Raw genomic sequence first — 70,904 nt, 5'->3', positions numbered from 1 at the left:
AGGGGTCTCAGCCAAAGACGTCAGAGGCCTGGGTCAGAAGAAGTCCCCCCACCCCCAAAAGCAGAGGCTGAGCAGGAACTCTCCAGGGAAAGGGTCTTGGTGGGTAGCAGAGAGACAGAGTAACAGTGTTTTTGAAGTTTCCAGGGCAAGAGAGAGGCTCTGGAACCTTGAAAATAGTATGCTTGTATGATTTATATAAAATGTTCAGAATTGGAAAATTCATGGAGAAAGAAGGTATATTAGCATTTGGGCTTGGGGGGTGATTAAGTGTGACTCCTCATAGGTTCCGGTTTCTTTCTGGAGCAATAAAAATGTTGCAGAATTAAGTAGCGAGGATGGTTGTACTCCTTTGTAGATACAGGCTCCCCCTGCTATTGAAAGTAGAGTGTTCCACTGAAAGCTTTTGTTAGGCCATATGGCATAAAGCGAAGAAGCGGTTACCTTAGGACATACTGAGTTAACAGTTGAAGAAAATAAATCAAGATGAAGCACAAACGGGAGCTCCCATCATGGCTCAGTATGCCGCAGGTGCGGCCCTAAAAAGACACACACACACACAAAATGAAGCACAGATGCTCACAGATGTGGTGTGAAGCTACAGCGACTGGATGCTGGGCTGCTGAGTGCAGTTCCCAGGGAAGGAGCTCGGCAGGACCACTCTCGCTGCCCAAGGTGTTCGCTGCCTCTATGATCAGTAGCCACAAAACAAACACCAACCCTATTTTTGTTTTTCAACTCTTTTTGTCCACATGGGATTTCTTTCATTAGTGAGAACAGGTTCTGAGGTAGGTCTTTCATAAAAGTAAAGTGACTTAAAGCAAACTTTCAGAAAGAGGGAGCTACTTGTATACTAAAGACTACTCAGTTTCACACTTTAAAATGGTATATGAATTACATCTCAATTTTTCTAAAGGAGGAGGGGGCACAGCCTGAAGCCCACTGAGCAAGTGAATGAAGCTCAGCTCACATGGGACTAAAGGGAGTATTGGGCCAGACCAGATCCTGCAGGAGCACCTTCAGATGGACCGTATCGGAAACCAGTGGAAGGTTTGAAGCTGGAGAGCGGCACACACGGTCAGGTTGGTACTTAGGAGGGTGACTTGGGCTGCAGTGTGGAAGATGCACTGGGTGGGAGCCAGAAAGACCCACTAGGGGGCTGCTGCCACGGTCCAGAGGAAGGACTGTGGGGACCTGGATTAGGGGCAACAGGGAAGCAGGATTCGAGGGAAAGACTGGAGGATTGCAGGATGTAAAGGGGAAGGTGAGGGAGATCCTGCCGTGGCTTCAAAGTAACAAACCCGACTAGGATCCATGAGGATGCGGGTTCGATCCCTGGCTTCACTCAGTGGGTTAAGGATCCAGCGTTGCCATGAGCTGTGGTGTAGGTTGCAGATGCAGCTCGGATCTGGCGTTGCTGTGGCTGTGGTGTAGGCCGGTGGCTAGAGCTCTGATTTGACCCCTAGCCTGGGAACCTCCATGTGACTCAGGTGCGGCCCTAGAAAGACAAAAAAAAAAAAAAGAGAGAGAGAGAGAGAAGCTTTTGCTTTGTGAAAGACATCTCTGAGACAATGAGAAGAGAAGCTATAGATTGGGAGAAAATACTTGCAAACTACATATCTGTCAAAGGACTCGTTCCTAGAATATACCAAGAACTCTCAAAACTCAGCAATGAAAAATAAACAATTCGATTAGAAAATGTGCAAAAGGCGTGAATAGACATTTCACTGACGAGGACACACAGACGCCGACTAGCACATGAAATATGTCCGACATTATTAGCTATTAGGGAAGCGCACAGTAGCACTGCCCCAGGGTATCACTGCCCCCCAGAATGGCTGATAAAAAGTAACGATAGGACTTCCCGCTGTGGCTCATCGGAAACGAATCTGACTAGCATCCATGAGGTTTCGGGTTCGATCCCTGGCCTCACTCGGGTGGGTTAAGGATTTGGCGTTGCCGTGAGCTGTGGTGTAGGTCGAAGACACGGCTCGGATCCCGAGTTGCTATGGCTGTGGTGTAGGCCGGCAACTACAATTCCAATTCGACCCCCAGCCTGGGAACTTCCATATGCCTCCGGTGCAACCCTAAAAAAAGACCAGAAAATGAAAACAAAACAAAACAAACCTGGTGAAATCTGAGCAAGACCAATGGATTGTATGAATGTCAGTTTTCTGGTTGTGATCTGGTACCATAAGATGCTATCACTGGTTGAAGAGTATAAGGGATCTATCTGTACTATTTTGTATACTGTATGTGAATGTACAATTATCACAAAATAAAATATTTTTCTATTAAATTATATAAATTACCATCAAACTATATTTTAAAAGATAAACACTAAAGCCTCATCATTTCCTAATTATTTCGCTTCATGTCACTACCACTCTGCTCTTAAGGATATGACATCTGTCATATCTAGGTGGTAGCTAACTGGTGTCATGTGGGTAGCTTGAAATGGGCCACAGTGGGAGGACTTACACCATAAACATCAGCAAACACTACGCATCGGGGCTCTCCCCACCCCTTCCAGAGCCTGTTATTAAACATCTGCTAGCACCACTGGGCTTGTGAGAGCCTGAGCCGGTGGGGTGGTCTTTGTGGAGGAAGGAAGGGAGAGCCAACTAGAGACATGGGGCAGTGAGACTGCTGGGCGCCCTCGTGGGCCCAGTTGAAGGTGGAGAGCGGGACTTCACGGGGCCCCAGCCTGCCAGCATCACAAAAAGCCATTGGCTGAGTTTGTTGAGGGTTGGGGCTTTGCCAGGTGCTTTCAAGGGAAGGACAGGGGCTAAAGGTAATTTAGGGTATAGACAATTAGTGCTTGGAGCTAGAGCATGGAATCGGAGCTGAGGAGGGAGGCACATGGAGGCGGTAGGGACTGGGCAGTGGGGCCAGTGTGGAGGCATCTTGGGCTGGAGATCCAAAGGACCAGAGGAGCAAGGTGTTATGGGTAACCAAACAGGTGACCTGAAAGGGTAGGGGCTGCAGTCAGGGGGCACAGTGACTGCAGGCATTATCTTAGGGGCACGGGACTGGGGACAACCAAAGTCCATAGCATGGGCTGGAAGGGAGGAGCGGGCTTGGAGGAGGAGGAGCCAAGGGCGTGAGAGGCTAGGAGTTGGATAGCTTGTTTCCGTGGAAGCTGGTGTCTCCTGGGGTTGTGGCAGGACTTGGAGCAGAGGAACCCCCAAGAGAAGGAGAAGGGGAAATGGAAAGGGATGGAGGGAGAAGAGGACCCAAGGGAGAAAAATAAAGTATTCTTCCTGGAGGCCAGAAAGGGAGACTAATGTGTGAAGCTGCAAGGTGTTTGGGGGCAGCCTTTAATGACATTAAATGTCTCTATTTCAAACAAAAAGGCTAAAAGGCAAAGAAAAAAAAAAAAAAAGGCTAAAAGGCTTGATTAAGCATCTATATTACCCCAGGGATGAGGCTATATTCCTGCCTTTGCAATTTTTAAATTATCATTAGAGTCTAAAATTATCAGATGCTCCAGAGTGCATCCCAAGTCACAGGACAAAAGGTAAGCAAGAAAATGAAGAGAAGCCTTGACAACAGCTGGCCACAGCTCCCAGGCATGAGTGGCTGCTCCCTGGGCTCGTCTGAGGGAGGGGGCTTCAAGAGGGTCTTCAACCAGAAAGCGGGAGCCAGGACCAGATCTCAACTAGACAAGCCTGATTCCTCCAAGGACAGATGGGGACCCAGGAAAACCCCTGCTCAAGCCCTACGAGTGAAAGGATAGTGGGACATTCTCTCAAGTTGCCAAAACCATATCTTTCTCACACAAATCTGTGGTGCCTGGTCCATTGTCTTGCATATAGTAGGTCAGCAGGTGCTCAGTGTTTGTAGAATTAACTAAAATTTACTGAGAGAGAGAGAGAGAAAGAGAGAGTGTTCCAGTCAATGGGTAGGAACCTGATGTGTCTCCCTTCCAGCCAGAAGGGAAAGGCAAGGAGACAGGAGCACAATGCATTCTCCACGAGTGGACCTCCAGCTCTCAGCGCAAGTGTATCTTTTTGGTAGAGAAAAGGTAGGAAGAGCCTTCCCTACGCTTCTTGAATTTCCCCAAGGGGCACGGGTGTTCCAGCAGTCAGTACAGCAAGCCCCCCCGCCTTTTATGGTTGATTTACAGTGTTCTGTCAATGTCTGCTATACAGCAAAGTGACCCAGTTATACATAGATTCTTTTTCTCTCGTTATCCTCTACCGTGCTCCATCACAAGTCATTAGATATAGTTCCCTGTGCTATACAGCAGGGTCTCATTGCTTATCCACTGCAAATGCCATAGTTTGCATCTTCTAACCCCAAACTCCCAGTCCATCCCACTCCCTCCCCCTACCCACCTTGGCAACCGAAAATCTGTCCTCCAGGTCCATGAGTTTTTTCCTTTTCCATAGATAGGTTCATGTGTGCTGTATATGAGATTCTACATCTAAGTGACATCATAGGGTATTTGTCTTTCTCTTTCTGACTGACTTCACTTAGTATGAGAGTCTCTAGTTCCATCCATGTTGCTGTAAATGGCATTATTTTGTCCTTTTTTATAGCTGAGTAGTATTGCATTGTATATACATACCACATCTTCTTAATCTATTCATCTCTTACCTCCCAGTTAACCCCAAAACTAGGAGGACAGGGCACTGAATGAACACTTTCCAAGGGCCTTAGGAGCTCTGTTCCAGGAACAGGGACAAAGACCAAATATATAATCTTACCATAAATCACACGAGCACTTTCCAAGGAGCTACCTTTGTTTCAGTCTCACCACAGCCCTTGGAGGGAGGATGCTGTTACGTCCAGGGTATCAATCAGGACCTTGGGGTTCATAGAGGCCTCTGATGACCCCACTGGCCCAATGGTGGCCCTGGGCCACCAACCCTCCTTCTGCACTCGGAGCCTGAGCCCCGCACCCCACACCTGCCCCTTGGGACTAAAGTCCCAGCAAGTGGCCCTCTTCTCACCGGCTCATAGCTCACGCCCCGTGATCCCTTTGGACAAACACGTGCCCCGTCCTGTCCCAAGACTTGTGCCAAATCATGTCCTTGTTCTGTAGGTAAAGGCAGGGGATGGAAAAATCCAGATTCCACGGTAAAGGGAACTTCAACCTGGAGACAAGGGAGGGGTGGAAGGAGGAGAGGAGTAGAGGAAACAATTCAAAAAGAGCTGAACTTTGAAAAACGGCAGAAAACTCTCTCGGGTGCTGCAGAGAAGTACATTTTTTAATGAAGCTGTGCCAAGGGACTGAAAAATTGCTTATGAGCAGAGGACATGGGCCCAGGGAGCAGTTGAACTGACAGGGCAGACAGGACTGCGGGGAGGGCGGTTTGTTCCGAGGCAGCCAAGGAAACTCAGAGCACATTCTTCATCACTGAATTCCAGGAGGTCACAAGTTCTACAGCCACTCAATAGCATGGCCCCTAAATATGATGGATACCAAAGATGACAGCCACTAAGTACTGTCGCCACCAAATACTACAGGTACGAATATGGTAGTAACAGAATCCCACATCGCAGACTAGACAATGCTAATAGTATTACTCCAAGAAACTGGGCCTGAGAAGATCAATAATGTTTAAGAGAAGAATAGCCTTGGGGCTCCCGAAGTCACCTATTGGCCCCATTATCTGGTAGCCAGGGTAGAGTGACAACAGCCCGATGGCTGAGGGAGGGAAAAGGGGGGAGAAGTTCCTTTATTCATCTGTACGTGAGGCCGGAGACCTCCCTTTCCTTCTCGGATGGAAGTGTAATTTTCCATTTGCAAAAAAAGAAATAAATAACTAATGGAAATTATTTAAGGAAGGAGTTCCCATTGGAGCTCAGGAGTAATGAACCTGACCAGTATCTATGAGTTTGCAGGTTCGATCCTTGGCCTCGCTCAGTGGGTTAAGGATCTGGCATTGCTGTGAGCTGTGGTGTAGGTCATAGACTCAACTCGGATCCTGCATTGCTCTGGCTGTGGTGTAGGCCAGCGGCTATAGCTCTGATTCGACCCCTAGCCCGGGAACCTCCATATGCTGCAGGGGTAGCCCCAAAAACAAACAAGAAAAAAGAAATTTCCCATTTGGCTGCCCCTTTGGGACACAAAACCATCTCTACTCTTGCTCATGTGAGACTGGGGACCGAGTGACACTAACATTGCCCAGCATCATTTTGTCAAGGTGGATGTTTGTTGCCCAGGCGTGTTTGGTTTTTAACTGTGCTTGGGGGTTTAGAAAGGAGGGGGCATGAGGTTGTACTTTATGTAGTTTTTTTTTTTTTTTTTTTTTTGTCTTTTTGCCTTTTCTAGGGCCGCTCCTGAGGCACATGGAGGTTCCCAGGCTAGGGGTCGAAGCGGAGCTGTAGCCACTGGCCTACGCCAGAGCCACAGCAACGTGGGATCTGAGCCGAGTCTGCAACCTACACCACAGCTCACGGCAACGCCGGATCCTTAACCCACTGAGCAAGGGCAGGGATCGAACCCGCAACCTCATGGTTCCTAGTTGGATTCGTTAACCACTGTGCCACGATGGGAACTCCTTATGTAGATTTTATCTGTAGTTTTCTCCTAGGCAGCCAGGGAGTCCTGTGGAGCTCACCTTGGTTATCCAGAAAGACTCCCAGAGGCAGAGGAAGCGGCCAGAACTCACCATAGGCAAAGACCTCTCTGGCTGCACGGGGTCCCTGAGGTCAGCATCCCCCCTGCACTCCAGCTTCCCTGCCTCTCTGCCCTCCCCCAGCCTGCCCAGCAGGACAGGGCAAAGCTGTGTCCCCAGGCTCTTTCACAGAGGGGACCTGGCAGCTCCTGGCACCCCCTCGGCTGTGCGAAGAGAAGGGCCCAGAGGTGTTGCAGAGGGAGCCTAGTCCTCGGGTGTCTGCCCTTTCTCCAGCCTCTCCTTTTTTTCTGTGTCCAGCGATCCATGGTGGGTCACAGTAGCAGGGTGGGTGGGAGCCTATAGGAGCCCCCAGCACCCTAGTCTGGCCCCACAGCTGCTTGAGTCTCCCATTTGAAGGATCTGTTCTCCACTGGGGAGGGAGTTGAGGTCACTAGCCAGCTAAGAGTCAGCCAGGTGACCCTTGGAGGCTGGAGGCTCCCAGGTGCCCCCTGCACTGGCTTTTCTGGGGGGCAAAGAAATTCCAGTGCTGTTCAAGCCCTCAGACTTTGCTCTCAAGTCTTTTCTTTATTACAATGATACAGGCTCCCTGTATAAAATATGAAAAATACAGAAAAATATAAAGAATCAAAAACAATTACTGAGGATCCATTACCTAGAAGCAACCACGAGTAAAACTTTGCCATATTGTCTTCCAGTCTTCTCTGCGGTTTCATTTCTTGTACATGGTTGAGTTCATACTGTACTGGGTTTTGTTTGGGGGGGGGGGCACACCTGTAGCATGCAGAAGTTCCCAGGCCAGGGATTGAACCTGTTCCACAGCAGTAACCAGAGCCACAGAAGTGACAACGCCCAATCCTTAACCCACTGAGCCAGCAGGGAACTCCTCATACTGTGTTCCTGGTTTTGTGCCATGCTTGCTTCTCTTAACAGTAAGTGATAAGCCATTCTGTGTGATATTAAACACTTTGGAATGTTTTAGAGACCAGATGTGATGATGAATTTTCACCTATGTGTCAGCTTGAACGGCCGTGGCTGCCCGGGTTAAACAGTATTTGTGGGTGGGTCTGGAAGGTGTTTCTGGATGTGATGAGCCCTGGAATCGGTGAACTGAGTAAAGGAGCAGCTTCCCCGTGTGGGCGGGTTTCATCCATCCACTGAGGGCTTGAATAGAACAAAAGATGGGAGAAAGGGAAATTGACCCTTTTCTGCCTTACTACTCCAGCTAGGCCATCTTATTACATCCTCTCCTACCCTCAGCCTGGGATTTACACCACTCCCCTAGTTCTCAACCTTTGGGCTGGATTCCCACCAGCTTTCATGGGCCTCTACCTTGCAGACTATAGGTTGTGGGATGTCTCTGCCTCCATGATTGCATGAGTCAATTCTCTATAGTAAATCTCAATGATAGATGGGTAGGTCCATCCACCCCTCCCCTGGAGAACCCGGACTAATACGAAAGCTGTCACTGAGCCATCTGATATACAGCAAAGGAGACAGACGTCCCACCTCTTAGTGGATAGAGTAGCAAAGAATTTGCAGCCGTCTTGAACCCACCACGGCAGGTCCAGTGCAGCCTCTGGTGCACCACTGGGTTTCCAGAGAGCCAGAACCAAGAGAAGATGCAGTTACAGACATAGATACAAATACAGTTACAGTTGCTATCTCATTTATACTCACTGTAAGGAATGGGCTGGTGCCATTATGGAGGCTGAGAAGTCCACGACCTGAAGCTAGCCAGCTGGAGAGCCCGTGAAGTTCCAGTCCAAAGGCAGGAGAAGACTGATGCTCCAGCTCAAAGACAGCCAGGCAGAGAAAAAAAGCCTTCATCACTCAGCCATTTAGTTTATGCCCACTTTCAACAGACCGCATGAGGCCCACCCACATGGGGGGGGGACATCTGCTTGCCTCAGTCTGCTTGGACCCAAGTGTTTATCTCATCCAGAAACACCCTCACAGACATACCCTGAGTCATTTTTAACCAGGTGTCTGGATGCCCCATGACTCAGTCAGATTGATGAATAAATTGAAGCCCCGTGCCTCCTTCTAGAGGGAGGCATTTGGTTCCTTGCTGGCTGTGTTGTCTCTCCAGGAACTGTGCCCCCCTCAAAGTCACACACCCCGAAAGTGCAGCCCCTTCCCAATGACTTGTGGGTGTGGGGGTTACCAGAGCCCAGCCACTTAGCTCAATTTGGGACAGCTCCAAAGGGCCATCACAGCTTTAGATCTCCCTGGGGGAGCAGCTGAGTCTTCTGCTGTAACTGAATTGCAGTCCGACCCTCTTCCCAGCCAGTCCTCCCCGCTCACTCCCTGATGGTTCTGTTCTCAGGGTCCTCCCCAATCATTGGAGTGTCTCCCACCCGCCTGACATAGTCAGAAGAGGGAGAGGCTCAGCTCTGACCGGGGCAAGGAGAGGTGTAGACAGACTCAGAAATGTAACTGGAGCCTTCTGCAGGGCAGCAGATTTGGGAGGCTGCAGTTTCAGGGAGAGGTGGAGGCCTGGGATGGAGTGGTTAGAACGAGAGGATCACGAGACAGGCAAAAACAAAATAAGCATTGACATAACCAATCCGATAATGTTAACAACTTGTCTCCAACATTCACTGTTATAAATAACAAACATTGCAATAGGTGTCTTGGTTCTTAAATTCTTCCACAGTGGTTCACAGCTCTGACCACTTTTTTTAGAACAGATTTTTGAGTAATGAAATTATGAATTAAAGAGTATCCATTTTTTGGAGGTTACCAGAACTTTCCAAGGGCCCTATTCTAGCATACTTCTTCAGCCAAACTTCTACATTTATAAGAGACCTGATTTAGGGAAAGTCATTGATTTAGCTGGAGAGTTAATTATTCATTTGAACTGGTTTGTGCAAAAGGCTCCAGAGAGCCTACAAGAATAAATTGAAAAGCTATTAGAACTAACAGGCGAATTTAATAAAGTGACTGCATGCAAAATTCAATAGCTTCCTCATCAACCAGCAATAACCAATTAGAAGATACAATGAGGGTGGGTGGATGTGGGGGGCAAAGAGCAGTCACAATAACAATAACAGTAATGAAATACCCAGAATTGACTTTACTAACTAGTGTGGGAAACAGGAAAACTGGGTCTTAAACATTTATAAACTTTTCTAACACACATGAAATAATTAATTAGATGGAAAGGCATGCCATGTTCCTATGTGGGAGAGTGAACGTATCACAGGGTTTAACTATAGATTAAACACAGCCCAAAGAAAAGTCCAAGATTTGTCGTTTTATCGTTAAACATGCCACAGTTATTCCGTGTTGTTTTTTGGCTGTGCCAGAAGCTTACAGAAGTTCCTGGGCCAGGGATCGAACCTGAGCCACAGCAGCGACCCAAGCCACTACAGTGACAAGATCCTTAAGCTGCTGCACCACAAGGGAACTCCAAACACAGTCTAAAGGTTACTTAGATGAAATACATAAGCAAGAGTACCTAAGAAAAAAAATCAGAAGATGAATGAAGAGGAATTTTGCCTCACCAGATATTAAATATACAGTGAAGCTAAAATAATGAAAGTGGTGTAGCCTTGATGCAAGATTTGGCAGACACGTCAGTGGGTCATACTTACAAGCAGAAGTTAGCATACGAGAATCTAGTGGCCACTGAAGGTGGCATCACAATCCTATCCGAAGGGGTGGCATTATTTGATAAATGATAGAGACAATCAGTTAACTATCCAGGAAAAAAAATTATACTTTCTTTTCACATGACATATCCGAATAAACAAATTCCAGGTGATGAAAGAATTAAATGATATGGGTTGAACTGTATCCCTTGCCAGCATATCTATGCATAAACACACACACACACACACGCACACGCACACGCGTGCACACACAACTTAACTCCCAGCACCTCAAGACATGACCTTGTTTGGAAGACGGGGGGGTCACTCACTGCATATGTAATAACTAAGATAAGGTCATTGACACATATCCTTATAAGAGGACAGCACCGAAGACACAAGCAGAGATGGGAGTCATACAAAGCTACAAGCCAAGGAACATCTGGGGCTACCAGAAGCTGGAAGAGGCAAGGAAGAGATTTCAGAGGGAGCACGGCCCTGCTGTCACCAGACTTCTAGCCTCCAGAAGTGTGAAACAACACATTTCTGTTGTTTTAAACCACCCAGTTTGCGGTACTTGCTTACAGCAGCCCAAGGAAACTAGAACAATGAACAAATTAGAACCACTTAAAAATTCTCAAGAAAATATAGGTGGACAACATATACACCTAAAGAAGCAATAAGGACTTCATAAGCATGAAAGTGATGGAAAAAATCCAAAGGGAAAATCAATAATTTATGTATATTTATTAATATATATAAACAATTAAATATTATAAATAAAATATAAATATTAAATATATTCACATAGTTGTTAAAATATATTAATATATGATATGAAATGTTATATATTACATTTAATATTTGTATATAATATATAAGCTTTTTTTTTTGCTTTTTAGGGCTGCACCTGCAGCATATAGAAGATCCCAGGCTAGGGGTGGAATCAGCTACAGCTGCCAGCCACAGCCACAGCAATGCTGGATCCAAGCTGCATCTGCCTTTTAAATTAATATTTTATACTACTTAATATTGATATTAATATTGATAAGGGTACTGTTCAAAGTCTAAATTTCTAATTTTGGTGGGGCCACATCTGCAGCACGTGGGAGTTCCCAGGTCAGAGATCGAACCCAAGACCCAGCAGTGACCTGAGCCACAGAAGTAGCAATGCCAGATCCTTAACCCACTTAGCCACCAGAATGCATTCTGGTGCCAGGTATGAAGAGATTTTAAAAATCCATACCCTCACACCCTTTGATGAAGTAATTTTTCCAAAAATCTATTGCAAGGAAACAATTAAAACTTAGGCAAATATTTACCTACAAAGATGTTCATCACTGCATAATTTATAATAGTAACAAATTAGACATAGCTACTGAGCGATGCCAGGGATTGAACCTGCATCCTCACGGATACTAGTCTCCCCTTTTGTCCCTCGCTCGCCTGGAGCAGCTCGGATCCTTCACTGCCTCCTTGGTCAAGAACAACACGGGTCCCTTGTTAGGACCCTAGATTGCCAAAATCCCCCTGAGGAGCTCAAAACCCTGAGGTTCTGTGACAGGTCCTTGGGAGCCGTGTGGACCCTCCCCCACCGCAATGCCAGCCCCAGAACATTCATGCTTCCTGGAAAGACTTGGGGGCTTGCTGGGGCTTCCTGGAAATCACTCTCAATTCATTCTCTTAAGTGCCTGCTAGCTACCAAGTAGGCCTGGGGGTGCGCAGATGGAAAGAAGGCACCCCTCCCCACCCATCTGCAGCTCACATGCTGGCTGGGAGGACCGGCCCAGTAATAGAGTTTCAGTGGAGCCACCGAGAGATTCAGAGCCTCGCTGGCTGCTCAGTTAATTAGCCCAAAAGTGTGGATGGAGCTGGGTGAAAATGCATGAAGCGCTTGGGGGAGGCGGTGAGCTTCCCATCCCAGAAGGTCTGCAAGCAGAGGGCAAGGGACCTCTAGCCTTCCTACAGAGAGATTCCTGTCCCTTCTGTCCCCTTGCATCTGGCCTCTGGCTGTGGGGATAGAGATGGAATAATCCTGAGCCCAGGCCTGACACAGAGTAAGGGCTTGGCAGTTGTTAGCTGCTGTTATGAACAATTACATTTGAGTTTAGTGAACCCATCCCCTCGCAGAGAGAAAGGGAGCAGAGGCAAGGCATCATTCCCCTTCACCAGCTGCACCCAGGCACAGCTGGCCATGGGCAGGGGAGCCCGCCTGGCAGCTGTCCCCACAGACGGGAGCAAGGGTTTGTGATTTCCTGAGCAGCTACTTCAATCCTAATGTCCCTTTAATAGTCCTCGTCAAATTGCCATGGCTCTCCCCAGAGGTTTTCATGACTATGGAAAATAAATAGCCATTATCTGACCTCCAGGGGAACGGAGATGTCTGCAGAATTCCGGGAAAGGCAGTTATAAAACCGAGTGGAGCCAATTCACCCTTTTGGGGTTAGCCACCCCTATGCAAAGCCAAAGTACAGGAGTTCCCGTTGTGGCTCAGCAGGTTAAGAACCCAACACAGTGCTATGAGGATACAGATTTGATCCCTGGCCTTGCTCAGTGGGTTAAGGACCTGGTGTTGCTACAAGCTGCAGCATAGGTCACAGATGCAGCTCAGATCTGATGGTGTTGCTATGGTTGCAGTGTAGGGCTGCAGTTGCAGCTGCAGCTCCAATTCGAACCCTAGCCCAGGAGGTGTGGCTATAAAAAGAAAAAAGAAAAAAAAAAGCCACCTAAGGTATGGAGCCCTGGCTACTGTAAAGAAAATCACAAAGTAAATGTAGTCTCTGCTCAAACTTTTTCTTTTTTTTTGTCTTTTGTCTTTTTAGGGCTGCAACTGCGGCATATGGAGGCTCCCAGGCTAGGGGTTCAATCAGAGCTACAGCTGCCGGCCTACACCACAGCAACTCAGAATCAAAGCCTCGTCTGCAACCTACACCACAGCTCACAGCAACACCGGATCCTCAGCCCACTGAGCGAGGCCAAGGATGGAACCCATGTCCTCATGGGATACTAGTCAGGTTTGCTAACCACTGAGCACCACGGGAACTCCTGCTCAAACTCTTTTGTGATGTACAAAAGGAAGAGAAGAGAAGCAAAGGGAAGAGAAGATGAGGAGAAATAGAGGAAAACAACTATGAAACTAGGTGAAATCTTATGCCCTGGGATAGGTGGAAAGAAGCTGTTCAAGCAAAGGACTTGATTTTGAAGTTAATTTCTCATAAAAACTTGGCATGACTGATTATGGGTTTGAAAATGTTTCCCTGCCATCTGAAGAACCTGTGTGAGCGGGAGACTGGCACTGGCCATCTGCCTCACAAGGACTGAACCCTGAGCTGCTGCAGCTGCTGACCTTCAAAACCCCCTAAAGGAGCTCAGGTGGAGATCAGGAGCGAGGCTCTGTGCTCTGGGGAAACTGGCCCCACAGGTCTTCAGACAGATGTTTTCAGGAGAAAATTTTATGAGCTCAATGCCTGCATCTCCTCAGATCAACAAAAGCACTAAAGTCCCTCGTGGTGACGCCTGCTCCTTTCGACGCAGTAACGTTCACCAGACTGTCTGCAAAATCTATGCTTGATTGCAGGTACCTCCCCCTTCACTACAATCACATGTATACTGATATTCCCCCTACCTCTTTGGAGCGGTTTTTCCAGAGCCATCTGAAATGCTGCCTCCTGGGCTATAGTCCTCATTTTGCCACAAATAAAACTTAACTCTCAGCTTTTTGATTGTGCATATTTTTTCAGCTGACATGTGAGAGAATGAAAACGTCCTTCAGTTTCTTATCATGTGATTTGAAAAAGAGGCACCGTTTTTTACCCTAAAAACATTTGATATAAGAGTTTCCATCATGGTGCAACGGAAGTGAATCCCACTAGGAACCATGAGGTTGCTGGTTCAATTCCTGGCCTCGCTCAGTGGGTTAAGGATCTGGTGTTGCTGTGAGCTGTGGTGTAGGTCGCAGACGCAGCTGGGATCTGGCGTTGCTGTGGCTGTGGCATAGGCTCCGATTCAACCCCTCGCCTGGGAGCCTTCATATGCCACAAGTGTGGCCCTAAAAAGCAAACAAAAACAAAAACAAAAACGGGGAGGGGGTGTATACCTGACAGAAAGTATTTTTAAATAAAAGTCCCTGAAAGAGGCCCTAGAGACAGAGCCCTGGACCAGGTCTCAGCCCCGCTCTGGTCCCAGCTCAGGCAGCCAAGGGCACCTAGGACAGGGCCATGCTGTTTCCAGCAGCTGTGAGAGGTGGGGGCAATTGCCCCTCAGTGACCTAAGCCAGGACTGTTGTGAGATCATCTGGAGCCCTGCCCAGTCAGTCTTCCGAGAAAGGTGTAATGTCCAAATCCAGTGGCCACCAAGAGGGCACCTGCATCACAAATCTGCCAAACAGGATTGAAGGCCAGTCCAGAGCGGACCACCTTAGCACGGCGAGCTTTATCGCTTCTCCAACAACGAGGCTGTCCCCACCCTGCCTGGGAGGGTCAGGGGGGGAAATGAGAAGAGGAGAGATGTTTTCCTTGATGCCGTCTCTCCCATCCTGAGAAAAGCTTCAGGCCTGGAGGGGATGAAGGGGCCCCCACCCCTGCCCTCACCCATCATCCTGAGTCTTGGCAGCCCTCTCCCATGGGTACCCGGCCCCAGGAAGTCCAGGAGTCCCAGCCTGAAGTTGACTGGCGGCCCCCCAGCCCTGCCTCTGCCCACACTCCGTGGCTATGGCCCCCACCTCTCAACAGCCAAGAGCTCTTCCGAGCCATGTCATCACAGAGTTGGTGACAGGCAGGGCAAGAGAGGCCCAATGCACCTTCAGGAAACTATCTTTTGTGCAAAGTGGGGAGCAGAGGCCCTGAGCAGGGCAGGCCAGGTGGGAGCAGAGATCAGATGAGGACAGAGCACTGGTCTCAGTGTCCAAAGACCTGGGCTTGCTTCTACGCCAGTCTTATCTTGTGTGTCTTCCTTGTCTGGGCCTGAATTTGCCATGTCTCTCTCTCATTTCCCCCCCTTTTTTGGCTGCCCCGCAGCGTATGGATTTCCTGTGCCAGAGATCAGATCCGAGCCACAGTTGTGACCGACACCTCAGTGGATCCTTTAACCCACCGTGCCGGGCTGGGGATCTCACCTGTGTTCTATTGCTGCAGAGATGCCTCTGATCCAATTGCACCACAGTGGAAACTCTCCCATGTCTCCTAAACGGAGATTGTGGCCTCTGACCTGCCTAACACATGAGGTGGGTTTGGGGTCTGCTTTTCGACTTTGGTGACACCACTGGCTTGGAAGGAGCCAAAGCCACTCTGCCTCTAAATTATTCCTCCTTTCATCCGTGGTGCTACCCACCTTTGAGGTAGTGCAGGCCTGCTTTGCTCCCCAGAACCATGCTGCAGAGCTGGCAGTGGTATCATGAGGGCTGGACAAATTCACATACTGAGAGCCACTGAGCTACTGGAGGAGGGAGGTTTTGTGTTTTGGTTTTTGTCTTTTCTAGGGCTGCTCCCATGGCATATGGAGGTTCCCAGGCTAGGGGTCGAATTGGAACTGCAGGTGCCGGCCTACGCTAGAGCCACAGCAACGTGGGATCCAAGCCTCGTCTGCAACCTACACCACAGCTCATGGCAACGGATCCCCAACCCACCAGACAAGGCCATGGATGGAACTTGCAACCCCATATGGCTCCCAGTCAGATTCGTTAACCACTGCGCCATGACGGAAACTCCTGGAGGAGGGAGGTTTGTTGGGTGCTTTTAAAAGAATATTATCTGGAGTTCCCATTTAGGCACAGAGGAATCCAACCAGGAACCATGAGGTTGTAGGTTTGATCCCTGGCCTCCCTCAGTGGGTTAAGGATCTGGCGTTGCCATGAGTTGTGGTGTAGGTTGCAGACGTGGCTTGGATCCCACGTTGCTGTGGCTCTGGTGTAGGCCAGCAGCTGCAGCTTCGATTTGACCCCTAGCCTGGGAACCTCCATATGCGGCAGGTGCAAAAAAAAGCAAAGCAAAACAGAACAAAACAAAAAAACAAACAAACAAAAAAGTAGACAATGGAGAGTGTCAGATCCAGGAGAGGAAAGGGGAACATGGAGAGAGGATGAGAGTGAGAAGGTAACACTTGAGAACCAGTTTCTTAGTAGGTTTTTTGCACATATAGCCTTTAATGTCCAGTCCTGGAGTCCCTCAGACACAGAGCGACAGGAATGGGATGGGCTCCAGCCGCGGCAGATTAGATTAAGCAACATCTGAGAGGATTTGCTCTTGGACTGAGGCCCAGACAGTGGCACAGGGAAGAGGAAAACGAGTGACAGGAACTGACATTTAATGGGCACCTACTATGAGGAATGAAGCAGTTGAACTAGAAAAAGAAAACAGGGGGTTCCCATTGTGGTGCAGCAGTAATGAACCCGACTAATATCCATGAGGATGCGGGTTAAGGATCCCACATTGCCATGAACTCTGCTGTAGGTCACAGATGTGGCACGGATCTGGTATTGTTGTGTCTGTGGCGTAGGCTAGCAGCTGTAGTTCTTTTTTTTTTTTTGTCTTTTTGCCTTTTCTTGGGCCGCTCCCACAGCATATGGAGGTTCCCAGGCTAGGGGTTGAATCAGAGCTGTAGCTAGCTGCTAGCCTATGCCAGAGCCACAGCAACGTGGGATCTGAGCCACGTCTGCGACCTACACCACAGCTCACGGCAACACCGGATCCTTAACCCACTGAGCAAGGGCAGGGATCGAACCCGAAACCTCATGGTTCCTAGTCGGATTCGTTAACCACTGCACCACGACGGGGAACTCTAGCAGCTGTAGTTCTGATTGACTCCTAGCCTGGGAACTTCCATATGTTGCGGGTGTGGCCCTAAAACAAAAGACAAAAAAAACCATAAGGAATTCCTGTTGTGGCACAGCGGAAACAAATCCCACAAGTATCAATGAGGATGTGGGTTCAAGCCCTGGCCTCACTCAGCAGGCGGGGGATCCAGCGTTGCTGTGGCTGTGGTGTAGGTTGGCAGCTGTAGCTCCAATTCGACCCCTAGCCTAGGAACCTCCATATGCTGTGAGTGCGGCCCTAAAAAGCAAAAAAAGAGGAAGGAAGGGAGGGAGGAAGGAAGGGAGAAAGAAAACACATCAACTGATAGGCTGGGGGGAGGTCCCTGCAGCAGATGTCTGTCTGCTATATCCCTCATCTTCATCATCCTCAACAGCCAATCACTAAGGACACCACAGGCCACACCCTCGGCTGGGACTGACATCCCAGGGCTCCATCTACTTGGGGAGCTATGACCTAAAGAAAGGACAAGTAAGCCACAGCCATGTATAATGTTAAGCGAGTGGACACCAGCCAGAAAGTGTCAGGGACCAAGGGAGGGACCACAGTGTCCTGGGTTGGGTGAGGTTCCCAGGGAGAAATTCCTGCTGGCACATGGGTGAAAGGGGACAGGTTGGTACAGACAAGACACAGCAAAAAGAACCCAGGTGGTGTGCCCAAGGGATTGTGACCAGCAGTTTGTTATTCTATCACTTGGTATCTGGGGGCCCTTTCACATACATCACCTCAGGAAATGACTCTCTTGTCCTTTGCAAGCCCAGCCAGGCCCTGGAACAGACGGCCTTCTGTTGCTGTGAGTTCAATAGAATTAAACGAACTCCTACTATGTGTAAATCACTGTTAAGTATTGCAGGGTATGTAGGAAAGTGTAAGATATAGTCCTCGCCCTCAAGGACAGAACGGATTTTCCTTCTGTCAAACGGCCAGTGAAGGAGATTCCAGGATGACTCTGCAGCAGTGAAGTGACATCTAATAAAAGGCAGCAGGTTCTGGCAGCGTGGACAAGCCTAAGGAAAACTGGATTTGCCATCCTTCAAGATGCTCCACTTGGGGGTGGTCCAAAAGGTGCCCTGCTGACTCTGTAGCTTCCTTTTCAGAACCGGTGCCCAGACTCAGTCTGCACCTTTACCTTCTTCCCACTGTATTACTTCACAAGCGCAGGACCTTGTCTGCAGCCAAACACCAGGTCAGAATCAAAAGCCAAAGTAATTGCAGAGGTATCTATAACTCATCCACGGCTGGATACTGAATAACACTCCAATCAATGAACAGTCTCAGACTCTGCAATTAATCCTGGAAAGGAAGAGCCATCGGGACAAGAACAAAAGAACCAAAATAAAACAATGCATGCTGGTAAGTTCTAAACTGGTCAACCTTGAGCAAAGGAGGCCTGGAAATTTTTGCTCTGGTGGAGAGAAACAAAGCAACCTCATCCTGGCCCTTTAAGCACCACTTAGGACTGGGAGTGGGAGAAAGCACAGTTGAGCATCATCTGAGACAAACTGAAGTACAAACTTATCTTGGGATCCTCAGTCATGATGTGGCTACTGCCATGATGGAGCAGTTGGAGTTTCAGGAACTTTCCAAGTTGTGAAGGCAGAGTTGCTTCTTACACGACAGAACTGGCAGATGCCTGTCAGTCAATTCTCAAAAAGTAAGTGGCGGGAATAAGAAGCAAAGAACTAGCAATGATTATGTGGGTCAGCCGGAGGGCCTATGACTGAAGATTCTGGGTGTCAGCCCTGTTGGCGGCATATCTGACCTTCTGTTTCCTCAGATGACTGAAGGTCAAATACATGGTGAGAAGGGGATCTCTGGAGCCTTGAAGTTCTGCACACTGAATTTTTAATTGGAAAACCTCTTTTCAAGGCAAAAACATAGCAAAGGACGTTTGGAAGTATTTCGAAGAATTAATTCACATGGCCTAACTTTGTAACAGAGAAAGAAGCTGCAGGTCTCACTTCAAGTCAGCTGATGAAGCACAATCCTTGCCGCAGGCTAAGGCTGGAGGAAGGGACGGTTCACCTTGGATCCAAGCAGTCCTCAAAACTACCAGGTGCAGGGCGCCCCCCGCCCCAATCTCTGGGCCAGGCTGCTGTGTAAGCGAGCAGGAAAATCTACTGAAACTTGACAGTGTTGACTGATGGCCTTCAGTCCTGGATGTTAACCAAATGTTTGTTATCATTGCTTTTTAACCAAGCAGTCTGTAACTCCATCTTCATGTTTAATTCAGAGAACTCTATTTCATAAAACATCAGGCTCTGGAGTTCCCCAATGGCTCAGTGGGTTAAGAATCAGGTGTCAATGCAGTGGCATGGGTGCAATCCCTGGCCCTGGGAACTTCCAAATTCCACATACAGCCAAAAAAAAAAAAAAAAAAATCAGGCTCCAAAGTGAGGAAGTGAGCACAATTCATGTTGCATTAATATTCCCAGCAAGCCTAAGAAGCTGCCCAGATAACCCGTGGTGAGGTGTCCCAAAGGACACCCTACAAGGAACCTGGTTGTTGAGAAAAGTGGATGATTTGGCTAATTTTTTAGAGAACTGTGCAATAACTTTTTGAGCAGTTAAATGATGTTTTAAACACAGTGGGTTGCTAAAGTTGTCAGAAGAAATATCTGGATCTAAGAAAATCTGGCAAAGCTGTCTGAATAAACACCAATTTTTATCTATCCCAAATGTTAAGATAATTTTCCAATGTTAATTTATAGATATTTGTGCTCGAGAGGAAAAAGTGTCTGGTGAGCAGACAGCTGGCAAAGGGAAAACACATTCAGCTGCCAGGCAGGCTGTGGATATTCTAAGTGCCCCCTTAATAAAGTGCTGACTCCCCCACAGAGACAGGCCACCCTAGCATTGATGGGCTGCTAAGCTGCTGCCAGAATGTTTCAAACTCCCTAAGTCACACCGTCTCAAGGCAACTGTAGAGACAGAGCCCCTGACCTTTAGTTCTCTCCAAAAAATTCCAATTATTTTCCTGGTCTCTCTTTTCTCCATCTTTTAACCAACTAAGGGCGTTCTGAGCGTTCACTGGTTTCCTAAGACTCTGCAATGAAATAGCTACATCCGTAGGTCAGCAATGGTTCTGAAGAAAGCATCACTTATTACAGCATCAGAGACTAGGGAATTAAGAACTTTGTGCTGTATTTCCAGCTCTTTTTCTGGCCGCACACTCACTGCTCTCTCCACCACCCACTCCCTGAGTCTGCAGGAGGAGGCGTCGCAAGAGGCAACGCAGGTGCTCACCAGCCAGGCTACTGTCTGGGGGCTGCTGCCAACTGACTGCTGGTTAATGACCCATAATCACCCACTCCTCTGGCAAACAACGCCAGGCGGTGCTCCGGCCAGGCCCCATGCCCTCCATGACCTTCCAAGTCCCACCCTCAGAGATTAGCTGGGAAATCATCTTTCTCTGCTCTTTCTTAATCAATCCCTGCAGTATGTAGGACTACATGACTGAATTAAGAGTTAGGAAGGTCAAACACATTTATAAATAATAAAGGATTCACATGTTAGAAATGAGTCTGTTACTCGAAAAGCCATAAAATATCTCATTTAAATAAGATCCTTAACAAAATATACATCTTAAAAATTCAGCACTAAAGAATGCTTTTTATAACTGTTACCATTTGAGAAACAAAGAATTAAAATGCGTAAGAATTATAGACACACCTTCGCACGAAACATGCAAGAAGCATCATGATGTCTTTCTGATATTCCTCTTCTTGGTTAACTAACCGCACACCAGGGAGAGACGCAAGTTCAGATGCGCACGGCCCAGAGGGGCCCCCAACAAAGTGGCAGGGCACTCAGTGGTTTCTTTCCCGCAATAAACGACATGGGGGGAGGGGGGCTTCACCAAGAAGCACACAATCCAGCTCCTTATCCAGTCCGTTGGCATTATCAACTGTCGAACCATTTGCTCCTCTTTGCAAGAGGAGCTCCTTTAGAAGGTCCCAATAACTTCTGCTTATATTGTTCGACCAGCTGGTTGAAGCGAATTTCTGTCTTATTTCCCTGAGCTTTTTTCCTAGGCACCTACAAATGAAAGGTAAGGAAATATAAGATACTAAACATAAACATAAGTTTCAAGCATTAAAATCACCTTACCCTCAGGCCACCTGAGGGAAAAAAATGAATGGGCTCAAAGACCTTGTCCACCAAAAGAGGGTCTTCCAGAGAGTGACCCCAAAAGAATCATCCATTGGTAAGAAATCGGACGAGGTATTCCTAAGAGAAAAGGCCCCACTAAAACACTGTTCGGGTGTGTCAGAGGCCTCTCCTAGTCCAGCTCCCAAATGCTCAACGTGAATCTCCTCGCCGCTGAGTCAGGCCAGGGTCTGCATGGTCTCGCCAGCCCGCTCCCTCACCAAGAACACTGCTTACGGGGTTCCAGAGAAAGCTCTCTATGACATAGGATGGGCTCCATAAGATAATATGACGAACGAGAGACTTCTCAGAGACTCAGATTTCTGGAGTAAAAATGAGAAACTAACACTTCTTATACCCTTAAAAGAAAGGGACTAGGGGAGGGAAAAAGAAAGTTTGACGTTAAATGATCAAGAATACAGAACCACTATTTTCTACTAAAAGAACCAGGACTCCTTGGAAGCTAATACCAGGACTGGCAGAGAAGCAGCTAAGATGGCTGGGATATCTGGCTGTACTGGAAAGCAAGGATGCTACCAAAGACGGGGTCATGTCAGAAGGACTCAGAAGTCAACCTGAATGGGCTTCTGCTGGCCTCAGATGGGACAAGAATAATGACTGCATCTGACTGTATATTAAAACTCAAAAATCACAAGATGAAAAAAAAAAATATTACTGGTCATCAGAGAGGTTGGTAGGGCACCAACCCATTACCCTGGAAACTGATTTTAAAAGAGAAAAAATCAAGCATTTATCCTGCTTATCCTATACAATGGTATTTCATGGTAACCAAACAGCTGACAAAAAGATTCTTTTTTTCTAGAATTCTACTTAAAAAAAAAAAGCAAAAACGGGAGCTCCCCTTGTGGCTCAGCAGAAACAAATTTGACTAGTACCTATGAGGATGCAGGGCCAATCCCTGGCCTCGCTCAGTGGGTTAAGGATCTGGCGTTGCCATGAGCTGTGGTGTAGGTCACAGATGTGGCTCGGATCCCGAGTTGCTGTGGCTGTGGTATAGGCCAACGACTACAGCTCCTATTCAACCCCTAGCCCAGGAACTTCCATGTGGCACAGGTGTGGCCCCAAAAAGAAGAAAAAAAAAAAAAAAAAGCAAAAGCATTGATGAAATTAGAGGATTACCACTCTGCAGCTGACACTGAGATACGGATCTAGGTAACTATCATCAATGGGACCACAGGTCCCCTAGGACCACAGGTGGGAGGTTGATGGAAGGCTTCACAAATGGAGGGAGAAGGCAGACAATCCCTAAGCCTACTGAGGAGTCAGAGCATCACGAAAAATGGGGCAACCGGACACTTGTGCATCTTATGGTGTGATGCAACTGAAAGTACACAGCACTGCCTATGAAATACTCCTGTCAAGCAAACAACTTGAATCTAATCAAGCCTCTAGATCTAAGGACCAGTTTGTAGGTAATACAGACTATGAGACGAACAAATTAAATGATAGCACAAGGAAGAAAGAAGCTAAATTCAAAATGTAATATATTCTCGGGAGTTCCTGTTGTGGCACAGCACAAATGAATCCAACTAGGAACCATGAAGTTGCCAGTTTGATCCCTGGCCTCGCTCAGTGAGTTAAGAATCCGGCGTTGCCATGAGCTGTGGTGTAGGTCGCAGACGCGGCTCGGATCTGATGTGGCTGTGGCTGTGGTATAGGCCGGCAGCTGTAGCTCCGATTTGACCCCTAGCCTGGGAACTTCCATATGCCTCGGGTGCAACCATAAAAAGCAAAAAAAAAAAAAAAAAAAAAAAAAAGTAATATATTCTAAAAGACTAAGGGCCTGGCTTCAACAACAAATTAATAGCATAGATAAAGGTAGGTGGTAAGGAAGACTGGATACTATAGGGGAAAAAAACCCAAGACCTAAAAGATTTAAACACCAAATACAGGAGTTCCTAGCAGTTAAGGATTCAGTGTTGTCACTGCTGTGGCTTGGGTGATTCCTGGCCTGGGAACTTCCACATGTTGTGGGCGTGCCCTTCCCCTCACCAAACCCCCCCCCAATATAATGTCGACTTTGTTTGGAACCTGATTCATACTAACTAAAAAAAAGTATTAAATATATTTTGAGGCAACTGGGGATATTCTAATACAGGTTGCTTATTAGATATTAAGGGCTTCTTCTTAATTTCATTAGCTGTGATGATGACATAATGTATGTTTGTGTGTATGTGTGTTTAAGGCCTGATTGGCTGCAGAGGCACTCTGAGATACTTTTCTGAGCAATATTCCTCATTTCCACATGAGGCACATTTACAAGTGAGGTAGAATCTGCTACAATATACTCAGGGGGGAGAGGGGATTGCTAAGTAAAACAAGATACTTTTGAACTAGAGTAACTAATACATGGGGTTCATCTTAATGCCATTCTCACTTTTAGGACTGTGCATCTCTATATCCTTTAAAAAGATGCAACCCTGTACATAACTGCAATTTAGAAGCCCTTTCCTTTTGCTCAACAGATTAAGGCACAAAAGTGGCTACATCCCTGGTAGAACTGTGCCATACATACCAAACCTCGGGCCCTACAGAACTCACCTGCTTGGAAGATAATTTCTGCTTCTCTTGCTTCCAATGGTTTATCTGGGGCTTTGGCTTCTTGGGAGGGAGAGACTTCATCTTGCCTTTGTCCCGCAACCTGCAACAATACGGTCAAGGGTCACCCTGAGTTCTTCCTCTAAGTGGTACCCCTGAGGTTTTCTCAGCCCAGAAAATAAAATGCCTTTTCTTACACTGGCTTTTTCTAAGCCCATGAAAAGTCATGCTAAAAAGGGATACTGCAACAGAACATCCTAGGACTCAATATCTGTATACCTATTTTTTTCATTCTGGCTTAAAACCTCAAAAACCTTCATTTACTTTTAACACTTATTTTGTAAAGACCGACTTTTGTGGATAGCCACTAAGCTGTTGTCCCAAAGAGAAACTACAAGGGAACCTCAGGTAAGTGGGCCTCAGCTACCAGAGGCGGCCGGCCATCTGGACGGGAGGAAGCTCTTCAGAAGAGAAGAAAAATGGCACAAAAGCCCACGCTGGAAGGTTCCTCTGAGGCGCCCTCTGCCAGCCCTGTTCTGGCCTCCATTTGGTCCAAGAGTGAGCTCTCTGCTGATGTGGAGATACTTATGCATCAACGCTACACATGGGACTGGCACACACGAAACATCCCTTTCATCCAAACAAAAGCCACAAAGAGGAAAAAAGGCAAAGCAAAAGCAAACCCCTCAGAAGCTGTCCTGCATCTCACCTGATTTTGGGGCCTCGGTGAGAGGGGAGCGCCAGGACCTTTCTTCTCTTCTTTCCATCAGACAGCTCCACGTGCTCCACTTCGGCCTTGGTCTGGAACCCTGTCCACGAGACGGAGCCCACCTTCCCCTTCTGCTCCACGGGGGCCTTGCTTTGCTCCTGCATGTGGTTCTGAGCTGCTTTCTGTTGCTGTTTTTTCCCCATCTCTGGTGGCTCCTGCTGGGGCTCACCAGTTGCAGACTTGGATTTCACTTTTTGCTGCATAAACAAGAGAATGCCATTTTGGTTTCTGGATGAGGTTTATGTGTTGGAAATACTCAGCAGAAGAGGAGTGAGTTTGGTGAAAGAAGGAAAATTCTTCCCCTAAATAGTCAGAGATTTTAGGAAAGAGAATGCAAGTAGTTCACAGGCCCTGAAATAGTAACACAGTTTCTGGGTGGGGACCCAAAAGCACCACTTCCCTTTCTACACGCAGAAATAGAGGGAAAGCCAAAACTCAAAAGCCAGCAGAAAACAAAGGCCAGTAGCACGGGATAATTATAAAGAAAGGTATAACAAATGTGTAAGGGAAATGAGAAGAAAGAAAAGGAGTTGCCATTGTGGCACAGTGAAAACGAATCTGACTAGTGGTCATGAGATTGCAGGTTCAATCCCTGGCCTTGCTAAGTGGGTTAAGGATCCGGCATTGCTGTGAGCTGTAGTTTAGGTCACAGACGCAGCCTGGATCCTGCATTGCAGTGGCTCTGGCATAGGTCGGCAGTTGCAGCTCCAGTTCCACCCCTCACCTGGGAACCTCCACATGCCGTGAGTGAGGCCCTAAAAAGCAAAAAAAAAGAAAGAAAGAAAGAAAGAAAAGAAGAAATATTTGAGGTAGTGAGAGCCGAGGATTTACAAACGTAAGGACAGACACTAAACCTCAGATCCAGGAAGCTCAGCCAACTACCAAACAGGATTAATACTAAAAAATCTACACCTTGGCATAATATATCAAACAGCAGAAAACTGAATAGAAAATCTTGAAAGAAGCCAGAGGCAAGGAAAATACCTTACCTACAGAGGAACAAAGTTAAGATTACATTGGATTTCTCTTCAGAAACCAAGTAAGCAAGAGGAGAACAGAGTCAAATATTTAATGTTTGGGTGGAAAAAAATCACCAACCTAGAATTCTGTATCCATGAGAGAATTCTGTACCCACCAACCTAGAATTTTGATCTATGAACTCATCAAAACTGAAGGATTAGTAGACTCTCTCAGAGAAGCAAAAATTAAAGAAATTTATCACGGGTAGACCTTAAGAAATAATACATGAATTTACTGAGAGAGGTAACATGACAGATGTTAGAAACTCAAATCTACATAAAGAAGATTAAATGAAATAAGGAGTTCCCATTGTGGCTCAGTGGTAACAGACCTGACTAGCATCCATGAGGATGCAGGTTTGATCCCTGGCCTCGCTGAGTGGGTTAAGGATCTGGCATTGCTGTGAGTTGTGGTGTAGGTCACAGACATGGCTCAGATCTGGCATTGCTGTGGATGAAGCGTAAGCCAGCAGCTGCAGCTCGATTTAACCCCTAACCTGGGAACTTCCATATTCCATTAGTACAACCCTAAAAAGACCAAAAAAAAAAACCAAAAAGTTAAATGAAATAAAGACAAAGAAAAGATGACCTGAGATGGAAAGCAAAAACTACATAACAGATTTAGGTGGCATTGGTGGGAGAAGAAAAATAAGATTCATGTGAAATAAATGTAGTAATTGTATTATTCTGTCTGTACCCTGATACAACAAAGATTATATGCCTATGATGTGCCAGTCTCTGTTTCTAAGCAGTCAGGGCACAGATGGATAGACCGAAGTGTCCATCTTTTAGGACTCACAGCCTAGTGGAGCTAAGACATAAAGTAAAAAACTAAAGACGATTTCAAGGAAGTTCATGAAAGTGCAAGTAAAAAAGTCTTTTGAGAGAGGTGGGAAAATGGTACTTGAGGAAGTGCAGTTGATTGATCTGAATATGGAAACCGAGAAGCAGCATCCCTGAGTCAGGGAAAAGGGACACTTTTACACAGAAAGATCAGCATGTGCCTAAGTGTAGGCAACAAATAACGCTACCTGAATTGCAGTAAATAATTCTATACCTGCAATAACAAAGCTGCCCTGAATAATCACCAGAGCCCAGGTAACCCAGGACCGTTCTATTAACCACTGCTCCTATAGGTCATGCTCATGGTATATACCTGAAGGACACCAAAACACAGCAAATGTTTGGTATATTTACAAGCTAAGGCATAACATCAATGAGATCTGTAAGAGTTATGGTATCAAGTATAACCTGGCCTTCCATGTCCTGGGGCAAGATGGGTAAGAGAATGAGTACTGACTCTGTATGGACCATGTGGTGTGTGAGACAACTTACACTACTACCCCATTCAATCCCCATCAGCCACGTAACACAGATGATGTCAATCCTGTTTTACAAACTAGAAACCGAAGCTGAGAGAGGTAATAAGTAATAACTTGCCAAGGAACTCAGAAAGCGGCAGAGCCTGAGTCTGAACGTGAGTATTCCTGGCCCCAAAGTCCCTGTTCTTTCCTCTATACTCTACTAGATTACAAACAGTGCTGAAACTATCAGGCATCACACTTTGGAGCCATCCAAGAAGCAAAAAGAAGTATGGACGAGATAGCTGAACTCTATAGAACAAGTAGCACTTAATTCTGGCTATTACTTTTGACACATACATCATGAAACCCTACAGTACAAGCACTGCTCATTGGTAATAACATCAGGCTGGGTCTCCCCTCTCCTCCCTCCTCCTCCTGTGGAGCTATCACAAGCCAGGCCAGCAGAGGAGAGACAGCCGGCAGAGTTCTAGGAGACTAAGGGTAAAGGGTAACAAGGAACCTAACAAGGCAGAGACCTACACCAAGGGAGCAGAAACACAAACTGAACTGAACAAAACAAAGTCTAAACATGGCATCAAAGAAACTGTTCTAACTACACACTTAAAAAATAATAATAAGGTTTATGGGACATGCATGTTATTTACTACAATTTTAAAAAGCCCCCCACCCCAAAAAATTTCCCTTTTGTACCAGGCTGCGCTGCATCCTCATTTCCTTTATTTTAAGTTTCCTTCGATCTTCCAAAGAGAACTCCACTATTGGTCTCTGGCAGAAGGAGAAAGCAAGCCATTCATTAGATTTCTTAATCCGCGCATGCAATGAGCTGAGATGTCCCCCCCACCGCTCCCCGCCTTCTTGCAAGGCAGAGGTTGTTGCTACTTCACTCCCCTTAGAAGCCAAGGGGCCAGTTCTGCAGGCAGCCGATCCCATTCAGGGTTCCTCCTGATCATCCTACCACCTGAACGGCTGCTCACTCCCTCCCTTGCCACTCTCACCCACCACGCCAATGTGAGAGGGCTTTCTGCAAATGTCTCCCCACAGGAGGAGACTCACCTTCTGAGGCCCAAAGATTTCTGGATTGTTGTTGATGTGGCGCAGGGCGGCCAGGGCATGCTCGTGCTCCTGGAACTCTGCAAAGGCGTAGCCCAAGGACTGACCCTTAACTTTCCCATGAGCTCCTTTGAGGTCTCTCATCACCCGACACTACGAGTAGAGCAGAATAAGAAAAAAATCAGTAATTACAGGATGAAGATGCTTAACAGCTTCAGTAAGAAGTTAGGTTATGGGAAAAAAACAAAAACAAAAAACCAAAGACAAAAAACCAAAAAGTCAGGTTATTGGAACAGTCTCCATTTAGATCGTCACCACCAGAACTGTACTGGTGGAACACTTAGGAATGCCTGTCTTTATTAGAAGACACCTACTGAGAGAAGCAAACAAATGAGGTATTTTCCTGTTTTTTGAGAGTTTATAGACATCAACACACACCCACGAATAAGCATGTAAGCAAAATAAACCTTCCAAGGAAAAATTACAAAAGCTAACTGTTGAGATGACAATACATACTAGGTAAGAGGTACGTGGTACTCGAGGTTGTATAAGTTAGCACTGAGGCGGAAGCGCTGTCTACAGATCTCATCACGGAAGAAAGCACTCAGAAAGGAAATTAGTGAAGAAGGAAAGGATGAAGACCTCGTGGTTTTAAATCAGAAAGACAATTCAGGGAGTTCCTGCTATGGAATAGCAGGTTAAGGATCCAGTGTTATCACTGCAGCAGTTCAGATCACTGCTGCAGTGCGGGTTCAGTCCCTGGCCTGGGAACTTCCACATGCCGCAGGTGCAGCAGAAAGGAAGGAAGGAAGGAAGAAAAAGACAGACAGACAGATCAGGCATGGGGACGATGCTGCCCAACATACAGCCTCAGGAAGAAGCTTTAGCTGCCTTTGCTCAAAGCTCAGCTCCTCTCTGATGTGACTTCCCCCGAAATCCTTAAGCTGTGAGAGGCATCCTGGAGCACCCAGGAACAGTAGGATATTTGGGAAAAACAGATCGTTTACATGTTTTTATTCCTGGAAGCTAAAGTTGTCAGATAAAGTAGATATTGGAGACGCTTGGATGCTGCATTTGGTCCATGCCCATGTCTTCTCTGTGCCTAGAACTGTGCCATATGCTCTAGGCACATCAAGAAAAGCATAAAATGAGGCCCTTATCCTCAAGAGGCTTACTGTCTTACTGAGATATTATACTTCCACATTTGAAAGGATGAAAGAGAAAATTCAACATAATGCAAATAATGTAAAACACATGTACATTTCTTTAAAAGATGACACATTTTAAATGGGCAGACCCTAAGTACTGTGGGTGTTGATGAGAGATTACACAACTGACCCCTCTGCCAGTAACATTTTGAACAGTTTTATTGAAAGTGGTATCAGCCGTGTGCTGATATTGTTCAGTCTCTCCTGTAATTCCCTAAACACCAGTACCATACGTTCTAAGAGACTTTCCAGGAGTAGGAAAACAGCTTATGCTGACGAATCAGAGCAAAGCAGATTCATAATACATATATATATATGTGTGTGTGAGACTGGGTCACTTTGCTGTACAGCAGAAAACTGACAGAACATTATAAACCAACTGTAATAGAAAACAATAAAAATCATTATAAAATTAAAAAAGAGAGAGAGAAAACTATGTCTCAATTACTATGCCAGGAACTGAGAACAATGAGCTAACACCTGCTCTCAAAGAGCTCGGTCTGGCTGGGAGCAAAGACTGACAGATAATTATAGGACAGTGTGGCAGTAGATGCTATGACAGAGGTATGCACACAGTGCTATGGGCACAGAGCAGAGGTTTCTGTACTCACTCAGAGCCTAACCAAGTCTTAGTGTAAGGAAGTTCCTATCATGGCTCAATGGTTAATGAACCTGAATAGAATCCATGAGGACGTGGGATCGATCCCTGGCCTCGCTCAGTGGGTTAAGGATCTGGCATAGCTGTGGCGTAGATCGCAGATGCAGCTTGGATCCCACGTTGCTGTGGCTGTGACATAGGCGGGCAGCGACAGTTCTGATTCGACCCCTAGCCTGGGAACCTCCGTATGTGGTGGATGTGGCCCTAAAAAGACAAAAGAACAACAACAACAACAAAGTCTTAGTGTGAAACCAGAGTTTGTCCAACACAACTACTGAAGACCCAGGTGGCTCCCTGTGCTCACTGCAGGGCATTGAACCCTCTTACTACTGGGGAAGAGTCTAAATGGTAGAGATATGCTCTTCTAAAGAGCAAAGCACAGGAGTTCCCGTCGTGGCACAGTGGAAATGAATCCGACTAGTGGCCATGAGGTTGTGGGTTCGATCCCTGGCCTTGCTCAGTGGGTTAAGGATCTGGCGTTGCTGTGAGCTGTGGTGTAGGTTGTGTGGCTTTGGAAAGCAAAGAGAAAAAAAAAAAAAAAAAAAGCAAAGCACACAGATTATTTTCTCTGCAAGAAAATTAACATTACAGTACCTGGTATGCTAAGAACACAGCAGGTACCCAAAAAATGCTTGCTAAATTAATTCACGACGGCAGAGACTCCCCCACATTCTGCTACAATTTTATCAGCTGTGAAAGGTAGTTCTTAAAATACGGAAATACATTTTTTTTTTTAAGTCAAAACACCATGAACAGAGTTTCCTGGTGGCTCGGTGGGTTAAGGATCTAGCATTGTCACTGCTATGGGTCAAATAACTGCTGTGGCATGGGTTTGGTTCCTGGCCAGGGAACTTCTGCATGCCATGGGTGTGGCCAAAAGAAAAATAAAAAAGAAAACTGGGAGTTCCCGTCGTGGCGCAGTGGTTAACGAATCCGACTAGGAACCATGAGGTTGCGGGTTCGATCCCTGCCCTTGCTCAGTGGGTTAACGATCCGGCGTTGCCGTGAGCTGTGGTGTAGGTTGCAGACGCGGCTCGGATCCCGCGTTGCTGTGGCTCTGGCGTAGGCCGGTGGCTACAGCTCCGATTCAACCCCTAGCCTGGGAACCTCCATATGCCGCGGGAGTGGCCCAAGAAATAGCAACAATAACAACAACAACAACAAAGACAAAAAAAAAAAAGAAAAGAAAACTGGCGAACTCAGCTTGTCTGCTGACAATGTGTCCAAAAGAAAATCTGTTGATCTGCTAGCAGCATAGCCTGAACTACACTTGCTCTGACCCAGGATGAGAACGGAAGTTCCGAGGCATAGTAATTGAGACATAGTTTTCTCTCTTTTTAAAAAATTTTATAATGATTTTTATAAAATTTAACAAAATTTTATAATGATTTTTAAAAAATTTCTCACCTCCTTGATGCGCACTCCCTTCTCCCCTCTTGTGGAACTCAGCAGCAGCTTTCTGAGCTGCTTGTCATCCACGGCCTTTGGGAGATTATGCAGGCACAGCCTGGTCCGGGAGACAAAGATATTCTGGTCCTTGAGTTTCTGATGCTTCAGCAGCTCAAACTGAAAGAACAATCAATTGTTAAATACATTACAATCCAATCCCTTTACAAATAAAAGCTCATAATTCCAACAGCAAAGAATCATAACCTATCCAATAACATATAGGAGAAAGGAGGGAAATCAACCCCTCTGCTGCTTTCTGATGCCCAGTACAGGGAAAGAAAGGTTCATGGAGCCAAGACGGTGGGCAAGTGATTAGATAGACCATGGGCTCTGGAGTCAGACTGAATTAGAAATTCAACCCTAACTGGAGAAGTCACATGAAACCATTTAAGCCTCAATAACTTCACCCGCAGAGCAGAACTATAGATCAAAATATAGTATCAATCTCTGAGTGAGGCCAAAATGAGGTAATATGCACAAAATCCCAATTTCAAACTTGGCCCAGAGCAAATAACAAAAAATATTGTGGTTAACATCTATGTCAAGCCCTTACCTACCCACCAACTCTTAACTAATTGTTTAGTCCTTCCAAAAGAAAATGGAATTTATTTAAATACTTGAAAGAATGTTGCCTTGTCTCAACTCTGCCACCTTTAGGCAAAAAAAGTCAATGGCCATAGCAACAAATTCTGCTTGTTAGAGGCTCAACTATGCTACACAAAGCACAAGTCCCAGGCAATCTGTCTCTAAAGTGAAAGGATGACTTTCTTCTCCTGACTTGTTTGTTAAAATTAGATCAGTAGAGAAAAGTTTTAAATTTTTTCTCTTATCAAGTCTTATTCCTGCTGCTTCATGTTTGGTGAAGGTCCTAAAAAAATCACAAAAATAAACACTCTGGAAACAAGTATTTTACGGGACTTTTTTTTTTTTTTAAAGGCCGAGCCCACAGCGTACAGAAGTTCCTGGGCCGGGGACTGAATCTGAGCCACAGCTCAACGTACGCCACAGCTGTGGCAATGCCGGATCCTTTAACCCACTGAGCTGGGCCAGGGACTGAACCTATGCCGATGCAACCACTCAAGTTGCTGCGGTCAGATTCTTAACGTGCTTCGCCACGGCAGGAACGCTCTTAAAGGGCTAAATGAAGAGGCTATCACCCCTAAACTCAACAGCGTGACTTTTCTCTCAGGAAAGGCTGTGCCTACTGGGATTTAAAAGGTATACAGTGAGTTTTTTGCTAGAAAAATCCATTTTAAGGGAAAATTAAATGTGTCACCATCACATTGTGGTCAGAAAAGGGGATACAATGCCCCCCAAAATCATATTCCCAGATGCTCACTCCAAAAAAATTCAAGAACACTATCTAGAAACTACCCAGTAAAGACATGCTGCCCTTGCTGTCACTATAGTCTCATCTCTGTCCACCGTCTTCTGCACTTTCAGGTTATATAGCTAATCCTGTCAATGACTATGAATCTTTACCACTCTAGACTGGCTTAGCTTTTTAAATATAAGCTATAAAGGCAAAAGTAAAAATTCCTGGAATAGACATTACCAAGCAGCAAAGGATCTCAATAGTATCAGTTATCAGTGGAAATGCCACAATATAGTTTTCCTAAAATGATTTTATAATCTGGAGATACCACACTGCCCCCCCCAAAAAAATCAGGCATCTTCACTCTCTCAAGACCCGTATCTACACAGAATTAGCTCATTTCCTAACTCTAGCCCATTCTGATATTCTTTATATTATTCTGCATTTATATTGATACCTAATTACATACAGCTCAAGTTTCCCATGATCTAGAAGCAGACTATTTAGCAAACATTTACTACTGAGTGTAAGGAAAATAATCACATGTAATGCTGCCATATTATGTACAATGCTAGGCTACTTGCTGTTTTAGCTGGGTGCTTAATCTCTTTTTTCTTTTTTTGTCTTTTTGAGGACTGCACCTGTGGCATATGGAGGTTCCCAGGCTAGGGGTCTAACTGGAGCTGTAGCCGATGGTCTACGCCAGAGCCACAGCAACGCAGGATCTGAGCCACCTCTGTGACCTACACCACAGCTCACGGCAACCGGATCCTTAACCCACTGAGCAAGGGCAGGGATCGAACCCGCAACCTCATGGTTCCTAGTCGGATTCATTCCTGCTGCGCCACGACGGGAACTGCTGGGTGCTTATTTTCTAACAATAGTGTAGGGAGCACCTCTGACCGATACCTGGCTCTTTGATGAGCACTTCCTACATTCAGTTATTCTCATTGATTGATTTATATGAAGTCACGCAGAACCTAAAGGCTGGTGCCTAATCTACTCACTCGTTCTCTTTTGGCCATATCAGCAGCACTCACACCCTCTGCAGCCTTCGTCCCAGCACGAATCACTGCAGAAAGAGGGAAAAAGGCCAAGACATCAGCAAGGGACTTTTCACTGAGCAATAAGAGGAATGTGATTTGAATGATGCAAGCTCTTTGTACAGGGCCCAGAGGACTATGCTGGCCAGGACATAGTGGCATCTGGGTAGGGCCAGAAATAGGCTACAGGGCTAAGTTCTTGTCTGTGAGTTGCTCTCAAGGACTAAAACTCTGAACATTTTGTGATTTTGTTCCTCTTTCCTCTCCTTCCCCTCAAAAAATTTCATGAATATGCCTAGGCGGAAAGGACTAGAGGAAGTTCTGGAAATGAGTGCAGTTCAGGCATTTGGAATGCAAAACATGTTCTACCTATAAGCCATCCTTGGAATTTCACTGCTCATGTATTTGGCAGCCATTCTCAGTGGTGAGATAAGCGAACCTAGAAAACGGCCACATCGCAACACTGGGCCTAGTCTCAAAGGCCAACAGCCTCCCACTTCCTAGTCCAGGCTGTGCAGCTGTGCAGCAGATGGCACTACTGTGTGACCAAGAGGAAGGAATTCTTCTCTTTTCTTAAAGCTAATTTCTGATTATCTTTCTGACATGAAGGGAAAGGTATTCATTGCATAATTAAAATCCATGAATAATCCAAAAGAGTAATTTTAGTCTTAATTTTCAACTCCCTCACAAAAGCTATCAGAAATGATGACAAGAGGCAAAGGTAATCTGAGTTCTTCTTCCCTCTTTGCCCTGCTAATCCTCTGATGGAAAGGTCCAAAGGCAAGCAGGCAGAAAGAAGAACAGGACTGGGCCATCCCCAAACTGGGTGAAGGCTTCCTAAGAGAAAGCCCCATCTGCTAAAGTGGAATTACAATATATCACTGTTAAAGAGGCCATAGGGTTTTTATTTTTAGCTGGAAACATGCCCCAAACGTACTGTTGCTGGGGTCACTGTCACAGCAAGGGGCCAGCTACTCAGAAGCCTGGTTCATGTCTCCCTGCCACTACTCACAGCCTTCTCGGGCCAGATAGAGGTTCCGAGTTCCCGTCGGCTTCTTCACCTTCTTTGTCCGGAGCTTTGCAGCCTCATCACGGGTCACTGCCAAGTCAACCTTGAGCTGACGGCCATCCAGTTTGAGCCCACCACCCTGTAAGATTGCAACCTTCCTCTTAAAACCCACAATGAGTAACAAGGAACACCAAGGAAAGGGAAAACAGCAAACCCCAATTATGCTGTGGAACCCAAACCCCAAGATGTTTTAGCCCAGCTGGCTGCAAGGGATCACTGAGCCTAATGGTATAGAGTTCAGCTGTGCGAAGGCCACGTGTTCGTTTATTTTAAAATGAACAAAGTAGGCCTAAATTGAGGGAAATGATCTATAAACAGGCGAATTTTTGGTAGTCTAAAGAAAACTAATGAAATGGTAGTGTTTACTCAGGAGAATTTAAGAGACCATGGCAATACAGGGTAGCTTAAATTATACCTGGTTAAAGAATAGACAGAAAAATTCTCCATCATTTACACACTTTCTCAAACATTTGCTCCACTTCACAGATGGACTTAACCCCTCCTTGTCCCAGTCTTTCATGTCATCAGCCGAGGGTAGAGACTGAGATACACAGAGTGATCCATAAATAATTATTATATCTGCTTCCTACCAAAAACCAGGGACAGTGATTGTACTCAACATACACCCATGGGGCTAATGTGAGGATTAAACAAGGTAATGTGTGTAAACATCAGTGCCTAACACACTAAGGGCTCAAAAAGTGTTAGCTTTATTATTATTACATCATTGACAATAGTAACAAAAGCTTTGTGTAAACCTCAGATGTTCCCCCGGAGCCACAGTTGCCTAAGTTACAGGGTAAAGGAAATGTCTTCCTTACCTCAGTCTCTGGAGAAGCAGCTTCAAGGCACTTCTGAGCTGCTTCTTGAGTCATAAATTGGGCAAATGCACAACCTGCACAGACAGACAAAACTAAGTGAGATCCCAAACTCCCATGGCCCACCAGGAAGCCCAGTGGCACCCTGACACAATGTGGATGGGACAGTAACATCTTTTTGTTAATTACTATGAGATTTAACTAATACACACTGGGTCAGGCAGTGTAAATTCAAAGGCAGGTAAGACAGCACACTTGCTCACAATGAAAGAGTATTATTCCTTCGTTTTTTCCAATGCTCCTTAAAACTTTAGTCTCACCATCTCACTCTTTAATAACAAATATCCACAAGAGGAGTTCCCACTGTGGTGCAACGAGATTGGCAGCATCTCTGCAGCACCAGAACACAGTTTTGACCCCTGCTCTGGCACAGTGGTTTAAAGGATTCAGCATTGCTGCAGCTGTGGCATTGGTCACAACTATGGCTCAGATTTGACCCTTGGCCCAGGAACTCTATATGCCGTGGAGTAGCCCAAAAGGGGGTGTTAAAAAAAGGAATATCCACGTGAAATACTAGAGAAATTCCAGCCTAACATTTAATTCAGCATCATTTACTATATGCCTGTTAGAGGACTAAAAAAGCAAGGCCGCAAGCACTTAACCCTAAAATTAATTACAGATCTCACTGTCATCACAGTCACTGGGGAGGCATCAGATAAGGACAGAGATGCCTCTTGGAGTAAAAGTCTCTGGCCTGTATCTCATGAATACAGTAGTGACCAGAAAGCCATGAGCTCAACTCTTGACTCACGTTGTAGAATTTCCACAAGCACAACTTTCATTGGTTAGAAGCAGGGCCATTCAACCCAGCCTAATTTTCTGCTATTGATAAAAAAAAAACCAGCTTTTATAAGAGTTCCCTGATGGCCTAGAGGTTAAGGATTTGGCAATCTGCTGTAGCTAGGGTTCAGACCCTGGCCTGGGAACATCTCCATACTGCAGATATGCCCCCAAAAATGACTCAAAAAAAAAACAAAAAACAAAAAACAGGGTTTTTGGGGTTGGTTTTTGTTTTGTTTTATTTTGTTTTTGCATTTTAGGGTCACACCTGCAGCATACAGAACTTCCCAGGCTAGGGGTTGAGAATTAGAGCTGTAGCTGCCAGCCACAGCCACAGCCACAGCAAGGTGGGATTAGAGCTGCATCGGTGACCTACACCACAGCTCAAGGCAATGCTGGATCCTTAACTCACTGAGCAAGGACAGGGATTGAACCAGCTTCTTCATGGAATACTAGTCAGTTTCATAACCCACTGAGCCACAAGGGGAACTCCAAAAAACCCCAACTTTTATAAGCAAAGGGGAAAAAAAAGTTCACACCTTACAGTAAACTCCAAAAAAAGAAATATTAGGTTTCATAATATTTTGTTAGTATTCCTTTAAACTTTAAATATTCCCTCATATATGAAAACAATGCCCTATTTCCTAGACCTACTGAGGCACTGATCTTTGAGAACAAATGGCAACAGACTAACTGGAAGGACATGTGTCAGGCCAACCCAAGGTCACCATCTAGTGAGGTTATCCAGGCACAACCAAGTGCCCCATCTGCCAATCCTCCACTCTCATCTCCACTACAGTACTGCTCAGGTGGCAACTTCCCCCAAATACCTGAATGCCTCAGGAATAAGGGCCATGTTTCTTGGCTGTCTATATCCACAGCACCTACCCTAACATTCAGCATTAGTAGATACTCAATAGGAAAAAACAAATAATAAAGAAACAAGGGGGGAAATGTTTCTAAGGGGCAGATTAGTCTATTTGGCCAATATGAGGAAAACAGGTATTTCTCTCTGAACGGTTAGGAATTTTATCATTGGGAATTCCTGCTGTGGCTCAGTGGTAATGAATCCAACTAGTATCCCTGAGGACTCAGGTTTGACCCCTGGCCTTGCACAGTGAGTTAAGGATCCAGAGTTGCCATAAGCTATGGGTACATGGCAGAGGGAGCTCAGATCTGGCGTTGCTGTGGCTGTGATAGAGGCCAGCAGCTGCAGCTCCAATTCGACCCCTAGCCTGGGAACTTCCGTATGCCTCGGGTACAGCCCTAAAAAAAAAAAAGACAAATTAAAAAAAGAATTTTATCATTGGAATTTCCAGGGTAACTACTGGGTTCAATCTTAACACTTCCCTTAAGTCTTCAGGTAATACCTAACCTTTCTAGGCAGTCAAATAGCATGCTGACAGGATGAAGTGTAGGTAGAGGCCAAGGTTATGTGGGTAGGCAAAAAAGGCCAAAAAATGTAATATGAGCTAGGGAAAGACAATGCATTATGAAAAAATAATGAAAACTATGCTTATTAAGACTATTAACTCTCAGCTGTAACTCCGATGAGACCCCTTGCCTGGGAACCTCCACATGCCATGGGTGCAGCACTAAAAAGACAAAAATAAATAAATAGATAGATAGATAGATAGACAGATAGATAGATAAAGTCAACTCGGAGTTCTTGTTGTGGCTAAATGAATCTGACCAGTATCCATGAGGATGTGGGTTTGAACCCTGGCCTTGCTCAGTAGGTTAAGGATCTGGCATTGCCACGAGCTACAGCGTAAGTCACAGACACAGCTTGGATCTGGCGTTGTTGCGGCTGTGGCATAGGCCAGAAGCTATAGCTGCAATTCGACTCCCAGCCTGGGAACTTCCATATGCCAAGGGTGCAGCCCTTAAAAAAAAAAAAAAAAAAAGTCAACTCAATGTTACTGCACCCAGAAAAGGATAAGGGAGATTATCGAAGTCAGGTAATATCCTACAGTATTTGGAACATCCCATGCGATTCTAGTTGCCTGTTTTCAGAAAAGCATGATGGAAATAGAGAAAGTGCAAGAAGCATAACTGAATATCAGAGCTGAAGACACCTTAAGTGATTACTCTAAATGAACCCATTCATTTTACACATAAGAAACTGAGGTCCACACTGGTTTGAATGAGTGCAAAAAAAAAATCACCTAGCTGGACTATGGTTTAGTTGGGATTAGATCCCTAATCCCCAAAAAGCAGTTTTCTTTCCATTATACTGCCTAATTTATATATTTTTTAGCTGAGTAAAAACCAAAAATGATCAGGCTTCATCAATCTGGAAAATAAGGAGGTTTAGAATGGAGGGAATTAACCCATGGATAGACTCCAGAGAGGCCCCAAACACTCGGAAATGGCATTTTTCTGAGGAGAAGGTTCATGGTTTTTGCTAGATCTCAAAGGAACTAAGAACCAGAATGAATTAAGAATTCACTGCTTTTGTAGCATGGCTGCAGTTCACAAAACTAAAGACTATAAATGGGTTGAAAAGATGTTTCCCTAACATTAGTATATCAGAATAAAGAATCCTCAAACTTTAAGCTCAAAAGAAATAGCTTTAGGGACAAACAACCCAGGACAGCACTCCTGCCCCATAGCTTTCCTTCTGACTATTGCCACTACAACAAAGTTTCCGTCAGCTTCCACCTCTAACAAAACCAACTGAAAAATATCCCAGTATTTTGAAGAAATGTGGACTGATTAATACCCATGAGATGCTATCACATTTGAAATTCAAAGAATAACAAATGGAATTCATTACCCCAAAATAAATAAACAAGAGCTTAAAAAACTTAGACAAAATTATGGCTGGCAGCACTATTAGAGATGCTGAGTTTGACACCACAGAACACAAGCTCAGAATGTCCTTGGTGCTTCTATGGACCACAGAAACCTGGATGGATGGTAGACCCCTCTGAATGGCACACATTATGCTCTTGTGTAACCTAGTCAGTGCCCATGGCAGTGGTCTCAAGCCTTTTAGGGCCTGACCAGCTGATAGCAAATACCTTTAGAATGCTCTGTGTCTGGATGCAAGACGATGCGGACATATTTAAGATCTCCAAACTGCTGGAGGAGCTCCCCAAGGTCTTCTTCCTCTGAGTCAAAGGACAGGTTTCTAAGGAAGACAATCAGGTTGGAAAAAAAGTCAACTTACAAAAGTGAGATCCTGGAGTTCCTGCTGTGGTGCAACGGATTAAGACTCCAACTGCAGGAGCTCAGGTCAATAATGGAGGCAAGGGTTTAATCCCTGGCCAGGTGCAGTGGGTTAGGGAGACAGCACTGCCATAACTGTAGGTTGCAGCGGTAGCTTGGATTCAGTCCCTGGCCTGGGAACTTCCATATGCCATGGGTGCGGTCATCAAAAAAAAAAAAAAAAAAAAAAAAAAAAAGAAGAAAAAAAAAAGAAAGAAAGAAAAAAGAAAAAGATCCTGTGTCCCAGAATGAAGTGAGTGACTCGGACGTCAGCTGGAGCGGCTCCCTTGCTCACAACCACCCTTCCTCATTCAAGGACAGGACTAACAGGGGTGGTCCCCAATGGCCAGGCCTTCAATGTATGACTGCCCGTCGGCCATAACTGACTGACCTGCCTCTGTTAACTGGATTCTCTCTCCCAGAAATTTCAAATTTGAACAGACATATACAAAGAGCAGAAATTATAGATGTAGATCCACTTCAAAACAGCAATGTCCTACTTGAGGGAAACTCGGGAAGCTGAAAATGTCCTCTATCTTGATCTGGATGAGGTTACACAATATACATACATCCACATAAAAAGATCTGTGCATATAGATGGTTATACACATGAAAAATGTCACCGAGTTGTACATTTACATTAAGGCGCTTTACCGAACACATTATACCTTAACAAGGAAAAAAAAGAGGAGTGTCTTCAGAGAAAAAGACCCCACAGTCTTCTGCAGGAAGGGGCCCAAAACTGTCCAGAGTTTCATCCCCTCCTTGACGTTTGCTCTTTGACAGCTCTGATTCTGTGAGTTGCGCCAATGTTCAACCAACAAACCCGTTTTTTTTTTTTTGCTTAAATTGGTTGAAATTAGTTTCCCTTACTATGACCAAAAGACTCACAGAGGGCTAATGAGAAGTCAAATGCTGGTCTCTCCATGTATACATTAGCCATATTCTCCTCTGTGCTGCTATGAAATCCAGATTTCAGTTAAAATTTTACAGAAGTCAGGAGTTCCCGTCGTGGCGCAGTGGTTAACGAATCCGACTAGGAACCATGAGGTTGCGGGTTCGGTCCCTGCCCTTGCTCAGTGGGTTAAGGATCCGGCGTTGCCGTGAGCTGTGGTGTAGGTTGCAGACGTGGCTCGGATCCTGCGTTGCTGTGCCTCTGGCATAGGCCGGTGGCTACAGCTCCGATTCAACCCCTAGCCTGGGAACCTCCATATGCCGCGGGAGCGGCCCAAGAAATAGCAACAACAACAACAACAACAAAAGACAAAAAGACAAAAGACAAAAAAAAAAAAAAATTTTACAGAAGTCAGAAAATCCTTCAAACAATAACTCAAAACCAAACATGGTAAAGTTTACTAGCTAAGAGCAAAAAAAAAAAAAAAAAAAAAAGGAAGAAAGAAAATTACTATTTCTCTCGATGGGATTAAAAAATGTTGGAAGGAGATTTTGTTCTACTAAATTTCAACACAGTGTAAAGATTCCTCATTTCCTAGCTGTGCATAGCCTTCCAGGGGTAAGAAAAACAGTCCCAAATAAATATCTACAATTTTTCTTCTCTTATACTCAGTTAACAACCCTATTAACAATTCTATCTCATGGACTAACCAAGATAAAAGAGATGGTCTGCAATAAGACACATCCTAGCTACACTCGTTCTTCCAATTTGCCTCATTATGCAGATAGCTCTCTCTCTTCCATCCTTTTACTTCCCTAAGTTCTTTTTGAGTTAAAAGATTTTATAAGGAATGGTATCCTTGATAATAGGGTCACAGCTTCTAAGTGTGACACTCCTCCTTTCCTGTTACACAGAATCCTCTACAAATACAAAATGGAAATTCCAGATAACACAGTTTAAAAAAAAAAGATTACAGAGAGATACACTGTAAAGGGAGAAAATGGACTACAGCACAGCATGTATAGGTTAAGATCACCTTTGTAAACATTCATAATACAGCCATGAGTATGGGTGCTTCCTGAGTAGTGATTAAGGTTAATTTTTGTGTTTTTTTGCTCATTTATTTCCTAAATTTCCTACAGTAAATGTACATTAACTGCATAATAAAAACAATCTAAAAAGACTGTACAAGAGGATAAAATAGACATCTTCAAAACAAGACCCAAATGGCCCAAGCACAATGGTACTTAAGAAAGGATGAGAAAAATCCCCCCTCCCCCAAAAAAGGATGAGAAGTTATGCCAAAAATATCTCGACCTCCTGCAGTCAGTAGGACTAAAACAGCAATGGCAACACAGAGCAAAATCAATCTCCCTCCTTCAGTTTTCCAGGAAATAGATGGGATGCCTTACTTAACTCTGGGCACTCATTCAGAAGATAAGTTAGGCATAAAGAAGAGAAATCACTTGGGGCAAGTGGTATCACCCCTCTCAGAAGCAAGATGTTTCTAACAGTTGAAGAACTAATTTGTTCCAAATGATGCCAACCCAATAACAAAGAATAAACTCTGAGGACAGATAAGATGTACAGACCCCTGCTATTTATCTTCTGTGTATAGTTCTGATTCTCCTACATTTCTCATTGTGTGGCATGTTCTTAGGGCAGGTGTGCTAATGGTCTTAGATGCATCTAACTTTTGGGCGCAGCGAACAGAATTAATGAAGAAAAAGAAGAAGAAGAAAGGGACTGAGGGAGGAAGAAGAGAAGAGAAACCTATGAAGGCAACACAAACAGCAGTTCTCAAGGTAGAGAGTCATACCTGATAAAAACAGTTTTCCCTTCATTCACATCAGAGGGTAATTTCCTCTTCTTCTTCTTCTTCTTCGAGCCTTGTATATCCAAAGTAAAAAAGAAAAACAGCAAACTGAAATAGACCAGTGCAAATTTTTTTCTTTTTTTCTTTTTTTGTCTTTTTGCCATTTCTTGGGCTGCTCCCACGGCATATGGAGGTTCCCAGGCTAGGGGTCGAATCAGAGCTGTAGCTGCCAGCCACAGCCACAGCCACAGCCACGCAGGATCTGAGCCGCGTCTGCAACCTACACCACAGCTCACGGCAACGCCGGATCCTTAACCCACTGAGCAAGGGCAGGGACCGAACCCGCAGCCTCATGGTTCCTAGTCGGATTCGCTAACCACTGCGCCACGATGGGAACTCCAGGCTAGCGCAAATTTTATGACAAAGGGCTAACTTTTAAAATATATAAAATCATGCATAATCTTTAAAATTTCAATTAAAAATGAACAAAGGGGAGTTCCCGACATGACTCAGCAGTAATGAGCCCAACTAGTATCCATGAAGATGCAGGTTCGATCCCTGGCCTCATTCAGTGGGTTAAGGATCCAGTGTTGCCATGAGCTGTGGTGAAGGTCATAGACAAGGCTCGGATCTGGCACTGCTGTGGCTGTAGCATAGGCCATCGGCTACAGCTCCGACTTGACCTCTAGCCTGGGAACTTCCATATGCCACAGGTGCAGGCCTAAAAAGACAAAAAAAAAAAAAAAAAAAAAAAAAAAAAAGGATATGCAACTGAATATATGAAAAGATGCTCAAACTCACTCATAATTAAAGAAAAACACAGCACAAGAAATGAAATATTCTTTTTCACCAGCAGATTGGCAAAAAACAAAAAAGACAGCTGAACTCCATTGTGGTAAGAGTGTGGGCAAAGAGATTCCCATACACGATTGTGACTGTGTAAACTTTCTGAAACTACAAAACCTGTAGAACATTTGAGGAAAAAACACATATACATTCGTATATGATTATATATACATTATATTCTATATAAGTGTATATACATACATGTTTTTGCTTATAAAGGCATTAAATATCTTTGGATACAAAAGAACATTGGTTGTCTCTGGGGAGGGGCCCTAAGTGGCTGAAGATCTGGGCTTAAGGGAAACAAAGTGATTTTAAAAGTAGATATGACACAATGGAATACTACTCAGCCATAAAAAAGGATGACATAATGCCATTTGCAGCAACATGGATGGAACTAGAGAATCTCATACTGAGTGAAATGAGCCAGAAAGACAAAGACAAATACCATATGATATCACTTATAACTGGAATCTAATATCCAGCACAAATGAACATCTCCTCAGAAAAGAAAATCATGGACTTGGAGAAGAGACTTGTGGTTGCCTGATGGGAGGGGGAGGGAGTGGGAGGGATCAGGAGCTTGGGCTTATCAGACACAACCTAGAATAGATTTACAAAGAGATCCTGCTGAATAGCATTGAGAACTATGTCTAGATACTCATGTTGCAACAGAAGAAAGGGTGGGGGAAAAAACTGTAGTTGCAATGTATACATGTAAGGATAACCTGACCCCCTTGCTGTACAGTGGGAAAATTAAAAAAAATAAAAAAAAATAAAGTAGATATGTATGCTTATACATACATTGAAAATTTCTGGAAGGATACAAAAGAAAGAACAGAGGTTACTCCAGGGGACTACTGGAGGGCTGGTGAGAAACTTAACTTTCTATGTTGCACCATTCTGTACTATATTTGTAATTTTCTCACATTATTATATATCAATCTGATCAGTTTTTTCAAGTGAAAGAAAGGTAGAACAGCTGCTTGTAGAATGCAAGGTCTCACAGTTCCTTCAGTGTAAAAGCTTCTTTGCTTCTAAGATGGAACTTCCATATGCCCTGCTCTCCTCCCAGAAAAAGCTTATTTCCTCGGATTTCTCGTTTGGTCAAATCAACATGTCAGACTTACAGAAAAGGGAGAAGGGAGACTTGACAAGTGAATAAAAACCTCCACCCAGACAAACTAAAGGACCACTCCCTGACCACTGCTCAGGCTGTAATGTCCTGCACCCTCAATAAACGAGCTCAGTTTACACTCAATCCTTCTAACAACGGTATCAATGTGGTTTGGCTACAATTTTGCAAAAGGCCCCAGGAGATCCTTTATCCTCATTTCAACTGAAAATTGTCATTTATACTCCACTCCAGCACAGAACAGTAACAATGATAATATCTTAGTACAAGTCTGATATTAGCAGTACAAGTAATTTAATCTTCAACAACCCTTTGCTGTTATTAGCCCTGTTTAACAGATGAAGAAACGGAGGTATAAAAAGGGTCAATAACTTGGCCCAAAGTCATACCTCAAGAAAGAAGCAGAGACAGAATTTAAACCCCTATGCCAAAACAGGCTACGCTTGTGATCTCTGGGAAATGTGGGGCTTTACTTTCTCATACGTACTCCTGTTCACCCAGCATCTAGCACTGCGGGCACTCTGAATACCTGCTATCTGACATGAGCATGTAGTAACAGTAAAGGCACCTTTTCTCATGACAGTTTCAAAAATCACTGTCACATGAAGCATGTACTCCAATCTTTCCAAAAAGCAAAAACATGGGCATCTACACACAACATGGGAAGGTTGTGTGCCAGAAAGTGCTCATTCATCAGTTCCAAACTGGTTCATCCACATTAAAGGAAAAAAAAAAAAAAAAACAAAAAACCCTCTGAGAGTTCCCTGGTGGTCTAGTGGTTAGGACTCAGTGCTTTCAGCACTGCAGCCCAGGTTCGATCCCTGGTCTGGGAACTGAGATGCCACTTCAAGCCACTATATACCTTGGCCAAAAAAAAAAAAAAAAAAAAATTCTAAAAAGCGTTTTTGCTTATTTGCTTTCTTGCCAACTCTTTGTGACTGAAAGTTGTGGAGCCAGATCAAAAGCTCCTAGAGAACAAGAATTTTTTCCCCTTCACTTCAGCCCAGAGCTTAACATGAGTAGGTGCTCAAGAAATGCTCCTTTTAAGTGAGTATGAGGAGGGGACTTGTTTCACTGAACTGAACGGAGTCGTGGAATGCCAAGACGACATTTCGGCCAGCAGAACTCAGAGTGCCTCCGCCTCCATCCCTGTGACCACTAAAGGCAGAAGATTTTGCCAGCAGCCATCTTGCATCTAACTTAATGAGACTCACACTTTTTAAAAAGATTGTTGGAGAGGAGGCATGAAAATCAGAACAACAGCAACCAAGGCAACTACTACTGTTCAGTGCTTACTGTTTGCAGGGTACTCTCCTAAATGTCAGGAGAGGAGAAGCTCTAACGTCCAGTCACAGATGAAGTAAGGGGGATTCGAGAGGCAAGTACTTGACCAGAACCAGTTGGCTAGAAATAGAAGAGCCAAGACTTGAACCCAGATGATCTGACTCCTAAGCCCCGTGGAGAAGACTGCTCCAAAGACTGCGCTTTTCTAGATCAGAAATTCTGAGTTCAGTAGTTTGTTGCTATAATAATGGATTATTTTTCTGCTGTTGCCAGTCTCCATCCTGGAAGGTGGCAGCAATTCAAGTACCTCTGACCCTGAGTGGAATATACTAAGCTGATGTTCTGAGGTTTGCTAACATACAGACACACTTAAAATAATACCTCTAATCACTGAGGGGCAAAAACACCATCTTTGGGCTTTCACATCTACTCCATATAATCTGCGTTTACAGTCAACAGCAGTGATGGAAAAACACAGGTGTCTTCTTATCTGTCCCCTTCTGAGTTTGTTACATTTAATACAATGTAATTTGAGTACAGAAACAATTTAATAGAATCCATTTTGTGGTCAGGAGGCAATATCCTATTTATCCAGTTATTCATTCTACTTGGGATAATTCAGAGAGAGAGAGAGAGACAGTGCCTCAGCATTAAGATAGGTTTTAAATTCCCTAAGAATTGTAATCCTGAAAACGACACCAAACTCATTTTTTTTTCTTTTTGCTATTTCTTGGGCCGCTCCCGCGGCATATGGAGGTTCCCAGGCTAGGGGTCGAATCGGAGCTGTAGCCACCGGCCTACACCAGACCCACATTAACGAGGGATCCGAGCCGCATCTGCGACCTACACCACAGCTCACGGCAACGCCGGACCCTTAACCCACTGAGCAAGGGCAGGGACCGAACCCGCAACCTCATGGTTCCTAGTCGGATTCGTTAACCACTGCGCCACGACGGGAACTCCCAAACTCATTTTAAAAGCAAAACCAAAAAACCTTCAGAAGAAAGGAATATAAGAAAGGAATATATTCCGTATTTGACAGAGCACCTTAGGATCCTATTTAAAAGGAGGCATGAGGAGTTCCCGCCAATGCACAGCGGGTTAAGAATCTGACTGCAGTGGCTTGAGTCATAGCAGAGACTCGTGTTCGATCCCTGGCCTGGTGCAGTTGTTAAAGGATGTAGTGTTGGCGCAGCTGCACCACACGTTGCAGCTGTGGCTCAGGTTCAGTCCCTGGCCTGGGAACTTCCGTGTGCCTCATGTGTAGCTATAAAATTAAAAAAAAAAAAGAGGCCTGAGCTGAACGTGTGTACATTTCTCAGTAACTTATCTTAAATTTAAAAGTGTCTAAGAAGATGCCAAACCTTCCTCCTCTTGCTCTTCGGTGCTGGTATCACTCTGAGCCAGCTCCTCTCCATCATCAAAACTATCTCCTTCCTCCAGGTCACTGTCATCATCAGAAAGCTCCTCTTCACTGCTTTCGGCAGGCGCTGCCCTCTTGACTGCTCTGCAATGGCACAGAGCAGAACTGAGGACCTGGGCTGAGAGGGGGACCTAGTCGACGTCGCTGTTCAAATCAATTGGGCAGTGATGGGGGCAGGGAAAGATAGCATTTTCCTCTCCGGGAAAATGCTGAATCTTCCTTTGTTGTCTCAGAACATCCTGAGTCACTTACCTCTTCTGAATCTGCACAGGCTTGGTCACCTTTGGTCCCTTGGTCTCCTCCTCTTCATCATCTTCCTCTTCCTCACTGTCGTCATCACTCTCCTCCCCCTCCTTCTCTTCCATATCTCCTTCTTCCCTGCCATTCTCTTGACCTAATTCCTGATTTTCAGATCCTGGCCTCTTCTCCTCACCTACACAGGTGGTAAAGAAAGTGAGAAACTCATTCAGTATTCAAAACAAGGTTATTTAAACAAGAACGACTAAAACCCCCGAGTTCCTAGTTCCTTTGGTTTTATAGAATCTCATCTATTTTTCTTACTGTACATACATAACAGGAGAAAGTATAAGGAAAAAAAAGCAAAAACCAAACAATAAAACGCCCTCATCACTGAGATTCCCTCAAAGGCCATCCACTCATCAGAGGCCATAAGATTAACCTGGCTCAGAAGGAGTGAAGTAGCAACTGAGCCTCTGCAAACAGCCAACCTCATGCACCACCACAACGAGCACCCTAGAGCCCGCCTTGAACTTGATAACCTCTGGAGTTCTGTTCTCTAAGCTCCTGGTGGCTTAAAAGCCATTGTTTTCAAGATAAAACTCAAGTTTTAAGTTTCCCTATTTTTAATGCTCCATCACTCCCTGTTACGAAAAAACTGGGAAAGAACAGCTAGTAGAAGGGACAATGAGCTGAGGCCCCACTCCTCACATCCACGCCCAGAAGCAAGCTTAGATTCAAAATATCCTGGTTTTGGGGATGAGATCACCAGGTGGTACGAGAAAGACTAACAAAAGGGGAGTTCCTGTCATGGTGCAGCGGAAACGAATCTGATTAGGAACGATGAGGTTTCAGGTTCAATCCCTGGCCTCACTCAGTGGATTAAGGATCCGGTGTTGCCATGAGCTGTGGTGTAGGTCGCAGATGCGACTCAGATCTGGTGTGGCTGTGGCTGTGGTGCAGGCCGGTGGCTACAGCTCTGATTAGACCCCTAGCCTGGGAACCTCCATATGCCTCGGGTGTGGCCCTAAAAAGACAAGAGACAAAAGACACACACACCAAAAAAAAAAAAAAAAAGACAAACAGGTTCTGGGCTCATTTCTGAATTCTAGTAGGAACTCAGAGCTTTTCAGACTCCTCAGACTCATTCTTTTCTTTAATCTTGTGCTCCAGCCCAATATTCTCACTGGCGAGAAGGTTCCCCTACACTTTCATTGTAGGTGGGACTATTTTCACACTCATTCCAGGACATACAACCCGTCTTACCCAAAGCACCATATCTTACCTGGGGCAGAGGCAGGCTGTGTATTTTTATATTTATCCTTTGCCACAGCCCAATCCACAGCCACTGTCCGCCCTGTCAGACAGAAGAGTAGCATCAGAAAGGCTTTCTTCACTTTAGTGTTCCTGTCGCCTATAAGTGACTTCCTATTCATCAAAGACAGTTAAGGAACCAAAGGAGACAAAGAAACTGTCAATTCAGAGAATGCTGATCCTAAAATAAAACTCCTGATAGATGCCTATTCTTTAACCTTTAACTTTTTTATCAATGAACACAGTTTTGCCTTTCTACACAGCCACTACACCCGGGATAAGACAGAGTTGAAAAATAAATAAAAGAAGAATCTGAACAGTGCTTCCAGTTAGATCAAGTTTCCAGTTATGCTAGTAGCAAAAGGCAAAACAGACAATCTAGAATAATCTGCATGCTACTCATAAGTTAGGCAGTCTCTAAGCCAGACCCTTCTTTACCAGGCACAGTACCTGGTAAGTCAATTCTCAGAGTAATCTCAGTCAGTTAAAAGTCCACAGATGCTGAGCAGTGATCATAACCAAGACAGAGGAACTTGCAAACCCCATATTCCCCAGACAGCAACCTGCATCTATCAGGGATTATTTCAGGGACAATTTTTCATTAGGGATTTAAAAGGTCATTCATTACCAAAAACAGAAAAGAGAGGGATGGCATGGGTCAAGTTTAACCCCGAGATAAAGTACTAAATATACTTCGCCAAAACAGCTTCTATATTAGCAGTAAGACCCTCAACAAGGCAAACACCTTTTGAAAATGTAAAAAATGGGTTGCCACGCTAATTTGCCTAAACACCAGAACCACATGAGTCAATTGTATGTGTAAAGAAAACTTACCTTTTATCTCCTTCATGTTCATGCTTCTGAGAGCCTTTCCTGCTTCTAGGAGGTTTTTGAACTGAACAAAAGCAAAACCACGCATCTTTCCATCTGTGTGCAAATAACAAAGAAGTGAGAGGCGGCAGGTGGGGACCTGACACAGACTAAGAAGGACATTATGGCAACCTGGACTGGCAAAATGGCCCAAATCCTGCCAGCTGACCAGCCCCTTGCTCAGAGCAAAAGCTGATGTCCTGAGGAGGTTACATGACTCAGGCCTGGTGAGAGCAATGCATTTTCTCAAACTGTAACTCATTTTCTTAAAGTAGCTCTGATGTAACTAAAAATGCCATCAGGAAACTAAACACTGTTATTTGAGTTTTTATAACTTGTCAAGCACTGTGCCTGATACTATATATATATATATATATATATATATAATCTCATCAGGGGCTCACAAAGTATAATGTAAATCGTGTATTTCTATTTCAAATGGTGTTTACTTCAAAGGTAACATGGAAAAAGCCTATTAAGTAAAATAATCTTAGCTAATTAAGGTTTGCTAGTACCTGGCTTCCTAGGGATGTTCACTTCTAGGACAGCTCCAAATGGAGCAAATACTGTCTTCAAGTCATCTTCTGAGCACTAAAGCCAAAAGGGAAGAAAGAAGAAGAGAGATTATCACAGCAAATAAGTGCAAAACATGAACTACTAAATTAATCATTAAGAAGAGCTGGAAGGCTTTCCGTCCTTAGCAAGTTCTTGTTTATTCAGGCCCATTTTCTGAATTTAACAAGGCTCAGGTCTGTTGCAGAAGGACTTAAGCCCAAGTATACCATATGAGGAGTGCAACCAATGAGTATGCCTTGGCTCCAACAGCCTTCAGAACACTCACTGCTAGTTTTCTTTGGCACTCACCTTAAAGCTCAGGTTCCGAATAATCAATCTGGCTTTCTTATCTGCCACTTTGGCTTTCTTAGGCTTAGGCTGCTTCTTTGGGGACTCGGAGTTTTCTAAAAAATAACAAGCAATGGGATAAGTCTGTATGCCTCTAGGCTCGGAACATCACACAGGGAAGAAGCTCCTAGCAACAGGTGGCATTCACGACAGGGTTAAGAATGGCAATGCCTGGGAACATCAGGTTTTCCAGACTTAGAAGTACCTGAAAGGCTTAAACAGTAACAAAATACACTGGATGATTTTGGACATCAAAGAAAACTCAGGAAGTTTTAAGTCTAGAAATTACCCCCAGTGCCATTCCACCTCCACTGCAATCTTGAGGGAAAACTCTTCAGTTGCTAGAAACTCACCGTTTTTCCCCTTTTCCTTTGACTTGTTCCTCAGTTTTTTCTTGGCAACAATCACGTTGATCTTGCGACCTTCGAAGGTGGTAATCTCCTTGAGGGCCTTCTGAACATCTTCCAGCATAGAAAAAGTGACGTAGCCAAAGCCACGACAGGCCTTGCTCCCTGGAACAGTATGGGTACAGGGGAGACAACAGTAAGCCAAAGATCCCTAAACCAGTAAACGCCCACAGCCCTATATAGCAGATACACAGCCAGGCCAGCCAGTTATCAGTCTGCCAGAATTCTCAAGAGGGAAAGAAACAAGGTTAGCATGAGTGGCCCCTTCCCCACTTCGTTCAGAAATTGCCAGGCTTCCTCTTCTAATGCGGTGTCTTTGCTGTCAGCTCCCTCTCTTCCTCCTCCTCTGAAAATCTTGAGAACATAGTGGACCCATGATATACATGACACCCCAAAGAAGAACTCACTGTCAAACAGAATGCAACATCACCAGAGAATGCAGGAAAGGTAAGGATGGTAGCTTCAAAAATTACAATGAAGTAATTCAGCCGCCCCTCCTCAGAACGAATCAGCAATGAATGCCAGGGGCCCTGACAAAAGAACGTCAAATGGTAAACACTGCTTCAGGAGCTGCAGATACTATGACATTACTACCAAGCTTAGAAATCAACATCAAATTCAACCTTTCCAAAGTGGCTGGAAATCTCTCATCTCATTTTATCAGAACACACCCATCTTGGGAGAAGGGAATATTATCATTCCTTCTTTCCAAATGAATCATTTGAGACAAACAGTTGCAAATACTGACATAGCCCACTTTTGCCCTTTTTGGTATGCTATTTTTTTTTTTTTTACTTTAATATTTTTGTGTAGTAAAATTTTAAGTAGCTTAGTGCATCAAAAAAGAAAAGGTCAGGAGTTCCTGCTCCGGCACAGTGGGTTAAGGATCTGGCATGGTCTCTGCAGTGCCATGGGTTCAATCCCCAGCCCAGCACAGTGGGTTAAGGATCTGGCATTGCTGCAGCTGTGGTGTAGGTCACAACTGCAGCCTGGATTCCACCCCTGGCCAGGGAATTTCCAGATGCCATGGGTACAGCAAAGGAAGGGAAAGGAAGGGAAGGAAAGGGAAAGGAAGAACCAAGGAGTCTGCCTACTACCCAGAGAAGAAACAGAGCCCACACACTCTTTCACAACTACACGCTAACCTACTTCAGGATACAAGCCCTCTAGCATGGAATGCTGATCCACATAAACTGGTTCAAGATGACACTTGTCCCTAGAAGAGTACACTGTGATCTGTTTCTTTTCTCTTGGAACTCCTTCTCACAAAAGCCTGCCCACTCACCTTTCAGAAACAGAACAAGAGGAGCTGTTGCTATAGCGCAACAGGGTTGGAGACGTCTCTGCAGCACCAGGACACAGGTTCAATCCCTGGCCCGGCACAGTGGGTTAAAGGATCTGGCGTTGTCACAACTGCTGTGCAGGTAACAACTGAGGCTCAGATCTGATTCCTGACCCAGGAACTCCATATGCCATGGGATGGCAAAAAAAGGAAAAAAAAAAAAAAAAGGAGAAAAGAAACAGAACAAGAAAAATCAGGACACTTCCTGATCAGTACAACCAAAATAAAGCAGCTGAAACATGGAGTTCAGTGACAAAACAAAAACATGTGCTCACAAAAACATTTGCACTGTTGATGTCTGCACAAAGCACTCTCAGTTACTTGAATATTAACAATATCCTGTGAAATGAGAGGAGGTTAAGTGGCATGTCCAAGTCACCACTACTGGCAAGAGCTCGTCCCACACCCCTTCCCTCCCATTCCATCAAGTGCAGCCCTTAATACACCTGGCTGTCTGGACAGCAAAGCAGGGTGTTTTTGGTTTTTTTCTTTCTTTTTTTTTTTTTTAATCGGAGCTTCTGTTAAAGTGTAGACTACACACATAAGCTATAGGTAAGGTTACATGAAGCCTATGTTCCAAAGACCCAAAGGAGAATTCCCATTCAGAGGCCTGTTCTTCCCTGGAATAAAACCAACCACTGTTGGGTAGCATTTCTCAAACTGCTTTGATAACCCACAGTAACTGAGAGTGGACCCAGGACATATTTTTACATAAAATCCCCCAAAAGTTTTATGAATACCTATCCTTTATCACATATGAATATACTCCTATTTCACTTAATAACAAAAAACCCCTATAGTCATAACCCACTCAAGACCCACTAACAGACAACATTCTGCTGTTTAAGAAACATTTTTTTCTTTTTCTTTTTTTTTAACAGCCACACCTGTAGCACATGGAAGTTCCGGGCTAGGGGCCAAATTGGAGGTGCTGCTGCAGGCCTACACCACAGCCACAACATGGGCTCTAGGGTGCACCTGCGACCTACACTGCAGCATGCGTCAATGCCAGATCCTTAGTCCACTCAGCAAGGCCAGGGATCGAACCGGAATCCTCACAGACAGTATGTTGGGTTCTTAACCCACTGAGCCACAGAGGGAACTCCAGAAACATTTCTGTATAGCACTCTCATTCTCTCACTCACCCATATCTATACTTAAAATAACAAAGAACCAGGCAGCGGCTGTGGTTTGTAGAGCAATCAGAGCCTTGTTCACAATCCTAACTTTAACGTCTGTTACTAACAAACTAGAGGATAAGGATGGCTTGGTTATTAGCACACTGTTAGCCTGCCTACTCACATACTCAGGTACCAGGCGGGTGTGGGGAGATGGTACACACGATATTACTTTCCACCAGTTCTCCTGAAAAGCAAAGTGGCAGCCATCTACAAAGACATCCTGATGACTTGGAAGGAAGCTAAATGTATGTTCTGGGCAACATCGGGTGCCTATTTCAAATGGTCCCCTGACACAGTCTAGATAAGAGGAAGGAATACTTCTACAATTAAAACCCTTACAATTCTCCCTCATTCTAACATGCTAACCCTCCTTCACACTGATGCCATGAGCATCAAAAAGAATGTGAATTATACAGGACCATTCCAAAAGTCAGTACATATCTCTAGCAGCTCAAGCCAAAATGTTTGAAGTTAGACGTGAACTTGACTCCTTGACACTGCTTTTTCTCATACCCCACATTTGATCCATCAGCAAATTCTTTAGCTCTACTTTTTTTCTTTTTTTTTTTTTAGGGCAGCACCCTTGGCATATGGAGGTTCCCAGGCCAGGGGTCGAATCAGAGCTGTAGCCGCTGGCCTATGCCACAGCCACAGCAATGCCAGATTCGAGCCACATCTGCACCACAGGTCATGGCAACGCCAGATCCTTAACCCACTGAGCAAGGCCAGGATTGAAGCTGCATCCTCGTGGATACTAGTCAGATTCGCTTCTGCTGAGCCACGAAAGAGACTCCTCTACTTTCAAAAACATCCATATTCTAATCACTTTTTTACCACCTTCAATGCTACAACATCTGGTCCAACACCATGATCACCACATGAGCCTAACTGGTCTCCCTGCTTCTGTCCAAGTCTCAACACAGCAGCCTGAGAGAATCTTCCAAAATGGGAAGTCAGATGATGTTTACTGCTCCATGCTCAAAACCAGTAGTTTCCTATCTCAGAGCCAAAGCCAAAGTCCAAGATCTCATCTGGTAATTCTCTTCTTTCACTCACTGTACTCCAGTCACCCAGGTCTCCTCGCTGTGCCTCCAATATACTATTCACACTCCTCTTCAGTATCCTTGCGCTAGGCTGCTCCTCTGGCTGAGAAATAAGTGTTCACCCTCTCAAATCCCTAAGGCCTTCCCTGGGGACTCCCCGACCCCTCTCTCTACAGTTTCCCCACCAACACCACACATACATTCAGACACTCACTCCCTAATTTTCTTATTTTAAAATTATTTTTATTTTTCATTATTTTTCTCCTCAACGTTTATCACCATTATCACTATATGTTTTGCTTATTTATTGGCTGTCTTCCCCATCTTGAAGACAAGAGCCAGATTTCTGGATTGGGTCTGTGCACTGCTGTATTCCCAGGCCCTACAATAGTGCCAGTGACAGAGCAAGCATTCAATAAATACTGAGGAAATAAATAGCCGGGTGTATGAATAACATATTGGTTAAGAGCTCTGAGTCTGGTGATCAAATTCTGAATCTGCTACTTGCTAGCTCTACAAACTGAAGCTAACGTTCCTAAATTCTCCGAAGCCCTAGATTCCTCTCCTGTGTAACAGGGTTAAGGTCCCACCCAATTAGATTGATGGAACGCACGGCACCTGGCAATCAATCGATTCTCAATAAGTTTTACTGATGTTTGATTAAAAATTACTTATGTTTACTATGAAACAGAATCTTATATGTGAGCGCACATAATAAAGGAAAGAGGTACACAAACTCAAGGGACTGACTGGAGTTTCAGAAACGGTCTCTATGGATTCATCCAGAGCAGAGTCAGTTTGGAAAAGAAATTTAACCTCCAAGTCCTTTCACTGAGGGGAGAATAAAGTATTATGAAGTTTGGGAGGGTGTTCTCGCCCCCATCCGGCTCCCAGGAACCCCAACCCTGTCCCCGATCGCCCCGCCCCCTACCTTTCTCAGTCACCACGAAGCACTGCTTCACCGGCCCCACCTGACTGAACAGCTCCTCTAGCTGCTCGCTTCGGGCCGAGGGTGGGAGGCGGCCCACAAACAGGGTCAGCCCCGCCATGAGGCAGAGAAACGGAGACGGGCAGGGCCTCAAGCAAACCTAGTTGACGCACGTGAGTCCAGGAACTGACTTTGGTGAGCCGACCACGCCAAGTTGCCGGGAAACCCCGGAAGTGCTCGTCGCTCAAAAGCGTCCGGAGGAAAACAGGGTGGAAGGGGAAAAAAACAGCCCGGAAGGAAAAAAATCGTACCGCCCAGGGGCGGAGCTCCTCGAGTGGGGCTCCACCCCTGGTCCAAGTACCGCCCCCTGTCTCTGTAGGGAAATTTGGCGTCGCTAGTTTCTACCCTGCTTAAAATCTCACCTTCTGGAGATCTATACCAAACTCAGCCAGGCAGGCAAGAGAAGTTATTTTTGCTCTGGGCTTAACCCAGGATATAACATATAATAGATGTTTAATAAATTTTTTTTGAAGTGCCACCACAGACTCCCAGATTACATGCATAAAACACACAATATAAACACAAGTATGTCACATACTTCATTCTGACACTTCTCACGTTCTCAGAGACTATGAGACATCTGTCACACTATAGCAGATAACTCTAACCATGCCTTTAACAAGTCACAGACAAATTATAGTTACTAAAGTATATACAGGCACAGATCATACACGATCATTCTTTCAAAAAAAGTTACTTAGCTCCTACTATATGCCAAGCACTAGGGATAAAACTGGTGAGCTAAAAAAAGACAGGGCTCTTGGTCTTATGGAGAATACAGTGTAGTAGGGGTAGACAGACATTAATCCCCCCCCAAAAAAATTTTACAAATAAATAATAGCCCGAACCATGCAAGGTCACATGAGAATGCACCCAGAACAAACTAGACATCCAGCTTATACACACAGACCTAGAACACAGATCCTCCCAGAGATAGGAAATCTTTCCTCAGGTGAGCTTATCAGACAGGCCCAAGGCTGAGGAATCTCACTGACCAGGAGGTCTGAGTGCTCTGGATCCTGGCACACACAGTGTGTGCCATCCCACTGGTCCAGGCACTGACCTGTGTGTGCGAAACTGCAGCACTCTGCAGAATATTTGCACAGAACAAAAGTACCCAGTGCATTTTTTTAAACAGTATAACCTGAGCACATCCTAGGTAGAAAATTTTGAATGTACAAAAGATACAGTGGAAAGTGTTTCCCTTTCTCCTCAAATCTAATCGCTTTTTTTTTTTTTTTTTTTTTTTTTGCCACAGACACAGCATACAGAGTTCCTGGGCCAGGGATCAAACCCATGCCAGAGCACTGACCCAAGCCACAGCACTGACAATACCAGATCCTTAACCACTAAGCCACCAGGGAACTCCCAAACCCCATCTACTTTCAATATATTTTGGATAGATGGATGACTGGTTAATAGTGACAGGGGGAAGGGAGAATGGTAAACATCAGATATATGAAACCCTAGCTCCAAGTATTACATGCTTAAAACATAATACTTGGAAAGCACAGTTATCTTTAAACACATAACTCAGCAGAGGAAGTATTGAAATACAAAATAGATTTTTAAGGCCATGGGTTAAGAAAATGTGTGTCATTTGAATAAGGTTGATTCGTGCTTCCTCTCCCTTCTTTCTCCTCCTCTCCTGCCCCCTTACCATCTTAAAAATCAAAATCAAAATTCCCTACACAGAGTCTAAATTACAAGCTTCAGGGCCTTTAGCTATGGGGAGGCCTTCCCAGCCCTGGCTGTTGAGTTTGGGGGGATGCAGTGGGGAAGAATCCCGAGAAAGCTCTTCCAACATCCCTTTGGGATCTCCGGCCTACAGTGGTTTTGTGGGTTTTAGGTTTTGTTTTAGGGCTGCACCAGCAACATATGGAAGTTGCCAGGCTAGGGGCAGAAATACAGCTGTAGCCACCAAGAATACAGGATCCAAAACTCGACTTCAACCTACACCACAGTTCACGGCAACGCAGAATCCTTAACCCACTGAGTGAGGCCAGGAATCGAACCTGCATCCTCATGGATACTAGGCAGTTTGTACCACTGAGCCACTACGGGAACTTGGACCCTCTACAATGTGAAGTTGGAAAAGAAATACTTTGGCCAGAAAGCGTCTTTAAAAAACAAAAGGAAACTGCCTCACTATGCCCACCAGAGGGCAGCAGCCGCCCGCAGTGCAGAGGTGTTCCCCGCCCCTGTTCCCCCACCTCCTTCCCCAGGGGAGGATAACACTGCAGCTGCCTTTTCTACTCTTCCCAACTTTCCCCAGCTCAGTATCCCAGCCTCAGCCTCTGCCTCATCCCCTCCTATCCTTTCAGATCAGGAAGGTCACGTGGTTCTCTGATCAGGAATATTTGCTCATCTATCTAACCAGGACACATGCAGCGCTCTTTATTAAATAGCAGGGGACGTGGTACCCTGCACCGCACCGGCAACGTGGCTTCCAGGGGAAATAAACTGCTGGCCTCTCCCTCATCCATCACTGTGCAGGAGCCTGGAGAGGAAGTGAAAGAGGCCTGGGTGTGCTCAGTCAGCTGCTCCCCAGCCCTCTGACTCCATACCCGCTTGCAAACCAAACCTGCAAACCTTCTTATACTACCATAGACTTCTTGTGCTTGGCTCTTCTCATAACTGTAATTAATTATTTGTGCTCTTGTGGAGTTCCCGTCATGGCTCAGCAGGTTAAGAACCCGACCAGTATCCATGAGGATATGGGTTCGATCCCTGGCCTCGCTCAGTGGATTAATGATCCAGCATTGCCATGAGCTGTGGCTCAGGCCAGCAGCTGTAGCTCCGATTCGACCCCTAGGTTGGAAACTTCCATATGCTGCTGGTGTGGCCATTGAAGGAAAGAAAGAAAGATTATTTGTGCTCTTGTAATTATTTATATGATTAGCTCTTTAATGTCTGCCTTCCCCAAAAGACCTTCAACTCCATAAGTTCAAGGCTCTTGTCCACCTGGTTCACCTCTCTACCCCAAAACCTAGAACAGTGCACTCATCCAACAAATGTTTTAAAGAGATTGGATGAATGAAAGTGAGTTTGGGTCTTAGTCTCCTGCAGTGCTAAGCACTGGAACTGAGGGTATGTGTATTAGGATCTATGTGGGCTCCTCTGGGAAATTGCTTTGGGTAAAGAAGGGCTGAAGCATGAGACAAAAAGAAGGGTTTGTCTCACCAAAGTCTCAGGATCTTGATAAAGTCAAAGGGCTGAAGCAGTTCTTGCGGAGAAAAATCAAAGTGTTGGAGCTGGTGAGTGTCAAGCTGTATTCCCCAGCCCCACCCCGCCTCACCAGCACCATGCAGATCTTCCAGACAGAAAAGGGGTGTGTGTGTGTGTGTGTGTGTTTCGGGGCTGCGGGGGCGGGGGGTGGAGAAAGCCAGACGAACATACAGAAAGAATGTCTGTGAGGAGTAGGGGGGCTGGGGCTGCTTTGCTGGGAGGCCTGTGCCTGCACCCAAGGACCCTCGACGGGGAGAGTGAGTGAGTGAGAACAGCTGGCAAAGATTAGGCTGAGGAAGGGATGGCAGAGAGGAGTCGAGTGTGAGCAGAGGCATGTGGAAAGGTAAGCGGGGAGGAGCGGAAACGATTTCTCAGAGAGGCATCTCTCCCTCCATGACACAGAGCAGCGCCAAGGCTGGGGCCGCCACAGCCACTACGATACCAGTGAGAAATGCCTGTAATTAGAAGCCTGGCAGTTCTCTGGGCCTCAGCCCAGAGAGACGATGCAGCTAGAATTTCAGAGCCAAGCTAAGCCAGGTGATGGAGGCCACACCGTCAGGACCACTCCAGGCCCATCCATCAGCGGTGCCCGCCCCACCTTGCTCGTTTTCTTCCCTACCACGACCCTCCCTCGCCCAAATATCACTGGCTTCCCTCCTCCTTCTGAGGGCCCAGGGTCCAGAAGCTCCTCTCGGCCAGGACAGAGCTTTAATTCTTCCACTAGCGCTTCGGCCCCGGCCCCTCCCTGCCTCCCTGCCCGCATCCCTTTTGACTCCCTTCCTCCCTTCTCAAACCCCACGGGCTGGTGGGCAGAGTTGGAAGGAAAACCATTCCCATTCCTGCTTTTCCACTTTAAGCCCAGTATGTGTGGCCCTGTAGGGCCTCCCTGGGACATGCAGGACATCTGCCAAAACACCACCAGAATTTCGTTCTTCAGCCTAATTGACGACCCTGTTTTAAGTGTCACTCTGAACGTACTGCATTTTAGCCAAATGACAAATGCACACTGCAGAGCTCAGAGCCAAAGGCTCTGGACAAGGGAGGGAATTACAGAGCGCCTGGCGGCTGGACGTCCTCATGGATCAGCACTGAGTTCTGCTTTGCTGGGCAGGGTGGGGCTGGGGTTTGGGGATGACAGGCTTTCCTCCAGGGAGGATCCGCACCTGGTGTTCAAAAGGCCACTCTCAAGGGAGTTCCCATTGTGGCTCAGTGGTTAATAAATCTGACTAGCATCCATGAGTATGCAGGTTCGATCCCTGGCCTTGCTCAGTGAGCTAAGGATCTGGCATCACCATGAGCTGTGGTGTAGGCCAGTGGTTACAGTTCCGATTTGACCCCTAGCCTGGGAACCTCCATGTGCCGCAGGTGGGGGCCCTAAAAAGAAAGAAAGAAAGAAAAAGGCTACTCCCAGGACCCTTCTATGGGGAAGGGTCTCATGGAAAACAAGACCCCTTGCAGCAAGAGTGAAGGTCACTGGGGTCTGAGATGGACCCACCCACCCCAGCACGGCTTCTCTTCCTGTTTTGGCAGAAACACTGCTGCTGCTGCTGCATGTAAGCTTCTCCAAAAAGGTCAGACCTTTCTCCTCTGAAAATATTTTATTGATAAATTAACTCTGAAAGCGTTCACCTCCCACCCAACTGCTACAGAGTCTTCTAGATGGGCTGTGGACCCTTCTATGGGGAAGGACCACGTGGAGGACAGTGAGTCTCAGTCTCGCAGGGATGGGATTCCTGGGCACGGCAGAGGCGGGATGGGGACTGAGGCCACTCCCGAGGTCTTCTGAGGACAGCCCCTCTCACTCAGCACCAGAGTGGGAAGTGGTGGTCAGGAGTGGAGCACCTTGGAGCTTTATTGCTGGTGAATGCCAAGGAGAGTGGGACCCCTGCCAGCCCAGAATTGCAGCTGAGGGCATCAGCGCCCAGGGCTCCAGAGAAGGTGGCACTAGTTCCCAATCAACAGAGCCTGGCTGCTGACCTCCCCATCCAGGGGCCCCTGGATGGGAAAGGAAGCGGGGAGAGGTATGTGAGCCAGGCAGGATTGGGGAAGGGTTACAGTGTGCAGGTCTCGGGCAGAACAGGCGCCAGGAGGGGCGTAAGGTCGCGGAGGTGAGGAGGCCACCTCTTCACAGGTCTATGGTGTCGCTGCCCACACTCAGCTCGTCAATCTGCCGGCAGGCGTCCAGGAATTGCTCCTGTAGCAAGGCCTCTTGGGCCCGCAGCTCAGGAGCAGGCTCTGGGGAGTCGCGGGAGGGTGGAGACAGAGCCTGGTAAGATCCTGAGGCTGGGAGGCTAGGGCTGCCCCCTGAGGGCCGCGGGGGACTGAGGACGCAGACCAGCGGACAGCGTGGGGGCCTGTCTGGGCTGGAGCACAGCAGCATGGACGAGCTGTCCCGGGACAGTCCGCAGAGCGAGCCAGATGAGGCGCTGCTGCCTGCGGGCCAGGCGTCGGGAGAGGGGAGCTCTGGGGGCACAGGGGAGCCAAGGGCTTCCTCAGACCTGCCGCTGGGCCCGGCCCTGGTCTGCGCCCCCAGCGAGGCGGTGCGGTAGAGGCCGAGCCCAGGTAGGGCTTCTCCGAAGGCAGGGCCCTGGAAGAAGCCAGGCGCCAACAGGGCCTCGCTGCAGAGGGCCTCCTCGATGCTGCGCCGCAGGTTGATGGGGGAGGGCGGGCGGAAGTCCACGGTGTAATCGCTGCAGGGGGAGGAGGCCGGGGAAGGGGCCGGGTTGGCGGCCGCGCCGTCGAAGCCCCCGCAGCCTCCTCCCTGGAGGAGCAGGTCGGGGCCCGGCCCTGCCAGAGCGCACAGCTGCAGCAGCTCTGCGTCGCCACGCGCGATGGCGCTCCCCAGGGGCTTCTTGTCCGGGGGCCCGGGGACCCAGCCTCCAGGCAGCAGCGGGGCAGCGTGCCCGGGGGACAAGCGGAAGAGCTTGGCCCAGCAGCGCGGCGGCACTCGGGGGCTGCACAGCGCCGGGTAGAGGCCCAGCAGCGCCAGCGGGAGCGCGACGCCCACCTCGCCCAGGCGCAGGCCGAGCTGGAAGGCCCACCAGGGCCAGGGCCCCTCGAGGCCAGGTTGGCCGCCGTAGCCCAGGGCGTGCAGCACCTCGTAGCCCTGCAGGGCCCCGCTCAGCAGTCCGAAGGTGCCGGCCACCGGGGCGGTGCGCGCCGCGCGCCGCCAGGACTCGCGCGGGCCGAAGGGGCTGCGCGCCTGCGGGAGAGGAGTGGCGCCCTTGAAGCCGGCCACTCCCAAGGGCGCTCCGGCTCGCCGCCGCCGACCCCCCCAGCAGGAGAGCGCCAGCAGGAGCCCGGAAAGGAGCGCGGCGAGGAAGGCGTGCAGCCCGCGGGAGGCGAGCCGCAGGGCCCGCAGCGGGCGGTGGGCGGCGCTCCCGAGGGCGGCGGCGGCCGCCAACCCCAGGCCCAGGAGCAGCAGCGCGGCCAGGCCGGCGGGACACCGTGGCGGGCGCGGCCGGGCCAGCAGCAGGCAGGCCAGGCCCAGGCCGGCGGCCAGGCAGGGCAGCGGGAGGTCCTGCAGCAGCAGCCAGGCGAGCGCAGGCAGCCGATCGCGGTGCCCGTAGGCGTCGTAGAAGAGCGGGAAGGCCCGCGTGGTCCCGGCCGAGAGCAGGAGCAGGTCCAGCAGCGCCAGACAGGGGGCGCCAGGCGGGCAGCGCCAGGGCAAGAGGGCCAGGGCCAGCAGTGCCAGCAGGGCCACCAGGCCGAAGAGCGCGCCTACCCCGTACACATGGGCCTCCCAGGCCAAACCCCAGCGAGCTTTGGCCTCTTCCCAGTCGGCCTCCAGACTCAGGAAGAAGAGAGGGAGTGGGGCCGCAGGAGGCTGGCCCTCGCGTTCAGGCAGTTCTCTGATGCTGCAGGACCCCGGCCCACACTCTGGCTGCACAGAAAGGTTCCCGAGGCTGGCAGGAGAGGGGTCACCCAGGCCGGAGGTGGGGGTGGTGGAGTCTGTGGGCAAAGAACGTTCGTCTGAGGCATTCGCGCAGCCCTCCCTCTTGCCCACCCCACAGTCAGTAGCACGCATGCCAATCAGAAGAGTCGTCATGGCATCCAGGAATGACTTGTCTTAAGTATGAGACTCCCTGCCCTGGAAGCCCTCACCTTCCCCTGGGCCATCAAGCTCCTCCCTGCTGCAGTTTCAGCTCTCATCCCGCCTCAGCTCCTCCATCCACCCCAGCTCCCTGCTTTATTCGTCACCCTGTGATTCCACTGAAAAGAGGTCTTCTTACGTCACAGAATGTTACAACTAGAAGGAACTGTAGAAGCCCCTTCCTGTTCCTCATAAGAACGAGGACTTTTTTTTTTTTTTTTTTTTTTTTTTTTGCTTTGCTCACATGTGAATACCCACGCCTAAAGCGGTGCCTGGCACAGAGTTGGCATTGAGCAGATATTCATTGAATAAATGAATCCTCTTTTTTGTCAGATGAAGACATTGAGGCTATGCGGAGAGGCAAAGTGATTTGCCCAAGGTTGCAGATTGGCCGAGCTGCAACTAGAACCCCAGATCTGAGCACCAGTTTGAGCCCCTTCTCTTGATTTCAGATCCTCTTCGTAATACTAGTTTGATTACCTCTTGTTTTGCACACCTGACTCCCAACTCCCACCTTGGTGTTAGAAGAAGCTTCCCTGACTTTTTTGTGTCTTTTTAGGGCCGTTGCCTTGGCATATGGAGGTTCCCAGGCTAGGGGTTGAATCAGAGCTGTAGCCACTGGCCTACGACACAGCCACAACAACAGCTATGCCAGATCCGAGCTGGTCTGCAACCTACACCACAGCTCATGGCAACGCCGGATCCTTAACCCACTGAGTGAGGCCACGGATCAAACTTACATCCTCATGGATACTAGCCAGATTTGTTTCTGCTGAGCCACGACAGGAACTCAGCCCCTGACGTTTTTCACCTGCTTCCCTCTTCAGGAAAAGCTAACCCTCCCCCCGCCCCACCCACACACCCAGTACCCTGAGAAAAACACAACCTTTCCTATTCACTGGACTTGATCCTTATGGCCCTGGTCGACCATAAAGCCATTAGCCAGAGGCTCTGGAGTTCCTGCTGTGTGGCGGTGGGTTAAGCGTACAACTGCAGGAGTTCCTGTCGTGGTGCAGTGGTTAACAGATCCGACTAGGAACTATGAGGTTTCGGATTCGATCCCTGCCCTTGCTCAGTGGGTTAACAATCTGGCTTTGCCGTGAACTGTGGTGTAGGTCGCAGACGCAGCTCGGATCCCGCATTGCTGTGGCTCTGGCATAGGCCGGTGGCTACAGCTCCAATTTGAGCCCAGCCTGGGAACCTCCATATGCCGCAGGAGCAGCCCAAGAAATGGCAAAAAGACAAAAAAAAAAAAAAAAAGACAAAAAAAAAAAAGTACAACTGCAGCAGTTCAGGTAGCTGTAGCTGTGGAGGGGCAGGTTTGATCCACAGCCTGGCACAGTGGATTAGAGGATCCCACATGCAATACCTGGCCTGGAAACTTCTATATGCCTTGGGTGCAGCCATTAAAACACACACACACACACTCTCCTTTGGTTTTCACCCTCTTTTACAGAAGGTTACATTGAGATGGACTCCCCTGAGGCTCAAAACAATCCTTGAACTCCCAAGAAAGAACAGCTGGGGCAATCAGAGTGGGATAAAAAAAAATGCCACCTTAGCGAGTGTGCCCCTCAGTTGCTCTGGGGTTGCTAATTCAGGCTCCCGGCCCCATCCTGTGCTCTAACATCCTCCCCACATCCCTTAGGGTAAACAGAAGTTAAGTAAGAGCATGTGGGGACTAGGAACCCTAACTCTGGAGCTCCCGTCATGGCTCATGGGAAATGAATCTGACTAGCATCCATGAGGGTGCAGGTTCGACTCCTGGCCTCGCTCAGTGGGTTGAGGATCCAGCTGCCGTGAGCTATAGTGTAGGTCACAGACATGCTGCGGCTGTGGTGTAGGCCGGCAGCTGCAGCTCCAATTCGAGATCACTAGATCCCTAGATCCCTAATTCTACTCTCCTGGAGCAAGAGAGGGGTGAGAAAGAGTTAGAGCCAAGGATTCTCCTCATGGCCAGGCAGCAAGGGAAAGTGCTTCGGGCTGAAGCTCCCTACCCCACCTAGCAGGCTCAGCAGAACTGCAGCTGCGGGGGAGGATGGGGGGAGAAAGATGGTGGTGAAGGGTCAGGGGAGCCAGCTGGGGACAGGGAGGTGCACAGGAGACAGATGGAGAATGAGGCGGGGGTGGGGGAGATCTCGTGACACCCAGACGCCTGCCCCAACTGCCTCGGCTGGACAAACAGGAAGACCCCAGGAGCACGCCCACCCCAGGCCGTGCTATAGCTTGTGCAAAACACAGCAGTCCTGGGAACAAGGGAAAGGAGAGAAGGGGCCAGAAAGCAGCTCTGGAGAGAGAGGTAGGTTAAATGGGCAACTGGGGAGAGCAGAGAGGGAGCTGCCAAAAAATTACATATATACAGCAGGCTGCCTACGGCAAATGGCAGCATGTTCCCTGGTTCCTGTCCCAGCATATTCCTCAAGCCTGAAATGCGGAAGAGCATCACTGCACAGGGCTGTTATGAGGATAAATGGCCGATGTGTGCAAAGCTCTTTGGAGAGCCTGGTGCATAATAAGCATCTGATGCACCACTGTTGTTGGTTCCATCATCATGGGCTAATGTTTATCACCCATCCATCACTGGTGTGTGTCTGTGTGAGTGTGACCATTTCGGGCCTCAAACTACTGTTTGATTTAACTCACAAAAGGCTGTTGTCCTTCAGCACATCCTAAACTCGCTCAGAGAGTCAATAATTAGTCAAATGAGTGAACCTCAATGCATTGTCTCATTCTGCGAACGCTGTTTAAAGAACACCATTTGGATGGACTGACCATCCCTAAACACCTCCTGGAGATGCAGCCGTGAGTTATTAAATGAGGACTCATTCAGCTGGAAACCGACTGCTTGCTGCTTGCGGAGGGGGGTGGGGGGCAGGGTCAGTCTGACATCAGCAGGATCAAATGCACACTCCACCCGGTGGGTTTTGGTCCCCTCAGAAGCCCTTGCCCCACCCACTTCTGCAAAGTGCATGAGTCTCCTTGGACTTTCCTTGGTCTTGGTGGGCTGTGCAGAGAGGCAGGGAGACCCCTGTACCAGCCTGTGGACCCTCAAGCCTCCTCTGAGCTCACTGCACAAATAAGTGCAGCTCTCAGAGGTCTGCTCACGCTCTTCCAGCACCACTTCTCACTCGACAGCCCCGGAGAACCCCATCTTTCACCTCTGTCCCAAAGCATTAAGGCAACCAGAGCAAATTTCAACATCCCTAAGAAGCCAGAAAAAGAATAAAAACTAGGAGTTTCCATGGTGGTTCAGCAGTAACGAACCCGACGAGTATCCATGAGGATGCAGGTTCCATCCCTGGCCTCGCTCAGTGGGTTGAAGATCCAGCGTTGCCGTGAGCTGTGGTATAGGTTGCAGACAAGGCTCGGATCTGGCATTGCTGAGGCTGTGGCATCGGCCGGCAGCTGTAGCTCCGATTGGACCCCTAGCCTGGGAACTTCCATATGTTGCAGGCGCAGCCCTCAAAAGAAAAAATAAAATAAAACCCAGAAAATAGAGCACAGGCTCAGCTCAAGTGTCAGAGGAAAGAGTTCGGACCTAGGAGCATGGCTCCCAGGGGGTTAGGCCAGGCCAGGTAGGGGTGAGGACAGGTGAAGAAGGGCCCGGTTCTGCCTCTGAAGGATCTGCTTGGTCTCACCCTCTGGGTCCCCATTCAAGGCCTCCTCAGAAGGGGCTCTCAGTTTCCCCCAGAAGAGCCCAGAAGATAGTGGTTTCCTGGGATCCTCTTCTGCGCAGGCTCCCTTGCAAGGTGGTCCCGCTCTGGCCCCGGGACCCCTCTTGACCTCAGGGGCAAGACAGGAGATGGGATGTCAACGTGAGCAACTGGTGAGGCCGCAGCTGGTTGAGGAAGAATCGGGAAGAGGGCCCGGGTCGATTCAGGAAAAGTCCACAAGCTGCCCCGATCAAAGGGCAGGGAATCACTCTCTCCTCTGGATGCAGGAAGCTACAGCCCATCCGGGGGGGCCTGGCCCTGTCCCTCTCCCCACCCCCACCCCCAGGATCACAGAGGATAGATGCTCTCTGCAAGGGTGACATTTGAAATATTTAACTGACGTTTTGGGTGGATCGGAACAGCTGCCAGCCAGGTGGTCAGGGAGTGAGGGGTGCTCAGGGGCTAAGGGTCATGGCTCCTTAACAACTGGTATGGATGTCTTTTGATATGATAATGGCCCGCACAACCATGCCAGCATGTCCTGGCCGAAGGCAAGCCCTGTGCAAGGCAAAAGGGACCTAATGCAAGAGAAATCCTAGGGTCAAAGGTTAACTATAACTAGGTTAGAAAGTTCCTAGCGAGACACAGAGAGACTTTTTTTTCCTTTTTGGGGGGAGTACCACCAAAAAGGAAATGGCATATGGAGTTCCCAGGCCAGGGGTCAGATTCAAGCCCCAGTTGTCACCCAAGCCACACCTGCAGCAATGCTGGATCCTTAACCCACTGTTCCAGGGCTGGGGATTGACCCTGTGTCCCAGGGCTCCCGAGATACTACTGATCCCGTTATGCCACAGCGAGAACTCTCAAAGAGACTCTCTTTATCCCTACCTGCTTGCTGCTATTCCCCACAGAAAGTGCTGGCACGAACAAGGCCCTCTGGCCTTCTCTCCAGGAGGCCTGCAACCCTCCTGGGTTTATCCAAGAGGCTGGCTTCCCGAAGCCATGGTGAGGAGGGGGAAGGAAGGTGGGGCCACCACTCGGCCGGCTGCCTCTGACACTGTCCAGACTCATTAAACCTGCCTGGCTAGCACTGTCACCAAGGCTGACAGACCGCCAGCCAGCATCCTTCCCCTGAGGCCACAGCGCCTGCGCCCAACTCCACAGCAGAGCCACACACTGGGCTGGAAGGGGGGACGGCAGGCTCCCACCCACGTGCCTGGGAGTGCCGTGACCCTTCAGGAGTAAGCAACAGTCAGCTGCTGTGTTAAGTCTGGAGCTGGAAGAAGCTCAGGGACCCATGGTTTCCACTGCTAAGCCAGATCCTGGTGTGGGGTGACTGCGAGGGGTCCCAGCCACAGTTAACCCTGAGCATGGCTGCCTTGGCCTTGAACCTCTCCCCAAGCAGCGTCCACGCTGCCTTGTGGGTTATGCGTGGCCCCACCACATTTGAGGGCCACGGTTGCGGTGTCTGAGAGGTAGGATCTGGAAGTGTATCTGGGATACACTGGGGAAAGAAGCGAGGTGAACAGATACTATTTAATGAGCGAATATTTTGTGCCCAGCCTCATGCCAGGAGCTTACATTATCTGGAAGCTGTACAATAACAAAACAGGCACTATCACGAGCCCCTAGATATCTGAGCAAATTAGGCTCAGAGAAGTTACGTAGCCTGTCCAAGGTCACCAGCCAGTTAGTATGTGGATTGGGATCCGAAGCCGAGCCTCAAGAGACTGGAGCCCCTGGTCTTTCCTCTGCACCACCGGCTTGTCTACCTGCATGTTCTGAAAGGCTCCCTTGAACAAGGATGGCATCTGTCCACTCAAGGGCTCCTCTTCAGCATCTTCCCCATAAGGGGCCCAGCTCTGCCCAAATCTGACAGCGTGCCAGGTCAGATCAGACGGCAAAGGAGGGCACCCCAAGGTTGGAGTGGGCAGGTGGGGCGCGGGCCAGGCAGCCTGGAGTGGAGGGTGGGGCTCGTGCTGAGGCTGTGGACATCATGAAGGACTTCCGGGGCCCTTTTGCCCCAATGCATTTGTCTCTCTCCTGCCCTGCCTGTGACTGCGAAACTCACCCGGGACCATCGCTCAGCTCTGTGGAACTGTCTTCAGCAACACTTGTTTTCAGACTATTGACATACACCTCTATGACCACGACAATGAAATAAAAGGATCCTAGAATGCCCCTGAGTGGCTTGCATGTAGTAAGTGCTCAATTAAATAATTGTCAGGTTCACAGGAATTGGACACTTACCTAGTGATGCTGTTGCAATCAAGGCAGAGCTTAGGGAGGCAGCTGGGTCCAGTGGCCTTGGACTTGGGAGCTTTCCCTCCAGAGTGGATGAGGGCGGGGACAGAGTGGTGCCAAAGAACCCTACAAAGGAAGCACACAGGGCTCAAGTGCCATCTTACCAGGTGGCCTTGGCCTCTGGGGCTTTGGAGAAAGTCCTGTCCTTTCTCAGAGCTTGACCTAAGGGAGCCACTGTCCCAGACACTGTAGCCACATGTATCCCAGGAGCTAAGCTACAGGGACCAAACCAGAGGCAGTATGGCAAAGAGGGCATTTCCCCATGGGAGCAGTGGCTAGTGTCCCAGGGCCTGGGAGACGCAATGCCAGTTGCCCTTGAATCAAGGAAAAAAGGAGGTGCTGGCCTTTAGAGGTGCTCCATAAATGTCTCTGGCAGTGAAATAAACACTCACCTGGAGAATCCGAAACTCCAGAGGCAGAGCTTGGGGATGTAACTGGGCCTGGGAAGTTTGGGCCTGATAAGTTCCGGAGTGGGGGCAGAGTGGTGCCAAAGAACCCTGCAAAAGGAGCCTGGGCTGAAACTTCCTCCCACCTGCCAGACTGCCCAGCAGGGGCTCTCCTTGGGAGGCGGGGTGGGTACTCACCAAAGGGTCCCAGACGCCCAGCAATTTCTGCCAGGCTGGCCCGCAGGCTAGGCAGCAGGGGCAGCGTCCGATGCCCGAGCGTGGGGGCTGCACCTGCTCTCAGCGCCATGTCAAACTTCAGCTCCAGTTCGCTCTGATGGAGCCTGGGTGCACTGGATGGAGGCGCTGTAGCCGTCAGAGCAGTATCCCAGGTCACAGTGCCCATCCTGGGCTGATAGGGAGCAGTGGGCTGGTCAGTGGGCCCAGAGAGGAGGGATGTGGGTTCCAGAGGCAGGGAGGAAGCCCAGGGAGTAGAACTGCCTTCGGCAGAGCCCCACTCTGAGGGGGAGTTCCCGAGAGAGCCCACCAGCAGTTCCCAAAGGGGGTCAGTCCTCAGCCCACCGGCTACCTCTTCCTCAGGCTCCCGGCTTGGCCCAGGAGACAGTGCCTGGGTCTCCGTGACAGGGCTCCCCCAGGCAGCAGCGGGTCCCCGAAGGTGGAATTTGAAGTTAAGTCCCAGGTTGAGAGACAGCATAGAGGCCTCGCTCTGCGGTGGCGGGGTCAAAGTGGTGAGATGGGCCCCTGGGACAGAGGGAGCAGGCTGGGGGCCCACGGGAACAGCAAGCAGGACCCAGCAGAAGAGCCCCAGCACCAGACAGCTATACCCCGCCATGGCCCCTCCTGGCCTCGGGCAGCCTGGATGGGCAGGGAGTCAACTCTTCAGCGCCTTTTGAGCACGAAGGTCCTGGAGAGAGGAGAGGTGCTATGAGCCTTGACTGCCTGGGATCTGATGCCCCAGAGAGAGAGGCTTCTGAACACAGAGAAGTTGGTCGGGGTAAGAGGGTAGGGGGGTGGGGGGGGGTGGGCAGGACACAAGGCTTCCACCCAAGGAGAGTTTTCAGCTCCTTCCTGTACCTTCAGGCCCCAGCACAAACCCCTCCCCTGCGGTCTCCCTTCTCTTCCAGCCAAGGCTCCTTCTCCCTAAGTTGCTGCCTCCCCCACCTGCTCAACCTGGGCACCGCGGTCTAACCGAATCAGCTGCCCTCATCCTTGACTGATGGCAGAGTGAGTGGACTTGACTTCCAGACTCAGATTCCCTCGCTCTGGCTCATCTCTTTATCCTCCCTTCCACCCTTGGATATCTGTTGGGGCCTACTATGTGCCCAGAACCTTCTGATAATACAACTGTGAACAAGCTGTCCCTCGCAGAGGAGTCTCAACCTGTCCCCACCCCAGCTCCAGCCCCACTCTAAGATGTTTGTCTTCTCACTCGGGCCCTGGGAGCCCCGGGCCCTGGAGGGATAAAGCTCAGGGCTTATCGACCTGGCAGAGGTGGAGAAGGCATCCCTGGTGGGGGAAGCAGGGTGCCCTGGTCTGGCACAAGCTCAGCCCCTTCAGGCTTTCCCCTGTTCCTGGAGGAAAGGACTCCTCAGCCCTAGAAGTCCTGGGGGAGGGGCATCTTGGCCATCTCTGGCTTCCGCGGGGAGGATGGCCAGGCAGGCAAACTGGCCCGGGGCTGCTGCAGTGGACTCCTAACCCCCACCCTTACCCCACGGCGACGAGTCTGGAAAGGAGGGGGAGGGGGAGCCAGGGACACACGTGCACCCAGCACCCTTACATCACAAACACGGCCACACCTAGCACCCAGGACACGCACACCCATGTACACACCCTTCACACACACCCGCACATAGTGCACATGCACACACACACACACACAAACACACTTGGTCTTGCTGAGCCTGCACCCCCATAGGTTCAAACCCAGGCTCTGATCTCGCAGCCTATTCTGTTTCACACGTGTGCATACACACACACACGCCCCAACCTCACAGACACACACAGTATATACGGACACACAGAAGCACACACACCCCAACACACACATTCACACACTTCTTACAGACAC

General features: G+C 47.4%; 2 protein-coding genes and 1 non-coding gene across 5 annotated transcripts in view; 1 reads left to right on the top strand and 2 right to left on the bottom strand.

Annotated features, from left to right (window-relative positions):
- RBM28 (RNA binding motif protein 28) lies at positions 20,497-55,351 on the bottom strand. Its single transcript, XM_021078708.1, has 19 exons — positions 55,098-55,351; positions 50,547-50,705; positions 50,155-50,249; positions 49,806-49,881; positions 49,255-49,347; positions 48,392-48,463; positions 47,122-47,302; positions 46,811-46,953; positions 42,185-42,254; positions 39,284-39,393; positions 35,421-35,494; positions 34,543-34,678; positions 33,495-33,559; positions 31,131-31,289; positions 27,861-28,010; positions 27,498-27,572; positions 24,404-24,660; positions 23,698-23,797; positions 20,497-21,024 (listed from the first exon to the last, which is right to left on the bottom strand). Exons 1-19 carry the CDS (start codon positions 55,213-55,215, stop codon positions 20,890-20,892), a joined length of 2,268 nt encoding a protein of 755 aa, XP_020934367.1. The 5' UTR covers positions 55,216-55,351; the 3' UTR covers positions 20,497-20,889.
- Positions 44,924-44,995, top strand: TRNAE-UUC. The gene has a single exon. It is a non-coding gene; the product is annotated as a tRNA-Glu (tRNA).
- Positions 59,972-70,904, bottom strand: part of PRRT4 (proline rich transmembrane protein 4) — an 11,278-nt gene continuing 345 nt past the window's right edge. Inside the window, exons 2-6 of one of the 3 annotated variants that reach the window (XM_021078910.1) lie at positions 69,405-69,740; positions 69,017-69,227; positions 68,825-68,929; positions 68,379-68,498; positions 59,972-62,333 (exon numbers count right to left, since the gene is read on the bottom strand). In XM_021078910.1, the coding sequence (XP_020934569.1) occupies positions 60,508-62,333; positions 68,379-68,498; positions 68,825-68,929; positions 69,017-69,227; positions 69,405-69,668 (2,526 nt within the window). In that variant the 5' untranslated portion in view covers positions 69,669-69,740 and the 3' untranslated portion in view covers positions 59,972-60,507. Of the gene's footprint in view, positions 62,334-68,378; positions 68,499-68,824; positions 68,930-69,016; positions 69,741-70,904 lie in introns of all 3 variants that reach the window. The other 2 variants (XM_021078911.1, XM_021078909.1) reach the window with 2 other exon arrangements.

Source organism: Sus scrofa, chromosome 18, assembly GCF_000003025.6.
Source record: "Sus scrofa isolate TJ Tabasco breed Duroc chromosome 18, Sscrofa11.1, whole genome shotgun sequence".
Classification (NCBI taxonomy): domain Eukaryota; kingdom Metazoa; phylum Chordata; class Mammalia; order Artiodactyla; family Suidae; genus Sus; species Sus scrofa.
This window is presented reverse-complemented; position numbering and strand designations above follow the sequence as displayed.

What these genes read in the sequence shown, in the direction of transcription:
- RBM28 (XM_021078708.1), bottom strand. Translation starts at nt 55,215, where the DNA reads ATGGCGGGGCTGACCCTGTTTGTGGGCCGCCTCCCACCCTCGGCCCGA. An exon ending in GAACATGAAGGAGATAAAAG is followed by an intron (nt 48,464 to 49,254) that starts GTAAGTTTTCTT and finishes TCTGTCTGACAG; the next exon opens with GGCGGACAGTGGCTGTGGAT. An exon ending in CACCGAGGCCCCAAAATCAG is followed by an intron (nt 23,798 to 24,403) that starts GTGAGATGCAGG and finishes GTATTGTTGCAG; the next exon opens with GTTGCGGGACAAAGGCAAGA.